The sequence below is a fragment of the Triticum urartu genome, chromosome 6A, assembly GCF_056163025.1.
Source record: "Triticum urartu cultivar PI428250 chromosome 6A, HENAU_Tu73, whole genome shotgun sequence".
NCBI lineage: Eukaryota > Viridiplantae > Streptophyta > Magnoliopsida > Poales > Poaceae > Triticum > Triticum urartu.
In genome coordinates, this window is record NC_141878.1 from 382,204,679 (window position 1) to 382,276,767 (window position 72,089).

At 45.8% G+C, this 72,089-nt stretch overlaps 1 long non-coding RNA gene across 7 annotated transcripts; it reads left to right on the forward strand.

Annotated features, from left to right (window-relative positions):
• The first annotated feature begins 30,373 nt into the window (after nt 1-30,373).
• Nucleotides 30,374-36,483, forward strand: LOC125529109 (uncharacterized). 7 transcript variants are annotated; one of them, XR_015608282.1, is made up of 7 exons: nt 30,374-30,873; nt 30,957-31,065; nt 31,169-31,711; nt 31,810-34,964; nt 35,728-35,886; nt 35,979-36,158; nt 36,270-36,483. It is a non-coding gene; the product is annotated as an uncharacterized LOC125529109 (long non-coding RNA). The 7 variants fall into 7 exon arrangements; XR_007292556.2 differs by having other exon boundaries at nt 30,375-30,873; nt 31,169-31,391; nt 31,605-31,711; nt 35,728-36,158; XR_007292558.2 differs by having other exon boundaries at nt 30,375-30,873; nt 31,169-31,391; nt 31,605-31,690; nt 35,728-36,158.
• The last annotated feature ends 35,606 nt before the right edge of the window (nt 36,484-72,089 follow it).

Here is a 72,089-nt window from a genome sequence, read left to right on the forward strand (position 1 = left end):
CGGATGTGATCACGGACATGACGAGGAGTCTCCAAATGGTCAAGACATAAAGATTGATATATTGGAGGCCTATATTTGGATATCGGAAATGTTCCGGGTGAAATCGCGATTTTACGGGAGTACCGGGGGTTACCGAAACCCCCCCCCCCCCGGGGGATTAACGGGCCAAAATGGGCCTTAGTGGAGAAGAGGAGGGGCGGCCAGGGCAGGCTGCGTCCCCTCTCCCTCTAATCCGAATTGGACAAGGAGGGGGGGCGGCACTCCCCTTTCCCTCCTCTCTCCCTCCTCCTTCCCCCTTCTCCTACTCCAACTAGGAAAGGAGGGAGTCCTACTCCCGGTGGGAGTAGGACTCCTCCTTGGCGCGCCTCCTCCTTGTCGGCCACCTCTCCCCCTTGCTCTTTTATATACGGGGGCAGGGGGACACCTCTAGACACAACAATTGATCTCTTGGATCTCTTAGCCGTGTGCGGTGCCCCCCTCAACCATAGTCCACATCGATAATATCATAGCGGTGCTTAGGCGAAGCCCTGCGTCGGTAGAACATCATCATCATCACCACGCTGTCGTGCTGACGGAACTCTCCCTCAAAGCTCGGTTGGATCGGAGTTCGAGGGACATCATCGAGCTGAACATGTGCTGAACTCGGGGGTGCCGTACGTTCGGTACTTGATCAGTCAGATTGTGAAGACGTTTGACTACATCAACCGTGTTGTGCAAACTCTTCCGCTTTCGGTCTACAAGGGCACATGGTAAACACTCTCCCCTCTCGTTGCTATGCATCACCATGATCTTGTGTGTGCGTAGGAATTTTTTTTGAAATTAGTACGTTCCCCAACAACGTCGCCATCGACAAGTTTAGCAAGTGGGCGGAAGTGGAAGCTGTCCGCACCATCCCAGCCGGGTCGACAGTCAAGTTCATCAAGGGCATCATGATCCGGTTTGGGGTCCCTAACTGCATCATCGCCAACAATGGTTCACAGTTCACTAGCAATCTCTTCAAAACATATTGTGCTAACCTTGGGACGCAGACCTGCTAATGCTCAGTGGCACACCCTAGGAGCAACGGTCAAGCCGAACGCTCCAATGCGGAAGTCCTGAGGGGTCTCAAGACCAGGACCTTCAAGAAGAAGCTCGAGGCCTGTGGCAGGGGCTGGCACAACGAGCTCCAGTCCGTGTTGTGGTCCATCCGCACCACCACCACCAGGCCGACAGGCAAAACCCCGTTCTTCCTCGTCTACGGAGCAGAAGCGGTTCTCCCACACAAGGTCAAGCATCGCTCCGCGCGGGTCCTGGCATTTGATGAAACGCGGCAGGACGCCATGTGGGGGATGGATCTTGTGCCGGGGGAGGAACGCCGCTGTGAAGCCTCGCTCCGAGCTACGAGGTACCAGCAGGCGCTGCGGCGGTACCACTACCACTGCCGCAGCGTCCGCTCCAGGATGCTCGAGGTGGGTGACCTTGTATTGAGGCGGGTGCTCTCCATGGAAGGGCTGCACAAGCTCTCGCCCATGTGGGAGGGCCCGTTTCGGGTCGCCCACGTCTCCAGGCCTGGAGCCGCGTGCCTGGGGACGTAGGATGGGGTCCCCATCCAGAATGCCTGGAACATCCAGCACCTCAGGAAGTTCTACCCATGAAGCAAGGCCCGGTGCCTGTGAAGAATCTCCGCTCGTGACACTCTCACGTAATAATGAGTGGGGCTGTACACGCCCCGGAGTCTCAGGAGTGCTGCCCTCGAGCCTCGGGGGCTCCCTCCCATGACTGGTGGCAGCACTTAGCTCCGCGCTGGTGAGAAGACAAGAAGACTAGACTAGGTGTCAGACGTGGCTTTTCATTTGCTTTCTGCAGTTGGCTTGCCCCTCTTTAATCGAAATTCTCTTTCCGATGTCGCTTGCTGATCTTTTTCCTTTGATTCTGCCCCTGTTTCTGCCTTCGGTTCTTTGTTTGGCCTGTACCCTCTCTCGCGTCCCTCGCGAGGGGCTGGACGGGTGCCCCTCGGGCCCTCGTGAGCGTTTTGTACATTTTTCGTGAGGCACCCTCGTTCGAGCTGCAAGCTGGCGCACCCCCCTCGATCCGTGCCCCTCGGGTACCGTGACACGAGGCGGTGGGACGTGGCCATGCGCAGGTGACGCGCGCTAGCCAGCAAGCTGCATCAACATGGACCAGGTACGGGTCTGCTGCCGGCATTTTCGCAGTTCTTCCTCGTCAGGTACGTAGAAACGCGCGCCTTGTGAAGCGGTATCTACTTCAGGTGCATCGAGCTAAGTCATTCTACACGCGCATGCATAAATCATGATGTTGCAACACAACACAGGAATGATAAACACAACATAACAACCCGGAAATCATAGTTTATTGCACGCCCCCACGGGGCCCCATACTTGTCTTTCTCTAATGCAGGAAGGAAAGGAAGAACAAAACAAAAGCAGGACGTGCTCCTGCGGCAGGTCACGAGGACGGGCTCGCGGCGCTCTCTTGAGCTCAGTCATACCCCTCCTCGTGCTTCACCGAAGCACGGCGACGAGCCGATCCGCTGCCCCTTCGAAGAGGGCGCGGCGGCTGGTCGCAGCCGCCGCTGCTGGAGCTGCCACCGGAGGAAGAGTCGCCGTAGATGGACGAGACATGGCTGGGCCCGCCTCCCTCCTCGTCACGACCATCGCCAAGGCCAAGCACCTCGTCGCCGTCGTTGTCCTCGGGGAAGCACCTGGCACGACAACCATCTTCCCCGAACACCCTCACGAAGAGGGTCGCATTGCTGTCTTTCTTTAAGTGGAGGGCACACCGCCTGCCCAGCCCGCGCGCGCGGGCGAATGTCTGCCAGCCGCGGGCCAGGACCGCGTTCCCTGCGGCAGAGACCTCCACCACAACCCACGAAGCCCTGCTGCAGCAGCCGTTCGCCTGTAGCTAGAGATTGCCTGAACTTGCGGATGGCAGTTCGCCGACGAAGAACCGTGGGAGCTGAAGCCAGGTGCCAGCCGGGTTCTCCGACCACACGATGAACTCTGGCATCACCTCGCCGAGTGGAAGCACGGCCGGGGAGGCCGCGCAACCACGACACACCTCAGCTCCTCAACAGGGCTGCTGCGACCTAGGTGGCTGCCACCACGCGAGGGGGCGCCACAGCGGCTGCGAGGGGCCGCGGCGGGGGTCTCAGTGTGCTTGCGAGGGCGACCGCGCCCCCTCTTGGGTGGCTGCACCCCCTCTTGGGCGGCTGCGAGCCAGGCCCCTCCTAGCAAGCTTTCCCCTTCTCTATGGTTGAGAGCCTCTTCGCAGGCGCCATGGGCATCGCTGCTGGCGATGGAGCAAGGAAGAAGACGAAGCGGGAGAGGCAGAGGAGAGACGGGTGATGGGGGCTCCGCCCCCGCCTCCCATTTATAGCCAAGGGGAGGCCAACTGCCAGCCTCCATGATCTATGGTACTAATAATCTTTTTCCTGCATGCAGCAAGGACCCGTAAAGTCGGGCAGTTGCCGAGGCTACGTGGGGAAGCAAAGACGCCCACGTCCAATCAGTCGCCATGCGTCGACCAAGGCCGCAGGCTGTTTGGGCCTGCGGCGCTCCGCACTTGCCCTTTGGCTTCGCCTCGAAGCCAAGCCTGAGCGCGCCTTAGGCCCGAGGGCTACTATCGGTGTTCTGGGAACGGGGGTCCCCAGACTTGCCTGCCTGCGGCGTGGCTCCTCCAGTGGCCCTGTACGGCCCATCTTCACCAGTAGACATTCAAGACCCTCGCGAGGGGCTAAGCCTCGTGAGGCGGACGATGCAAGACCTCCTCAGGGGTGGCCTCACCAGGCTAGCTCGCGAGGGGCAGAAAGATCAAGGCAAGGCGAACCTCACGAGGTTCCAATGACGTAAGCCATGACGATCAAGACCAGGCGGGCGCCAGCAAGCGCAGTGTCCTCGCTTCCTCTTTGGTGCTAACGAGGCAAGTGTAGGCGAGGAGTTCCAAGGCATCAGGAAAAGGTTTCCATATCGATGCAACAAGACCAAGACCAGCAGGACAGCAGGACGGAGGTCACCGTGGAGCCCAAGACGACGTCACCACCAGAGCCTTTGGCAGGCGAAGACTACTTTTGTCAGGATAACTTGTACTAGTTGTCTCCCTTCAAATTGGCCGTTGTGGGATTCCTTCCCGCTCAATATTTGGGAAGAGGACCAGGGCCTCTATAAATAGGACTAGCCACCACCATAGCTGGGGGGATCTGATCTTGGATCAGGGCCATTCCATCCTTAGCCTCACACCAGTTCTCTAAGCACAAGAACACCTCTCCTCAGGAGGCTGTTCTTCCCTTGTAACTGTTCATCCTCAGCCCAAGAGGCAATCCACCACACCACACTGGAGTAGGGTATTACACCACAACGGTGGCCCGGACCAGTACAAATCTTATGTCTCGTGTTCTTTGAGTCCGTCAAAGCTAGGCCGTGAGATCGTTGAGTGTGCGAGCTAGAGAGGGGGATATCTTCGTGCGCACCCCAGTGTTCGAACCTCAAGGGTTTTGCCGGAACCCGAAATCTGACAGTTACTTTGATAATTTGATATGTGGGTGGACCGATGCTTGGGTACCGCCCTTCCTTGGACAAGCATCCCACTTATGAGTAACCCCCCCTCGCAAGCATCCGCAGCTACGAAAGAAGAATTAAGGTAAACCTAACCATAACATGAAACATATGGATCCAAATCAGCCCCTTACGAAGCAACACATAAACTAGGGTTTAAGCTTCTGTCACTCTAGCAACACATCATCTACTTATTACTTCCCAATGCCTTCCCCTAGGCCCAAACAATGGTGAAGTGTCATGTAGTCGACGTTAACATGACACCACTAGAGGAAAGACAACATACATCTCATCAAAATATCGAACGAATACCAAATTCACATGACTACTTATAACAAGACTTCTCCCATGTCCTCAGGAACAAACTTAACTACTCACAAATCATGTTCATGTTCATAATCAGAGGGGTATTAATGTGCATAAAGGATCTGAACATATAATCTTCCACCGAATAAACCAACTAGCATCAACTACAAGGAGTAATCAACACTACTAGCAACCCACAGGTACCAATCATAGGTTTTGAGACAAAGATCGGATACACGAGAAGAACTAGGGTTTGAGAGAAGATGGTGCTGGTGAAGATGTTGATGGAGATTGACCCCCTCCCGATGAGAGGATCGATGGTGATGACGATGGTGATGATTTCCCCCTCCCGGAGGGATGTTTCCCCGGCAGAACAGCTCCGCCGGAGCCCTAGATTGGTTCCGCCTCGAGACGGCGGCGCTTCGTCTTGAAAGCTTCCTTCTTATTTTTTCCAGGGCAAAAGACACCTTATACCAGAAGATGGGCATCGGGGGGATTCTAGGTGGCCCACGAGGCAGGGGGCGCGCCCAGGGGGTAGGGTGCACCCTCCACCCTCGTGGACAGTGGGTGGCCCCCTCTGGTGCTTTCTTCGCCCAATATTTTTAATATATTCCAAAACTGACTTTCATGGAGTTTCAGGACTTTTGGAGTTGTGCAGAATAGGTCTCTAATATTTGCTCCTTTTCTAGCCTAGAATTCCAGCTGCCAGCATTCTCCCTCTTCATGTAAACCTTGTAAAATAAGAGAGAAAAGGCATAAGTATTGTGACATCATGTGTAATAACAGCCCATAATGCAATAAATATCGATATAAAAGCATGATGCAAAATGGACGTATCAAATGCACAGAAGGAAAATGCAAGGTAGTGGCAATGACACTCGACACCCCTCTCTCATCTCCCACTGACAGAGTACGATAAAAGTCCTCGAAATCTGCAGGCATATATCACAAAATTCAGTAAGTGCTATCTGACGGTTTTCAACATATAAATTAAATTGCACCTCAGGGGGGTTATTCCTACTTATGAAATGAAAACTTTGCACAAAGGAATTTGTGAGGAGATGATACTGTTCACACTCAGCTGCAATGAAGTCGGTGAGGCCAGCATTAGCAGCAAATTGTGCAAACTCTTGATGGTTTTTGGCTCCATACATGAATGGGTTGTGCGGCTATTCGCACGGCCATACCTCCGCCATTCTCCGGGTATGGAGATCATTGTCTGATGACTCCCCAATAACTCCCTTGGAGCTCTTCTTGGAAGCAAACTTCCTAAAGAAACTCATATTTTTCCTATGAATAATATTCTAAAAAATTTAGTCCACAATATTTTTCTCAATAAAACTTCACAAAATTGATAGCAGCTACTCATAGGGATGCATAGAGGCCATATCAAGCATTCAAACTACTTAAAACTCTAAGAATTCAACATGCAAACTCATCTACAGTAGCACCAAGAATAGATAATTATTCAAAATAAAAACCACTAAAGCAAAAACTAATTGGACCAATGGAGGAGTCACATACCAAGTAGCAATCCCCCGAAATAGTTTCGGAAACGGAGCTTCGAGCAAAGAGATCGAAATCCACGGGTTTGAGAGTAAGAACACGAGAGAGAGAGAGAGAGCAATGGTGATTTTTTCTAGAGGTAGGTGATGACATGGGCTAAAGAGATAAGTGAGGGGGCCCACGTGGGGGCCACAACCCACCAGGGCGCGCCTAGGGCTGCTAGCGCGCCCACGTGGGATGTGCCTACCTGGTGCACCCCCCTTTGATGTTATTTGCATTAAAAATTCAAAAAAAAATTGTATTAAATTTTCAGGGCATTTTGAGAACTTTTATTTTTGGGTCATTTTTTATTGCATGGGAAATTCAAAAAACAGATAAAACATGGCATTTTATTCTATTTAACTAGGAAAACAGAAAATAAAAAGTAAGGGTAGAAGGTAGTGCCTACTAAATTCATCAACTTCATACCTCTCAAAAGTGATCCATTAATAAGGTTGATCAAGTCTTATTAACAACCACTTTCGATTAGCACGAAACCGAAGAAATTTCGTAAAACACTAAGTTACCTCAACGCGGATATGCACGTCCCCAACAATAAGCATTTCATATTTCTTTTTGCCAATAGGTAGAGGTAGTTGAAAACTTCCAATAGTGAGTGTCGAAGATTTTTCAATAACACTAATACCATTCACTTGGAATTGTTTCTTCGGGAAGTGCACCGTATGCTCATTAGCATTGATATGAAAAGTGACCTTGCTTTTATTGCAATCAATAACAGCCCATACAGTATTCAAGAAGGGTCTACCAAGGATAATCGACATGTTGTCGTCCTCGAGCATCTCAAGTATAACAAAGTCAGTTAAGATAGTAACATTTGCAACAACTACAACAGGCACATCCTCACAATACCAATAGGTATGGAAGTTGATTTGTCAGCCATTTGCAAAGATATTTTAGTGGGTGTGAGTTTATTCAAATCAAGTCTTTTGTATAAAGAGAAAGGCATAACACTAACACCAGCTCCTAAATCACATAAAGCAGTTTTAACATAGTTTCTTTTGATGGAGCAAGGTATAGTTGGTATTCCAGGATCTCCAAGTTTCTTAGGCACTCCATCCTTAAAAGAATAATTAGCAAGCACGGTGGAGATTTCAGCTTCATGTATCTTTCTTTTATTAGAGATGATGTCTTTCATATACTTTGCATAAGGGGCCATCTTTAAGATATCAATCAAGCGAGTGTGCTAAAAGAATGGCCTAAGCATTTCAGCAAAGCGTTCAAATTCTTCATCATCTTTCTTCTTAGTTGATTTAGGTGGAAAGGGCATGGGTTTATGAATCCACGGTTCTCTTTCCTTACTATGTTTTCTAGCAACAAAGTCTCTTTTATCATATCTTTTATTCTTGGGTTGTGGGTTATCAAGACCAACAACTGGTTCTATTTCAACATCATTATCTGGTTCTTTATCATTGTTTGGTTGGGTGTCTTCATGAACCTCATCATTATCTTTTTCATTATCAGAAGGTGAGTGTTCATGACCAGATTGAATTTTAGCATCAGAAAAAGAAAAATCATTATTAGCTTCAGGAGGTTTTTTTTTATCTTAGGTTCACTAGAGGTATGCAAAGTCCTGATTGCTCTCTGACTATAGCGCCGGAAAAGCTCCTGTCTGATAGGACTACGTCTGTATTTCCCCAAAGAGGAAGGGATGATGCAGCACAACGACGGTAGGTATTTCCCTCAGTGAAGAAACCAAGGTTATCGAACCAGTAGGAGAACCAGGAAACACAACATAAACAACACCTGCACACAAATAACAATACCTCGTAACCCGACATGTTAAAGGGGTTGTCAATCCCTTTCGGGTAACGATGCCAGAAAATTGTAGTAGATTGAAATAATAGATCACAAATAAAATAAAGTGCAGCAAAGTATTTTTGTATTTTTGGTTTAATAGATCTGAATAAAAATGCAAAGGAAAAGTAGATCGCAAGCAAATATATGAGGAAGAAGACCCGGGGGCCGTAGGTTTCACTAGTGGCTTCTCTCGAGAAAGATAGCAACCGGTGGGTAAACAAATTACTGTTGGGAAATTGATAGAACCTCAAATAATTATGACGATATCCAGGCAATGATCATTATATAGGCATCACGTCCAAGATTAGTAGACCGACTCCTGCCTGCATCTAATACTATTACTCCTCACATCGGCCGCTATCCAGCATGCATGTACTGTATTAAGTTCATGAAAAAATGGAGTAATGCAATAAGAATGATGACATGATGTAGACAAGATCCGTTTATCTATTGCGTAGATATAGATCCTGTCTTTTTATCCTTCGTAGTAATGATACATAAGTGTCGGTTCCCTTTCTGTCACTAGGATCGAGCACCGTAAGATCAAACCCACTACCGGGCACCTCTTCCCATTGCAAGATAAATAGATCAAGTTGGCCAAACAAAACCCAAATATCAGAGAAGAAATACGAGGCTATAAGAGATCATGCATATAAGAGATCAAAGAAACTGAAATAACTGTCATGGATATAAAAAGATATGACTGATCATAAAGTCAAAGTTCATCAGATCCCAACAAGCACACCACAAAAAGAGTTACATCATATGGATCTGAAAGAGACCATTGTACTGAGAATCAAGAGAGAGAGATGAAGCCATCTAGCTACTAACTACAGACCAGGAGGTCTACAAAGAACTACTCACGCATCATGGGAGAGGCACCAATGGAGGTGGTGAACCCCATCTGAGATGGTGTCTAGATTGGATCTGGTGCTTCTGGACTCTGCAGCGGTTGGATGGATATTTCGTCGACTCCCCTAGGGTTTCTGGAATATTTGGGTATTTATAGAGCAAAGAGGTGGCCTGGGGGGCACCCGAGGTGGGCACAAGCCACCAGGGCGCGCCTGGGCCTCCTGGCGCGCCCTGGTGGATTGTCCCCTCCTCGGGACTCCCCCCAGGTGCTACCAGGGCCCAACATGTTCCTTCTGGTCCAAAAAAATCTCCGTAAAGTTTCGTGGCATTTGGACTCTATCTGATATTGATTTTCTGCGATGTAAAGATGTAAAAAACACGAAAAAATAAAGAACTGGCACTTGGCACTATGTCAATAGGTTAGTACCAAAAAATGATATAAAATGACTATAAAATGATTATAAAACAGCCAAGATTGATAATATAATAGAATGGAACAATCAAAAATTATAGATACATTGGAGACACATTAGCATCCCCAAGCTTAACTCCTACTCGTCCTCGAGTAGGTAAGTGATAAAAACAGAATTTTTGATGTGGAGTGCTGTTTAACATGTCATATCATATTCTTTTCTTTATAGCATGGACAATTGGACTTTTATGTGATTCAAAGCAATACTCTAGTGTTGACATAATAATTTAGATACTCAAGCATATCAACAAGCAACCATGTCTTTCAAAATATCAATGCTAAAATAAGTTATCCCTACAAAATCATATAGTCTTGTCATGCTCTATCTTCTTAACACAAAGTATTTATCATGCACAATCCCCGATGACAAGCCGAGCAATTGGTTCATACTTTTTAACGTGCTTCAGCTTTTTCAACTCTTACGCAATACATGAGCGCAAGCCATGGATATAACACTAAGGGTGGAATAGAGTATGATGATAGGGGTAAATATAGAGAAGACAAAAAAGTAAGAAAGTCTCACATCGATGCGGCTAACCAACGGGCTATGGAGATGCCCATCAATCGATATCAACGTGAGGAGTAGGGATTGCCATGCAATGAATGCACTAAGAGCTATAAGTGTATGAAAGCTCAATATGAAAACTAAGTGGGTGTGCATCTAATCCTATAATGAAAAATTCCCACTAGTATATGAAAGTGACAACATAGGAGACTCTCCATATGAAAAACATGGTGCTACTTTGAAGCACAAGTGTGGTAAAGGATACTAGCAATGCCCCTTCTCTCTATGTTTATTTTTTATTTTTATTTTTCTTTATTTTTCTTTTTTCTTTTTTTTTCTTTCTCTCATTGTCCGGAGTCTCATCCCGACTTGTGGGGGTATCATAGTCTCCATCTTCCTTTCCTCACTGGGGAACTGCTCTAAAAATGAATATTGATGATCATCACACTTCTATTTACTTATAACTCAAAAGAAACAAAAATTACAACTCGATACCTATGACAAGTATGACTCTATATGAATGCCTCTGCCAATGATCTAGCGTAACATGTATGAAAAATGATGAACGATGGCTGAGCCACAAACACTATGTCAGCTATATGATCATGCAAAGCAATATGACAATGAATGCTCAAGTCATCAAACGGAAGCGGTGGAAGTTGCATGGCAATATATCTCGGAATGGCCATGGAAAAGCCATAATAGGTAGGTATGGTGGCTGTTTTGAGGAAGATATAATGAGGCTTATGTGTGATAGAGCGTATCATATCACGGGGTTTGGATGCACCTGTGAAGTTTGCACCACGTCTCGATGTGAGAAAGGGCAATGCACGGTACCATAGAGGCTAGCAAATTGCAAAAAGGTAAGAGTGTGTATAATCCATGGACTCACATTAGTCATAAATAACTCATATACTTATTGCAAATGTTTATTAGCCCTCGAAGCAAAGTACTACTATGCATGCCCCTAGGGGGATAGATTGGTAGGAAAAGACCATCGCTCGTCCCCGACCGCCACTCATAAGGAAGACAATCAAAAATAAATCATGCTCCAACATCATAGCATAATGAGAGACTATACATGCATGCTTCGGGAGTCACAAACCTTAACACCAATATTCCTACTAGAGCATAGTTACTCATCAACATAACTCACATATCACATCATCATATCTCAAAACTATTACTAAGAATCAAGTTTATTTTGTCCAATGATCTTTATGACATTTTTCTTTTCTTTATCCATCTTGGATATCTATCACTTTGGGACTAATTTTCATGTGTTGCTTTTCATAAGCTCAAACAAATATAAGTTAAGATCCTGAGCATAATATTTCTTTCTCTCAAAATAATTTAAGTGAAGCAAGAGAGAATTTCTTCAAAAATACTAAGTACACCATGCTCAAAAAGATATAAGTGAAGCACTAGAGCAAGTCCTAGCTCATAAAAGATTTAAGTGAAGCACAGAGAGCAATTCTAACAAGTCATGACATAATTTTGGATCTCTCAAATAGGTGTCTCCAGCAAGGATTGATGACTTAAAACACAAAATAAAACAAGCAAACACTCATATCATACAAGACGCTCTAAGCAAAACACATATCATGTGACGAATAAAAATGTAGTCTCGAGTAAAATACCGATAGTTGTTGGAAGAAAGCGGGGATGCCACTCGGGGGCATCCCCAAGCTTAGTTGGTTGCTCATTTTTGGATAATAGCTTGGGATGCCAGGGAATCCCCAAGCTTAGGCTCTTCCATCCTTCCTTCATCCATCGTAAGATAACCCAAAACTTGAAAACTTCAATCACACAAAACTCAACAAAACCTTCGTGAGATCCGTTAGTATAAGAATAATAAACCACTACTATAAGTGCTATATCAAACCAATTCATATTTTTTTTGTATTATATCTACTGTATTCCAACTTTTCTATGGCAAAAGCTCATCAAATAAAACCATAGAGCCATCAAAAGAAGCACACAACACAAAGAAAACAGAATTTATCAAAATAGAACAATTTGTAGCAATATGACTATTTTGAATACTTTTGTAACTCCAAAAATTCTAAAAAGTTAGGGCGACCTGAGAAATTTGTATATTGATCTACTGCAAGTAGAATGCATATTTTATCGCTCTCTAGTAAAAAATGAAAATTAATTTCGTGAGCGTAAAAGTTTCTGTTTTTTAGCAAGATCAAACAACTATCACCCAAGAAGATCCTAAAGGCTTTACTTGGCACAAACACTAACTAAAACATAAAAAACACAATCATAACAGTAGCATAATTGTGCTAACACACAAGAACAGGAAGCAAAAAGCAAAAATAAATTTTATTCATTGGGTTGCCTCCCAACAAGCGCTATAATTTTACGCCCTTAGCTAGGCATAAAGCAAGGATCTAAGGTTTGTTTTCCGAAGTTTTGGCAACTTTTGTAAGGGTTTTCTCAAACCCGGGAGGCTCTTTACGCTTCCCAAAATTCTCCGGGAAAGAAACCATCTTAAGATCCAAAATATCGAATCGCTTGCTGGAAAGAGTAATCAGGGTATTCATGCGATTGATACTACCATTGAGGCGTTTGAGGGGTTCATTATATTTTTGTATTTCAACCATATGTTTATGCAAATCACTAAGTTTATCCAACATTTGAAATCCCTCAGGGGTAAAAGAAAACCCCTTCTTTTGAGGAGGAATTCCCAAAATCCCTTCCAAAATTTCATAGGCAGCGTTTGCATCAAGTTCAGTAAAATGTCCTTTAGCGGCAAAATCCAGAAGTTGTCTATGATGCAAAGCTAATCCTATGTAAAAATTACGAACCAAAACCTTAGCATCCCCCTTCAGATTGGAAATACGATATGATTCCATAAGCCTATACCAGGCATCTTTCAAATTTTCTCCTTGTCTTTGTTTGAAGTAAAGAACTTCAAAATCTGGTGACAAAGGAGGAGTAGGGACGCTAGCCATTGGAACTAGAGACAAGAGATCGGCGAGAAAGAAAGGCGAATAAAACAGCAAATTTTTGTGAAGTGGGGGAGAGGAAAATGAGAGGCAAATGGCAAATAATGTAAATTGTAAGGAGATGAGATTTGTGATTAGGAACCTGGTTATGAAGAAGATCCTCCCCGACAACGGCGCCAGAAATTCCTTTTGATTGCTCTCTGACTATAGCGCTAGAAAAGCTCCTGCCTGCTAAGACTACGTCGGTATTTCCCCAAAGAGGAAGGGGTGAGGAAGCACAGTAGGTATTTCCCTGAGTGAAGAAACCAAGGTTATCGAACCAGTAGGAGAACCAAGCAACACAACGTAAACAACACCTGCACACAAATAACAATACCTCGCAACCCGACGTGTTAAAGGGGTTGTCAATCCCTTTCAGGTAACGATGTCAGAAAATTGTAGTAGATTGAAATAATAGATCGCAAATAAAATAAAGTGCAGCAAAGTATTATTTTTATTTTTGGTTTAATATATCTAAATAAAAATGCAAAGGAAAAGTAGACCGCAAGCAAATATATGAGGAAGAAGACCCGGGGGCCATAGGTTTCACTAGTGGCTTCTCTCGAGAAAGATAGCAAACGGTGGGTAAACAAATTACTATTGGGAAATTGATAGAACCTCAAATAATTATAATGATATCTAGGTAATGATCATTATATAGGTATCACGTCCAAGATTAGTAGACCGACTCCTGCCTGCATCTACTACTATTACTCCTCACATCGACCGCTATCCAGCATGCATCTAGTGTATTAAGTTCATGGAAACACAGAGTAATGCAATAGTAACGATGACATGATGTAGACAAGATCCGTTTATCTATTGCGTAGATATAGATCCCGTCTTTTTATCCTTAGTATCAACGATACATACGTGTTGGTTCCCTTTTTGTCACTAGGACCGAGCACCGTAAGATCGAACCCACTACCAGGCACCTCTTCCCATTACAAGATAAATAGATCAAGTTGGCCAAAAAAACCCAAATATCAGAGAAAAAATATGATGCTATAAGAGATCATGCATATAAGAGATCAAAGAAACTCAAATAACTTTCATGGATATAAAAAGATATGACTGATCATAAACTCAAAGTTCATCAGATCCCAACAAACACACCGCAAAAAGAGTTACATCATATGCATCTCCAAGAGACCATTGTATTGACAATCAAGAGAGAGAGAGATGAAGCCATCTAGCTACTAACTACGGACCCGAAGGTCTACAAAGAACTACTCACGCATCATCGGAGAGGCACCAATGGAGGTGGTGAACCCCATCCGAGATGGTGTCTAGATTGGATTTGGTGGTTCTGGACTCTGCGGCGGTTGGATGAATATTTCGCTGACTCCCATAGGATTTCTGGAATATTTGGGTATTTATATATAGAGCAAAGAGGCGGTCCGGGGGGCACCCAAGGTGGACACAACCCACCAGGGCGCGCCTGGGCCTCCTGGCGCGCCCTGGTGGGTTGGCCCCTCCTCGGGACCCCCCCAGGTGCTACTAGGCCCCAACATGTTCCTTATAGTCCAAAAAATTCTCTGTAAAATTTTGTGTCATTTGGACTCCGTCTGATATTGATTTTCTATGATGTAAAAAACACAGAAAAACAGGAACTGTCACTTGGCACTATGTCAATAGGTTAGTACCAAAAATGATATAAAATGACTATAAAATGATTATAAAACATCCAAGATTGATAATATAACAGCATGGAACAATCAAAAATTATAGATACGTTGGAGACGTATCAAGTCCTATCATTTTTCTTCTTCTTCTTCTTCTTCTTTTTGGTAGGACTAGGTGCATCACTGTTAATTCTCTGGGAGTCTTGTTCAATTCTTTTAGGGTGTCCCTTAGGATAAAGTAGTTCCGAGTCATTTTACCTCCTCTAGTCATTACTCTAACAGCATGATCATTGATATTGTTATTCATTTCATCAAGCAATTCTCTTTGAGATTTAGCAACTTGTTCTAGTTGAGTTTGAACCATAGAGGGATGTTTTCCTACACCTCTAACATCATTTGAGATTCTAAATAACAAGTAACTCATGCGAGCAATCGTATTAGAATTGTATTTCAATTATTTGATAACATTTGCATTGAAGTGATCTTGTTTTCTAATATAGTTAAGAAACTAGTAAAGGCATTGACTAGGATGCATATTATAAGGGTTGTCATTATCATTGAATTTCATTAAAGAATTTACCTCTACTGCCTTAGGTGGTGGCGTGTCAAGCCCATGTATTTCTTAAATAGGAGGTAAGTTTTTGACATCCTTAGCTTTAATACCTTTTCCTTCATACATTCCTTTGCCTCTTGCATATCTTCAGGACTAAGATATAAGATACCCCTCTTCTTCAGAGTAGGTTTAGGCGGTGGTTCGGGAAGAGTCCAATCATCATAATTTTTCAATATGTTATTCAATAGTTCCTCAGCTTGTTCAACAGTTCATTCCCTGAAAACACAACTGACACAACTATCTAGGAAGTCCCTAGAAGCATCGGTTGGTCCATTATAAACGATATCAAGTATTTCATTTTTCTTAAGAGGATGGTGAGGCAAAGAATTCAGCAAGTGGATAAGCCTCCCCAAGCTTCTGGGAGACTCTCTTCTTCAATTTGCACAAAGTTAAATATTTGTTGTAAGGCAGCTTGTTTCTTATGAGTAGGATTTTTTCCTGGAGAAGTAATAAATCATATCCTGGGGACTACGCACACAACCAGGAGCAAGAGTATTGTACCAAGTCTTAGCATCACCCTTTAATGAGAATGGAAATAATTTGAGAGTATAATAGAATTTTCTCATCATGAGAAAATAGGGTGGCTATGTCATTCAACTTAGTAAGGTGTGCAACAATAGTTTCAGTTTCATAACCATAGAAAGGATCAGATTCAACCAAAGCAATCAACTTTGGGTCGACATATAATTCATAATCCTTATCATCAACAAAGGTAGGTGAAGTAGCAAACTTAGGATCACATTTCATTCTAGCATTCAAAGATTGTTCTTTCAGTTTGCATAATAATTTCTTAAGATCATTCCTATCATTGAAAGCAAGAAAGCCTCTAGTTGTCTCCTCATCCATAACATAACCTTCGGATATCTTAGGCAATTCATATCTAGGAGGACTAGGCCTAATAGGTGTTTCAAGATTTTCAGATTCGGGTATTTCATCAGTTTCAGTAATTTCATTCTCTTAACCTCTAGCAATTTGTTCATCAAGAAAATCGCCTAGTGGCACACCATCATCAAGCAAGGTACTAGCATCATCAGAAGAATTACCCATAGCAGAAGTAGCATCATCAATAACTTGCGACATATCAGAATTAATAGCATGTGGTGGTGTTGCAAGTTTACTCAAAATAGAAGGTGAATCAAGTGCAGAGCTAGATGGCAGTTCCTTACCTCCCCTTGTCTTAGAGGGAAATATCTTAGTCTTGGTATCTTTTAGATTCTTCATAGTGATAAATTGATAATAATCCCAAGTGACTCAATAAATATAGCTATGCTCCCCGGTAAGGCGCTAGAAAAAGGTCTTGATAACCCACAAGTATAGGGGATCACAACAGTTTTCGAGGGTAGAGTATTCAACCCAAATTTATTGATTTGATAGAAGGGGAGCCAAAGAATATTTGCAACTATTACCAGCTAATTTGTCAATTCAACTACACCTGGAGATTAATTATCTGCAGCAAAGTGATCAGTAGCAAAGTAGTATGATAGCTTTGATAGTAGTAGCAACAACAATAGTAACGGTAACAATGATAGCAATGATTTTGTAGCAAGTGTAACAGTAAAAGTAACATTAGTAACTTAGCAAGAACAATATAAGAGAAATTCGTAGGCATTAGATCAGTGGATTCGTTGGATGATATTCATCATATAACAGTCATAACTTAGGGCGATACGGCCCTAGCTCCAGTTCATAAATATAATGTAGGCATGTATTCCGTAAATAGTCATACGTGTTTATGGAAAGAATTTGCATGACATCTTTTGTCCTACCCTCCCGTGGCAGCGGGGTCCACATGGAAACTAAGGGATATTAAGGCCTCCTTTTAATAGAGAACCAGAACAAAGCATTAGCACATAGTGAATACATGAACTCCTCAAACAACGGTCATCATCGGAAAGTATCCTGACTACTGTCTCTCCGGGGTTTACGGATCATAACACATAATAGGTGACTATAATTTGTAAGATCGGATCTAGAACATAGATAAAATGGTTATAACATAAATGGTTCGGATCTGAAATCATGGCACCGGGCCCAAAGTGACAAGCATTAAGCACGACAAAGTCATATCAACATCAGCCTCAGAACATAATGGATACTAGGGATCAAGCCCTAGCAAAACTAACTCGACTACATGATGAATCTCATCCAACTCCTCATCGACCAGTGAGCCTACGAAGGAATTACTCACTCCCGGCGGGGAGCATCATGGAATTGGCGATGGAGAAGGTTGGTGATGGCGAAGATTGAAGATCCCCCTCTCCGGAGCCCCAAACAGACTCCAGATCTGGCCTCCCGATGAATAACAGGAGGTGCAACGACTCCGTCTCGTGAAACACGATAATTCCTCCTCCTTGATTTTTTCTCAAAAATAGGATTTTATAGAGTTGGAATCAAGGTCTGTGGGGCCACCAGGTGGGCACAACCCACCTGGGGGCGCCAGGAGGGGGGCACCCTGGTAGGTTGTTGTCACCTAGGGGCCCCCTCCGATGGTTCTTGGCTCCAGTATTTTCTTTTATTTCATAAAGAATCTCCAAAAAGTTTCTTGCCATTCCGAGAACTTTTATTTCTGCACAAAAACAACACCATGCTAGTTCTGCTGAAAACAACGTCATTCCGGGTTAGTTTCATTCAAATCATGTAATTAGAGTCCAAAATGATAGGAAAAGCATTAGGAAAAGTAGATACGACGGAGACGTATCGGGCATCCACCTTAACGGGTTGCCGTTAAGCTATTGAGTCTGGTTTTGGATCCGATAACCCGCTAACAGCCCGAACCAATGGTGATTTTCACGTGTAAATTTCTCATTCGCCGAAGGATCCACGTGTCAACTCAACGTTGGGACATATGTCATCCATAAAATGGACGGAACACACGTATGATACGTCGACATATGGCACAGCCCAACAGTGGCCCATTTAAGGTAAAAAGGCCGGCCCAGCCAAAGAAACACAATATTTTGTCAAACACTAGTGGGGTAGCCCGTTAACACTCTACCATGTTTTAGGTCAAATCACGGCCCATATCAGATCTGGCCCGTTCATAGCCTATCGTGTTTTGGGCTAAATTACAACCCATATCAGATCTGGCCCGTTAACTGGTCACTGTGCTTTTGGGTCCATTGTAAGTCAGGTTTGTATTTTTGTCTGATAAAGTCCTGTTTAATAGTTCAGCCCGATAATCGTTTTAGTGTGTTAGCGGCCCTTGGTGCACCTAGGCCGTTGTTGGACCAGTTTCACTTTCGGCCATTTAACGGCCCATGCTGCAACTAGGCTATTTCTTGTTAGAAGTGACTTTCGGCCTCTTAATGACCCGCAGTCTTCATGGATAAATTTCAGACCAACGTGCCTATCAGCCTATTAATGGCCCATGACACAGTTGGGCCTAATTACAGCTCGCGTTGAATCCGGCTTGCTTACAACTGATACGTCTCCAACGTATCTATACGTTTTGATTGCTCCATTCTATATTATCTACGGTTTTGGACATTATTGGGCTTTATTTTCCACTTCTATATTATTTTTGGGACTAACCTATTAAACGGAGGCCTAGCCCGGAATTGTTGTTTTTGCCTATTTTAGGGTTTCGAAGAAAAGGAATATCAAACAGAGTCCAAACGGAATGAAACCTTCCAGAACATGATTTTCTCACCGAACATGATCCACGAGACTTGGACCCTACGTCAAGCAACCAACAGGGAGGCCACGAGGTAGGGGGGTACGCCTACCACCCCAGGCGCGCCCTCCACCCTCGTGGGCCCCCTGTTGCTCCACCGACGTACTTCTTCCTCCTATATATACCTACGTACCCCCAAACGATCAGAGACGGAGCCAAAACACTAATTCCACCGCCGTAACTTTTTGTATCCACGAGATCCCATCTTGGGGCCTGTTCCGGAGCTCCGCCGGAGGGGGCATCGATCATAGAGGGCTTCTACATCAACACCATAGCCTCTCCGATGAAGTGTGAGTAGTTTACCTCAGACCTACGGGTCCATAGTTATTAGCTAGATGGCTTCTTCTCTCTTTTTGGATCTCAATACAAAGTTCTCCCCCTCTCTTGTGGAGATCTATTCGATGTAATCTTCTTTTTGCGGTGTGTTTGTTGAGACCGATGAATTGTGGGTTTATGATCAAGTTTATCTATGAACAATATTTGAATCTTCTCTGAATTCTTTTATGTATGATTGGTTACCTTTCCAAGTCTCTTCGAATTATCAGTTTGGTTTAGCCTACTAGATTGATCTTTCTTGCAATGGGAGAAGTGCTTGGCTTTGGGTTCAATCTTGCGGTGTCCTTTCCCAGTGACAGTAGGGGCAGCAAGGCACGTATTGTATTGTTGCCATCGAGGATAACAAGATGGGGTTTTCATCATATTGCATGAGTTTATCCCTCTACATCATGTCATCTTGCTTAAGGCGTTACTCTGTTCTTATGAACTTAATACTCTAGATGCATGCTGGATAGCGATCGATGTGTGGAGTAATAGTAGTAGATGCAGGCAGGAGTCGGTCTACTTGTCTTGGACATGATGCCTATATACATGACCATACCTAGATATTCTCATAACTATGCTCAATTCTGTCAATTGCTCAATAGTAATTTGTTCACCCACCGTAAAAATACTTATGCTCTTGAGAGAAGCCACTAGTGAAACCTATGGCCCCCGGGTCTATCTTCATCATATTAATCTTCCCATACTTTGCTTTTTTTACTTTGCCTTTTATTTTACTTTGCATCTTTATCATAAAAATACCAAAAATATTATCTTATCATATCTATCAGATCTCACTCTCGTAAGTGACCGTGTAGGGATTGACAACCCCTTATCACGTTGGTTGCGAGGATTTATTTGTTTTGTGCAGGTGCGAGGGACTCGCGCGTAGCCTCCTACTGGATTGATACCTTGGTTCTCAAAAACTGAGGGAAATACTTACGCTACTTTGTTGCATCACCCTTTCCTCTTCAAGGGAAAACCAACGCAGTGCTCAAGAGGTAGCAACAACCCATAATTTTATTCGGCCAAACAAGGCTCGAGATAAATTTTGGCCTGTTAAGTGCTCATATGTTATTGGGCCAGACATGAGCCTACGTATGTTTTAGCCTGTGTTGGCCCGTGAATTTTTCGGCTCAACTCTAGCCCAATCTAGTTTTCAGCCTGTTAAAAGCCCATGGTATTTTCTGGCCCAACAAGCCCGAATTTTACTTGACCTGTTAAAGGCGGAAAACTACTTTATGTTTGGGCCTACTAATGGCCCAAGGTGATTATAGGCCCATGTTTCGGCCCATATATAGTGATTTATCGGCCGGCCTAACAGGCCGACAATGTTGAGCTCCATTGAAGAGCCTAAATTACAGCATATCGACTAAGAATAAACCTGGACTATAGAATAAAGAAATTGCAACATATTACATCCACTAGGCATCAAAGTTCGCCATCGGTGATAATAAAGTGTAACCAGGCCATGGATTACATACACTAGGCATCAAAGTTCTCCACCAGTGCATATAAATGCGCTGTCAAAAGAATATACAAAACCAACAACACTTCAAAATAGTTCAAAAGACATTAGCCCTGCCCCAGAGGTGCACCGCAAGCAGTAGAACAAGCTGGTGAGACCTCAGTTGTCTCAATGATAGATCCTCAAACTCTAGTTGTGTAGCAAGAAAGGACGCACGACTGTCCTCTGAGATCTTCATTAGAGAATTGATATCAAGTCGAACCTGAGCTAAACCATGTCTTTCCACTTTAAGTTCAGACTAGAGAAGTTGAACTGATTGAGGCAACAACTTCACTAAGGTTATCTCACAGCTGCTGGTGAGTAGCTTGATCTCACTGTCATCATCAAGATATGACCTTGGGGTCATGTCGCTCTCTTCAAGATGGTTTGGCTCACTATCTTCCCTAAAGTTCTGTTTGGCATAAGAGATATGACTCTAAAAGAGAAACAAGGAGACATATAACAAGTTTCACAAATACATAAGCAATGATGGTCAGTGTGCAGACAATTCCGTCCCATTTTATATTGGTAAATTCAGAGATATAATTTGAAATAGCATTAACATAATATGGAATTGTCTGTATCATCGGCAAAATCAGTTAAGACAAAGCAGGAAATGATATGATGCAGGCATCGACAGCTCACTGGTATGCGTCGATGCTATACAAACGGTTTTTAACCCCTTTCCGCGACGGCGTTCGGAACCGTCGCCAAGTGAGTGACGGTGATAGGGGGGTCCTTCCCACACGACCCAGAAACCGTCGGGGATATGCCCTCCCGGCACACACACTCGGCAAAATGAGGTCGTGTGCGTCCGGCGAATGCTGAAATACAGTTATACGTACAGTAGTGCTAAAAAATACAATTATACAGGCGAAATCATTTCCGGTCGTAAGTACATCTCACACAGTCAGTCCCCGCTAAACGTTTCCATTCGTATGAACATCCCACATAGTCACTCTGTCGGTGTCAAAACCAGTGGATCTCGGGTAGGGGGTCCCGAACTGTGCGTCTGAGGTCGATGGTAACAAGAGACAGGGGACACGATGCTTACCCAGGTTCGGGCCCTCTCTATGGAGGTAATACCCTACGTCCTGCTTGATTGATATTGATGAATATGAGTGTTACAAGAGTTGATCTACCACGAGATCGTGATGGCTAAACCCTAGAGGTCTAGCTTGTATGGCTATGGTCATGAATCTCTCCTCTCCGGACTAAGTCCTCCGGTTTATATAGACACCAGGAGGATCTAGGGTTACACAAGGTCGGTTACAAAGAAAGGAATCTACATGTTCGGTCGCCAAGCTTGCCCTCCACGCCAAGGAGAGTCCCATCCGGACATGGGTGTAGTCTTCAGTCTTCGTATCTTCACAGCCCATCAGTCCGACCCATAGTTAACAGGCCGGATGCCCGAGGACCCCTTAGTCCAGGACTCCCTCAGTAGCCCCTGAACTTGGCTTCAATGACAAGGTATCCGGCGCGTAGATCTGTCTTCAGCATTGCAAGGCGGGTTCCCCCTTCCGAACGCTAAGATAGTCTTCAGATGAAACAAACGTGTCCAGATCTGCAACACGCAGCCGTAGAGAGTATAATATTTCACGAATCCAATCTGCTGACAACTTTAGTAATGTGACGTCACGCTTGCCCGGTCATTATTTCGAACCGTTTCCCGTCCCGCTGTTCCATGTTTGGGGGCGTGGTTTTTGTTGGCACGTCCTGTCAAAGCAGAGATCTTGTCCCCTTATCGCGGGATTCTCATCAATACGAGCGTGGGTAACCCAACCGTCCTGCGGGAAAGATTCCTTAGGAATTGGTAGGTTCTCAGGCTTAGGAGGAGGCGTTCAATACCCACTGCCTTTATAAAGGAACCAAGGGCCGTCTTTTTTATGCAAAACCTCTCCTCAGCCTTCCCAACCTCGAGTTCTAGCACCCAAGGTTCGACTTCACTGCTTCAAGCCTCCCCATCATGTCCGGACCCAGCCCTCCAGGTCGTTGGGTGGCTTCCTCCGTTTCATAGGAGGATATTGCAAAGCTTCGGGTGGCCAGATACTTGACCGCAGAGATCCACCATAGGCTTCCCGCTCAAGGACAGGTTATTCCGACCCCCAGATCTGGCGAGAGGGCCGTATTCATCTCCCACTTCCTTCGAGGGCTAGGGTTCACTCTTCACCCCTTTCATCCGGGGGCTAATGTTTTATTACGGACTAGATTTTCATCATCTAGCTCCGGACTCTTTTCTCCACATCTCGGCGTTTATCATTACATGCGAGGCCTTCCTCCAAATCCCCCCACACTTTGGCTTATGGCTCAAGACTTTTAGTGTGAAGCCGAAGGTAGCCGACGGGGAACAGGCGGAGTGCGGTGGTGCTGTAGTGAGCAAGCTTACCAACACTCTTTGGCAAAAAGGCTCTTTCGTCGAAACCTCCAACCAATGGCAGCGAGAGTGGTTTTATGTCACGAACCCATAGCACCAAGTGGGCAGCTATACCCACGTTCCGTTCCGGCCCTCCGCCACAGCTTGCATCATGGATTAACAAGGGGATGGACTGGGGATCAGTTGACGAAGTGCAAACTCTACAGAGCCGCATCCGAACCCTCCTTGAGAGAGACATCGATCTTGTCAACTTGATTCAAGTGATGCTAGTTCACTGAATCCTGCCATGTCAACGTAGGTCTCGCCGCATGTGGGAGCTTAATCCAGAAGGACCACGAACCCTCCAACATTTCTTAGGCACTATGCACGAAGGGATGTGCAAGCTATTTTTCGGGAAGCGAAAACATTGGCCGGACACTACTGAGGATGCTGGCCTTGACTGCAACCGTCCGGATACCCCGGTAAGCACTTGTCTTCCGAACACTTTGTAGTTACACGTACTGTAATATGGTCCCGAGCAAACTATCTTCTTCCAGGGCTGGATAAAGAAAGCGAAACTAATTATGTGTTCGCCCCCCTACCCGAAGGCCCAGTGAATCATGTTTTGACAAGGATGCTGGCCCTGGCACCATACCAGATGCTTGTGAAGGGGGGCAAGGAAGAGAGGACCAAATACAGCCTCCATCCCGAAGGTGTATCAAACATTGTGTCCGGAGGAATCAGGATCCCATCGTCCAAAGACAAAAATGAGGGGGAGGTCAACGCCTCTTCCCCCCATGGAAAGAAAAGGGCCACCTCCGAAGATTGGGAGGGAAAGGATCCTAAGCGAGGCAAGATGCTTCTGCCGGGCGGCTCAGGCTTGGACGATGTCGACGTGCAGTCTCATGATGAGGGAAGCCTCGGGCCAAATCGTAAGTAAACAAGGATGTTTTAGACATGTCCCATTCTTTTTCTTGTAATGCCTAGAATATATATTTTTTGTAGTTCGGCACGCAGTCTTCTTCAACAATCCTCTTCCTCGGGGGACCTTCTCCCAGAGATGATGGAAAGCGAGACGCCTCCACCGGCCTCTCCGCCCAATAGGGCGGACGACTTCGAGGTGTCGTCGCGGAGGGTCTCCCCCAACCAACAGGCATTGCGAGGGATGATGAAGATATTACCCGAAGGTGACACTTCGGTGGCCCAGGGTCCGGGGACCAGTAATGAAGGCCCCAAACAATCAGGTCTACAGCCGGATACGAATAAACAGATCCCTTCAAAGGGTGGCCGTACTTCTACAGCAGCCTCCGGAGATCCAGAGGCGCCGGATATATTAATGAACATGCTGCAGCAGGCGTCCGTCTCAGAGGAACATCATACCTTGATGGGCACGATGGTTGAAAAGGTCCTGTTCGCGAAGCGCAGATTGAATGAGGCCTTTGTGGGCCTACTAAGAGGTTTCGAGGTTTGTACTGTAATATGTTCAATTGTGTTTTATGCACAAAATACACCTGTGTATAGATAGTAGCCCGTGAGACTCTGATTGGCTTCCCGAGGGAGGCAATCAGAGGATCAAAAGAAATGCCCAGGGACTGACCTGATTAATTGGAACACAGGCTATTTCTCCCCTGATGACTGCCCGGAATATGGATATTGTCGAGCTGCAGCAGAAGCTTGATGTGGCAGGGGATGACATTGCGTTAATCAATAGGCGTCTTGATGAGTCGCAAGGTATGTATTCGGATCAGTCCTTACACATACGTGTTTGTAATATAAGCGTGACACTGAAAATTGCATGCTGGGATATATATGGCTGTAGATGGTGCCGCCGCCGTTGAGATTCTTCGGGCGGAACTGGCCCAGGCCAAGGAGCAGGCCCGGTTTAGTAATGCGGCTGCCGAAAAGGCATCGACCGAGTTAAAGGCCGAACAAGCTGCTCGGCACCAAGACGCGGGAAAATATCCACGATGGCGCTCGAACTAAAGAATGCTACTAGCCGCTGGGAATTCCTTGAGAAGGCGAATAAAGCCAAAATGGCTGATCTTGACAAGGCCTTACGAGAGGCGAAAGAAGCGCGGTCTGAATCTAGAGCGGCCCGTGAGGAGATCCGTCAAGCTGGGGAGATTGCGGCTGGTAAGCCCTTTTTATTACAGACTAAGTTCGGCGATCCGAATTATGCTCAGCTTAACCAAGTGTGGAGCTCTCCAGACGCGTTTTTGGACCTGCCAAAGAGTTCTTCCGATGCGGCGCAGTTTTACCAGGCACAAGAGGGATATGCAACGGAGAGGCTTTTCTGGTCACAGTTTAGTGCATCAAAACACCCTTTGCTGCTGAATGAACAGATGTCCCAATGGGCCGAGCTTCACAGGATGTCTGGCACTCCCATGAAGAACATCATACTTCGGCTGTGGCTGACTGAGCCTATTCCGAATAGCTACTTCAGCTTGGTGCAGCGGCTTACTGATGCGGTGCCACGTATCGGCGCTGCAAAGCAGTCGGCATGCATTGAAGGTGCACGGATGGCCTTTGCCCGAGTCAAGACATACTGGGGGAAGATGAAGGCCATCGATATTGCAGCAAAGGGTCCACCCAAGGGCAAGGACCTGATACATCTCCAACGTATCTATAATTTTTTATTGCTCCATGCTATATTATCTACTGTTTTGGACATTATTGGGCTTTATTATCCAAATTTATATTATTTTTGGGACTAACCTATTAACCGGAGGCCCAGCCCAAAATTGTTGTTTTTTGCCTATTTTAGGTTTCGAAGAAAAGGAATATCAAACAGAGTCCAAACGGAATGAAACCTTCGGGAACGTGATTTTCTCAACGAACAAGACCCAGGAGACTTGGACCCTGCGTCAAGAAACAACAGAGGAGGCCACGAGGTAGGGGGCGCGCTTACCCCCCAGGCGCGCCCTCCACCCTCGTGGGCCCCCTGTTGCTCCACCGACGTACTCCTTCCTCCTATATATACCTACGTACCCCCAAACGATCAGATACAGAGCCAAAACCCTAATTCCACCGCCGCAACTTTCTGTATCCACGAGATCCCATCTTGGGGCCTGTTCCGGAGCTCCGCCGGAGGGGGCATCGATCATGGAGGGCTTCTACATCATCACCATAGCCCCTCCGATGAAGTGTGAGTAGTTCACCTCAGACCTACGGGTCCATAGTTATTAGCTAGATGGCTTCTTCTCTCTTTTTGGATCTCAATACAATGTTCTCCCCCTCTCTTGTGGAGATCTATTCGATGTAATCTTCTTTTTGCGGTGTGTTTGTTGAGACCGATGAATTGTGGGTTTATGATCAAGTCTATCTATGAATAATATTTGAATCTTCTCTGAATTCTTTTATGTATGATTGGTTATCTTTGCAAGTCTCTTCGAGTTGTCAGTTTGGTTTGGCCTACTAGATTGATCTTTCTTGCAATGGGAGAAGTGCTTAGCTTTGGGTTCAATCTTGCGGTGTCCTTTCCCAGTGACAGTAGGGGCAGCAAGGCATGTATTGTATTGTTGCCATCGAGGATAACAAGATGGAGTTTTCATCATATTGCATGAGTTTATCCCTCTACATCATGTCATCTTGCTTAAGACGTTACTCTGTTTTCATTAACTTAATACTCTAGATGCATGCTGGATAGCGGTCGATGTGTGGAGTAATAGTAGTAGATGCAGGAAGGAGTCAGTCTACTTGTCTCGGACGTGATGCCTATATACATGATCATACCTAGATATTCTCATAACTGTGCTCAATTCTATCAATTTCTCAATAGTAATTTGTTCACACATCGTAGAATACCTATGCTCTTGAGAGAAGCCACTAGTGAAACCTATGCCCCCCGGGTCTATCTTCATCATATTAATCTTCCAATACTTAGTAATTTCCTTTGCTTTTTTACTTTCCCTTTTATTTTACTTTGCATCTTTATCATAAAAATACCAAAAATCTTATCTTATCATATCTATCAGATCTCACTCTCGTAAGTGGCCGTGTAGGGATTGACAACCCCTTATCGCGTTGGTTGTGAGGATTTATTTGTTTTGTGCAGGTACGAGGGACTCGCGCGTAGCCTCCTACTGGATTGATACCTTGGTTCTCAAAAACTGAGGGAAATACTTACGCTACTTTGCTGCATCATCCCTTCCTCTTCGTGGAAAACCAACACAGTGCTTAAGAGGTAGCAAGCAGGATTTCTGGCACCGTTGCCGGGGAGTCTACGCAAAAGTCAATATACGAAGTACCCATCACAATCCCTATCTCCCGCATTACATTAATTGCCATTTTCCTCTTGTTTTCCTCTCCCCCACTTCACCCTTGCCGTTTTATTTGCCCTCTTTCTCTATCCTCCCTCTCTTTCTCTATTTGCCTCTTTTTGCCCGCTCGCTTTTTGTTTGCTTGTGTGTTAGTTTGCTTGCTTGTCACGATGGCTCAAGATAATACTAAATTGTGTGACTTTACCAATACCAACAACAATGATTTTATTAGCACTCTGATTGCTCCTCTTACCGATCCTGAATCTTGTGAAATTAATATTGCTTTGCTGAATCTTGTCATGAAAGATCCGTTTTCCGGCCTTCCTAGTGAAGATGCCGCTACCCATCTAAATAGCTTCTTTGATTTGTGTGATATGCAAAAGAAGAAAGATATGGATAACGATATTGTTAAATTGAAGCTATTTCCTTTTTCGCTTAGAGATCGTGCTAAAGCTTGGTTTTCGTCTTTGCCTAAGAATAGTATTGATTCATGGAATAAGTGCAAAGATGCTTTTATCTCTAAGTATTTTCCTCCCGCTAAGATTATCCCCCTTAGAAACGATATTATGAATTTTAAGCAACTTGATCATGAACATGTTGCACAAGCATGGGAGAGGATGAAATTAATGATACGTAATTACCCTACTCATGGTTTGAATCTATGGATGATTATACAAGATTTTTATGCCGGATTGAATTTTGCTTTTAGAAATCTTTTAGATTCGGCCGCGGGAGGCACTTATATGGAAATCACTTTAGGAGAAACTACTAAACTCCTAGACAATATTATGGTTAATTATTCTCAATGGCATACTGAAAGATCTACTAATAAAAAGGTGCATGTGATAGAAGAAATTAATGTCTTGAGTGAAAAGATGGATGAACTTATGAAATTATTTGCTAGTAAGAGTGTTTCTTCTGATCCTAATGATATGCCCTTGTCTACTTTGATTGAGAATAATAATGAATCTATGGATGTGAATTTTGTTGGTAGGTACAATTTTGGTAACAACGTGTATAGAGGAAATTTTAATCCTAGGCCTTATCCTAGTAATCCCTCTAATAATTATGGTGATTCCTACAACAATTCTTATGGAAATTATAATAAGAAGCCCTCTGATTTTGAATCTAATATTAAATAATTTATTACTTCACAAAAGAATTTCAATGCTTTGATTGAAGAAAAATTGCTTAAGATTGATGAGTTGGCTAGGAACGTTGATAGAATTTCTCTTGATGTGGATTCTTTGAAACTTAGATCTATTCCACCTAAGCATGATATCAATGAGTCTATCAAAACCATGATAATTTCCATTGATGAGTGTAAAGAAAGAACAGTTAGGATGCGTGCTAAGAAAGATGCCTTTATAAGAGCGTGTTGTTCTAGTTCCTATGAAAATAAAGATGAAGATCTAAAAGTTATTGATGTGTCCCCTATTAAATATTTGTTTTGCAATATAAATCTTAATAATGATGGGACTGATTATGATCCACCTTTACCTAGAAGACGTTCCAAGAATTCGGAGTTTTTAAATCTTGATGCTAAAATTGATGAAAGTGGGATTGAAGAAATTAAAACCCTAGATGTTGCTAAACCCACTATTTTGGATTTCAAGGAATTTAATTATTAAAATTGCTCTTTGATTGATTGTATTTCCTTGTTGCAATCCGTGCTAAATTCTCCTCACTCTTATAGTCAAAATAAAACATTCACTAAACATATCGTTGATGCCTTGATGCAATCTTATGAAGAAAAAACTTGAATTAGAAGTCTCTATCCCTAGAAAACTTTATGATGAGTGGGAACCTACTATTAAAATTAAAGATCATGAATGTTATGCTTTGTGTGATTTGGGTGCTAGTGTTTCCACGATTCCAAAGACTTTGTGCGATTTGTTAGGTTTCCGTGATTTTGATGATTGCTCTCTAAACTTGCACCTTGCGGATTCCACTATTAAGAAACCTATGAGAAGAATTAGTGATGTTTTTATTGTTGCAAATAGGAATTATGTGCCCGTAGATTTTATTGTTTTTGACATAGATTGCAATCCTTCATGTCCTATTATTCTTGGTAGACCTTTCCTTAGAACGATTGGTGCAATTATTGATATGAAGGAAGGAAATATTAGATTCCAATTTCCGTTAAGGAAAGGCATGGAACACTTTCCTGGAAATAAAATTAAATTACTTTATGAATCTATTATGAGGGCCACTTATGGATTGCCTACCAAAGATGGCAATACCTAGATCTATCCTTGCTTTTTATGCCTAACTAGGGGCGTTAAACGATAGCGCTTGTTGGGAGGCAACCCAATTTTATTTTTATTCCTTGCCTTTTGCTCCTGTTTAGTAATAAATAATTTATTTAATCTCTGTTTAGGTTGTGTTTTTTGTGTTTAATTAGTGTTTGTGCCAAGTAGAACTGTTGGGAAGACTTGGGGAAAGTCTTAATATCTTGCTGTAAAAAACAGAAACTTTAGCGCTCACGAGAACTGCTGCCATTTTTATTTGGAAAGTGATATTTAGTTAATTCTTTTTGCAGATGATTAATAGATAAATTACTCACGTATAGCAATTTATTTTAGAATTTTTGGGGTTCCAGATCTTGTTCTAGCTACAGATTACTATAGACCGTTCTGTTTTTGACAGATTCTGTTTTTCGTGTGTTGTTTGCTTATTTTGATGAATCTATGACTAGTAAAGTAGTTTATAAACCATAGAGAAATTAAAATATTATAGATTTAACACCAATATAAAAGGTAAAAGAGGCTAGCCAACTCCCCTCCAGAAGGCTCCCCCGATTGGGTCTTCATGGGCCGTCGGATCTGGCTCTCGGACACGCATGACCCGTTGGATCTTCACGGCGGTTAAATTAATTTTCACCTCACGATCGTTTTTCACTGGCCAATGACGGGTTGGCTCGCGTGGCACGCTGGTTGGCTGGGTCGCCTGTTTCCGCATGCAGGCCGTTTTGACCAATCCCCACCACGCGCTCCGCACCCAATCCCCCATCTCCCCAGGCCCCAGCCCCCACCGGACAAACCCTAGCCTCACCAAGCCCCACATCTCGCGCTCCTCCATCCTCCATCCTCGTTAGCCGCCGCCGCCGTTCTGCCTCCCTCCTCTCTCCTCTACAACCACGTCGCTGGGAGGAAGCCGCCGTTCGTGTCGCCATGCCGCTGCCAGGGTGTTGCGCACGCTTCGTTCCCCACAGCCCCTCCCTCATCCCCGCTCATCACCGCCGCTGCCTGCTACTCCCGGGGCGGCCGAGCGCCAACGGTGCGGCAATGGCTGTTCCAGGAGGCGAGGGCGAGGGCACGGGTGTTGGGCGTTGGGTGCGTGGACAAGGAGGGAGGAGTCAACTTGAGGGAGGAGATGAGAGAGGTGAGGGTTGGCAGAGATTGCAGGGAGAGGAGGAGGAGTCTAGAGGCAACGGACGATTTTTTTAGGGTGGTTGGCGACCTACAGCCTACAGGCAACGGTGAGCTCTCCCTTTCCCTGACTACGCTCCTCTCTCACATCAGATCGAATCGGACCCCTGATTTCTTTTTCTGTTTGATTCAGTCTGTAGCAGCAGCAGGCGACCTGCAGCAGCTCCTTCCTACCTTCCATGGACGAGCTCTTCGGAGACGCCGTCCAGCCCGACCACGGCCACGACTACCCCACGCACAAGGTCCCTTCCTGCTCCCCCACCTTCTTCCATGGATCGAGACGCTACATACACTGCTGCTGCTGTTTTTCAAATGAATGAACGAAACTTCCTTCCTTATTTCTAGAGGAAGGTTGATTCATTTGTCAAATTCATTCCACCGAAGCCATCTGCTCCGTCCACCAACCCGCCCAGAAAGGTAGTTACAGTGAATTGATGTTCGCACTGAGGCCGGAGGCGAGAGGCGAGGGCACGGAGGTCGGTGGCAAGTGCTCAGGAGAGAAGAGGAAGGCGGCGGTGCTGGGCGGTGGCTGCGGTTTACATGAGAGGGAGGTGACCCGCCCAGAAAGGTAGTTACAGTGAATTGATGTTCATATGAACTTCAATGATGTGAACTTTTTATTAGATCTGAGTTGCAATCCTCAATTTTTTTAGGTTTGAGTAGCAATGCTCCTGCTCTACTAGCTATGACATTTTCCATGCTTTTTCTTCTAATATCGTATAACGTCCATGCTTGTGGGTTCAACTTGACGAGCTTTTTTCACCTTCCATCCTGTTTTAAGCTCTGTTGATGGATGATTTCTGCCATATTTATGGAGGGGGAGGACGCCAACTACTAGGAGAAGGATCAGTTTAGCAAGTACAGGATGTAATTCTCTTATGATTATGGGTAGATGCCTGCTTTATTTAGTTACCAGAGTTGTTCACTATTGAATATGCAAATTCAACATCCTTTATATAATGGGATCTTATGAACTCTTTTTGAAGATTGCTGAGAAGCGCAACCTTTTGATCTTCGAGAAGCGCAACCTTTTGATCTTCGAGAACTGCAAGTTTGCTGACATTGAAAACACATTCATTATGCAAGATGAATGGTGAGAAATGTGTTATTCCCTATCCTTCCATTCTATTTGCATATTCGCGCAGTATGCTTAGTTTTTTCCTTTCAAGATGAATATTCTACACATGAGAGCAATATACTTGGTATTATTGATGCTCATATAATTCCTGGACCTGGAATTGTTGATGGCTTGATGCTTAAAGTATGTTATGTGTTGCATACCTAATAAATATTAGCAAGCTAATGTTGCAGCTTGACAGATGCTGTGATAACTTCTCCTTTTTCTGTTTGTTAATATCCACTTCGAACTGAGCAGCCATGATCCGGATTTCCTCTATGTAGCTATGAGATGCATGCAGTTCGTTATTGTGTATCGTGTGCTAAAACATTGATTATTTGACAATGAACACATGGCAATGCCTTAACTATTCAACTTGCCTAGCTCAGTATTTTAACCAATAGAGAAGTTTTTTTGTTGCTTTCCCTTTTGTTAGATATTTTGCTTTTTGTATGTTGAGGGGAGATGGATATGGCCTCAGGACTAAACGCACAAACCACATGAAGTGATCTGATGGTAGGTAAAGTATTTTTATTGGCAATGCTAATGTCTGGACCAGCTCAATGGTTTTAACTCTATGATGTTCTGTTTAGCATATCACATGTACAAATGCATATATACAAATTGTGGTAGGCAACTCACTATTTAGACGACACGACTATTCTCTTGATAAGGAGAGTCCCACCATACTCATGTGAGAGTTAGGCGTGGTAGTGGGTAGTGTTTTCTCATCATCCATTATGTGTTTCTTCTGTCTAGCTCGAAGTTGCTTAGTTAGATAATGATTCGCAAATTCCAGCATTGCATGTTGCCTGACACTTTTGCATTAGCATTGAATTGCATCCTGCATTTTTGCAGCCCGCGAGGCGTGTAAATGTTGGACTATTGTTTCTCCGCTGATGCACATGTTTCGCCACAGAGACAGTACTCTGTGTGTGTGTGATCTCTGGAATTAGTTTTTATGTTTCTCTTTGTTGAGTACTTTTGTAATCTCCACGGGTGTGTTTCGTATTTTCTATGTATCCTCTGTCATTCTTTTAAGTGTTTAATGTTTTCTTTTGTAGTTTTGATATTTAGGTGCAGTCACGTTTCATTTGTCGCATACCTGCACCCGTTAGGAAAATCATAGTTTCATTTCAATCATGTTTCTTTAAGTTGTTCAGTGTTTGTTCATTATGTAGTAGAGTAAGCAGTACATTCTGTCCATCAGTTAAATCACTCATGTCACATTCAGTTGATTGATTAGGTTTAGTTTTTGTTCATTTCTCTTTGTTCCTTCAGTTTTTTGTTCCTTTATTTAGTCATTGTGCTTGCATCATTTGCCAGTATTTTAGTCCATCTCAATAGACCCCTATGATTCTTGATAGTTTATCTCTTTCGTAGATCAGACTTTTCCACTTTGTTAGTTAGGCTAATTTATGCTTTTTTCAGTTTTTAGTCTTTACATGATTTAGTTGGACAATGTTTTTGGTATTTCAATAGTTCAGTAGTTTCATACTTTCATTTAATTAAATAGTCTTGTTTTTAGTCTCAGTACTTCAGGTTTAGTTTCCAAACAAGTACTTTTTTACTCATGTGGTTTTCGGTCTTTTGACTATATGTGGTTTTCAATCTTTTCATCTCTTGGTTTACTTGTCATTCTTAATTTATCCGCCTTACTATTCTCAGTCTTGTTTTTTATTGAGAGACACAACCTTTTCAATACACTTCTATTTTAATTTTTCATAACAACGGCTGTTTCTTTGTTGCAACTTTGACTCTATGCTATTAAAGTAAACCAAGTATATTAAAATAAACCAACTATATTCATATATGCCTCAGTAATTGGTACAGCCGATTTTTATCGAGAGAGACAACATTTCAAAACACTTCTATCTTCATTTTTCATACCAACGAATATTTTTTGTGCTGACATGTGAGTTAATTATTTGGAAAAAATATAATCATGTATGTATTGCCAACAATTTTTATGTTTAAAGCAACCAATTTTGTGAAAAGAGTGGAGAGAAAGATACATGTGCAATTTCTTGATGTTACAGCGGATGGATGCTAGATCTTTAAACATAAGCACAGATGAATAGGTACAAATTCGAGGAAAGGCCAATGAAATAGTTGTCTGTACACATATGTGCCAGTTTTATACCTGGTTGTCTGGTTGCATTATTTGTCCGGTTTCAATTCAGTTTGAGTAGATTGTTATCCGTGAGCGATACTTGCCACTATTTGTACCCATGCACCAATTTACATACCTATTTTAGGCACAGAAACCAACCATGACTGAAAATTATGTATATATAGTTTACTATGATTCATGGTGAGAAAATCATGATTTAATAAACGAAAGGTGGTTTGTTTTGCTAACAGTACTGAGTATAAATGTAAATCGCAGATCGTACGCTGCTGCTACGGGCTCCATGTTGTTTATGCTAGACAACACAATGGTGCTTGTGTTATCTATAGTTGAAGTCGCAGTTTAATATTCTTTGCTTTATGCTTGTGTTATATGTGGTTGAAGGGACATCCTTGTTAGTTTGCATGGTCTATGTAAGAAGGGGCAGTACAATGCTTCTCAAGTTTGTTTATATTTTGATGGCTGTTGAATTCTGGACAATGGAGATGTGAATTTGTTACGTACATAGGTACTAGGCATAGGATACTTTACTCATTGATGACATGTAGTTTTAGAGAACTTCTAAAAATTCCAATTCAGGTTTTCTGTGTTCCATTCAGGAAGAACGCATAGTCTGCACTGGGGTATAAAATTATCTACTACTTACCTTTGTGTCTCGACATATGATTGTGATGCATCGTGCTACCAGAGGCCAACATTATCCAGTATCATAGCGATGCTAAAAATGACTATTGGTTACTCCGCATATTCTCATCTGATTTCTCATATATAGATATTAATTTCCTTTCATGGGAGGCCTTCATTACATTTCAGCGGCGGTTGCGGATGTGATTGGCGGTTGAGGGAGGGTCTCCGACTAGAGCAGCAGGAGCAAGGTGCTCGAGGAAGTTCAGGTTTGCCTCTACAACCTCTCTCTTTCCTCCACTTTGTTCTTGCATTTAGATGATACAATTTGTGATCATGTGTATGTGCATTTATGAGATCTTTGCTGCTAGGCACAGAGTTTATGGTTACTGAAATTGGGTAATAAAACATGGTTGTTGTGCCTTTTTTCCTTGTTCTTTTTAAATGCAACATGACAGTAGCCAATGTCATATATCAGGGTTGTAAACCTATTAGATTTGGGACAGAGGAAAGTATGAAGATCTTCTTATTATTGCAAAGTAAAAGTTGATATTAGTGCCAACTTAGGTGATCTGGTCCGAAGGGGTATCTCAGCTTTATGAGTTGATAGTATATTTGCATCTAAGAATAAACCTTAGCTTTTAGATAGAATTTATGAGTGAAAGTATTCTGGTGTATACCATCCTTTGTGCAGGATTGTCATGGTTATTGTGTATGTCAATTTTGTTGACAAAATAGATCCAAATGATATCTTTTTCAGTGTCTTATGGTAGATATATTTGGTCTACTGTTTCATGCATTCTTCGGCTTTATGATTAATATTCCCAGATATTTGAACAAAATTTAGCTATTAAATATACATCCCAGGAAATTTACATTATTATAGTGGGGCACTCCTTTGCACGGTTTTCAGTATAAGAGATTTAACCTTTTTTGCAGTATCATTCTCCCTGACGGATTACATGTAGGTTGTTGTTCTAATTACAAGCATGCTTTCATCTCATGGTTCTTATATTTTTGTATTTTCCATAGGACAATTTTCTGGATTAATATCTATACTGGAGATCTAGGAGTCCACCCGAATTCAGTCTCCAAGAAGCCGTTCATCCAGGATCCACCAAAGTTCAAATGATATGTGAAAAGCGTGTGCTAGATGTGGCCCCTATCCAGCGTTTTGACCCGTCCACTCAGGTGCTTTTGTCTAGGTGGTAACACAACAAGCTGCTTATATTATAGAAACTTATTATACGTACATTCCTATGTTCATTCTGCTTGCATGTTAGAGAAACAGCTTCTGCCCCTATGTGAGTAATCCTATGGGAATTAGCAACGTTGGTTGTACTTTCAAGCGGGCTGAATCCAATGCAAGTTTTTGGAGCAGTTGGGTTCCAGAACAAACGACTAGGTATTCCCAAAGAGGTCATTCCACTGGTGGCTAGCATAATATCTTCATGTCGGGACAAGTAAGATGACATATCATTTCTTAAATAATATGCCGTTGTTCTCAATTTTTATTTCCTCTTCTTTTCTGCTACTTGCCTCACTAACTATGACCTCAACGATCTTTGGTGCAGCGATCCAACCAAGCAACCATCATTCTACCAGCTCTTGTCATCGCTGAAGAAATTACAGTGGTTACATTGTTACAGAAAGCCTATGACAATTTGCGAGTGTTGTTTGTGCAATATACTGGTTTTATGGCAGGTGCATGTATGAATTCAGATGGTAGTGGTATCCTTGTTTATAGTTACAAGAATAATAAAAATATTGATAATGCTCTTTCCACTATTACAATCTCATAGATTACATTACCTGCTTCCATTAGAAAGGAATTGTGGCTCACAACCGTTTTTTATTGAGAGACACAACCTTTTTAATACACTTCTATTTTAATTTTTCATAACAACGGCTGTTTTTTTGTTTCAACTTTGACTCTATGCTATTAAAGTAAACCAATTATATTAAAATAAACCAACTATATTCATATATGCCTCAGTAATTGGTACAGCCGATTTTTATCGAGAGAGACAACATTTCAAAACACTTCTATCTTCATTTTTCATACTAACGAATATTTTTTTTGTTCCGGCTTTCACTCTATGCTATTAAAATAAATCAACTACTTTAAGATAAACCGGCTATATTATATCTTTTTTCCTTAGGTTTCTTATCTTTCCCCCTCTTTCTTTCCAAGAAATATATGCATGCCCAAGTTTTTCATCATGATAACCGTGTTTTGAAACTTGCTAAAAAATACAACCAAGCCAACTTTGCTTTCTCATCATCCTGCATGTTTTCAAACTTGCTAAAAAAATATAGCCAAGCCAGCTTTACTCTTTCATCATCCCAAGAAATATATGCATGAATAAATTTTTCATCATGATAACCATCATTTCAAACTTGCTAAAAAAAATACAACCATGCCAACTTTACTACCTCATCATAGTGGCCATTTTTTCAGATTGAACACATTCATATTATGCAAAATTTCCCTTTTCCCAGACTATGGTTTAGTTCAAGGTTCTTGCAGCATGAAACTATTTTCATCGACAACATGTCTTCAGCGGGTCTCTGCGCCATTTGGCGCAACGGGTCAACTAGTATAAATAAAGAATGAGTTCATTACAGTACCTTGAAGTGGTCTTTTGTTTTCTTTCACTAACGGAGCTCATGAGATTTTCTACTCTAAGTTTTGTGTTGTGAAGTTTTCAAGTTTTGGGTAAAGATTTGATGGATTATGGAACAAGGAGTGGCAAGAGCCTAAGCTTGGGGATGCCCATGGCACCCCCAAGATAATCTAAGGACACCTAAAAGCCAAAGCTTGGGGATGCCCCGGAAGGCATCCCCTCTTTTCATCTACTTCTATCGGTAACTTTACTTGGAGCTATATTTTTATTCACCACATGATATGTGTTTTGCTTGGAGCGTCTTGTATGATTTGAGTCTTTGCTTTTTAGTTTACCACAATCATCCTTGCTGTACACACCTTTTGAGAGAGCCATACATGATTTGGAATTTTTTAGAATACTCTATGTGCTTCACTTATATCATTTGAGTTATATAGTTTTGCTCTAGTACTTTACTTATATCTTTTAGAGCACGGTGGTGGATTTGTTTTATAGAAACTATTGATCTCTCATGCTTCACTGAGATTATTTTGAGAGTCTTAAATAGCACGGTAATTTGCTTAAATAATCCTAATATGTTTGGAATTCAAGAATAGTAAAAGAACTTTCTTATGAGTGTGTTGAATGCTATGAGAAGTTTGATGCTTGATGATTGTTTTGAGATATGAGGATGGTGATATTAGAGTTATGCTAGTTGAGTACTCCCTCCGTCCCAAAATTCTTGTCTTAAATTTGTCTAAATACGGATGTATGAAGTCACGTTTTAGTATTAGATACATCCGTATCTAGATAAATCTAAGACAAGAATTTTGGGACGGAGGGAGTAGTTGTGAATTTGAGAAATACTTGTGTTAAAGTTTGTGATTCCCGTAGCATGCACATATGGTGAACCGTTATGTGATGAAGTCGGAGCATGATTTATTTTTTGATTGTCTTCCTTATGAGTGGCGATTGGGGACGAGCGATGGTCTTTTCCTACCAATCTATCCCCCTAGGAGCATGCGCGTAATACTTTGCTTTGATAACTTGTAGATTTTTGCAATAAGTATATGAGTCCTTTATGACTAATGTTGAGTCCATGGATTATACACACTTTTCTCACCCTTCCACCTTTGCTAGCCTCTCCAATACCGTGCACCTTTTGCCGGTATCATACACCCACCATATACCTTTCTCAAAACAGGCACCATACCTACCTATTATGGCATTTCCATAGCCATTCCAAGATATATTGCCATGCAACTTTCCACCGTTCCGTTTATTATGACACACTCCATCATTGTCATATTGCTTAGCATGATCATGTAGTTGACATCATATTTGTGGCAAAGCCACCATTCATAATTCTTTAATACGTGTCACTCTTGATTCATTGCATATCCCGGTACACCGCCGGAGGTATTCATATAGAGTCATATTTTGTTCTAAGTATCGAGTTGTAATTTTTGAGTTGTAAGAAAAATAAAAGTGCAATGATCATCATTATTAGAGCATTGTCCCAGTGAGGAAAGGATGATGGAGACTATGATTCCCCCACAAGTTGGGATGAGACTCCGGACAAAAAAAGGAAGAGAAAGAAAAGAGGCCATAAAAAAAGAGAGAAAAGGCCCAAATAAAAAAATGAGAGAAAAAGAGAGAAGGGACAATGTTACTATCCTTTTACCACACTTGTGCTTCAAAGTAACACCATGATATTCATGATAGAGAGTCTCCGATGTTATCACTTTCAAATACTAGTGGGAAATTTTCCATGATAGAACTTGGCTTGTATATTCCAATGATGGGCTTCCTCAAAATGCCCTAGGTATTCATGAGCAAGCAAGTTGGATGCACACCCACTTAGTTTCTTTTGTTGAGCTTTCACATACTTATAGCTCTAGTGCATCCGTTGCATGGCAATCCCTACTCACTCACATTGATATCTATTGATGGGCATCTCCATAGCTCGTTGATACGCCTAGTTGATGTGAGACTATCTTCTCCCTTTTTGTCTTCTCCACAACCACCATTCTATTCCACTTATAGTGCTATATCCATGGCTCACGCTCATGTATTGTGTGAAGATTGAAAAAGTTTGAGAACACCAAAAGTATGAAACAATTGCTTGGCTTGTCATCGGGGTTGTGCATGATTTAAATGTTTTGTGTGGTGAAGATGGAGCGTAACCAGACTATATGATTTTGTAGGGATAACTTTCTTTGGCCATGTTATTTTGAGAAGACATAATTGCTTTGTTAGTATGCTTGAAGTATTATTATTTTTATGTCAATATTAAACTTTTATCTTGAATCTTTCGGATCTGAATATTCATACCACAATTAAGAATAATTACATTAAAATTATGCCAAGTAGCACTCTGCATCAAAATTTTTGTTTTTATCATTTACCTACTCGAGGACGAGTAGGAATTAAGCTTGGGGATGCGTGATACGTCTCCAACGTATCTATAATTTTTGATTGTTCCATGTTATATTATCTACCGTTTTGGACATTATTGGGCTTTATCATCCACTTTTATATTATTTTTGGGACTAACCTATTAACCGGAGGCCCAGCCCAGAATTGTTGTTTTTTTGCCTATTTTAGGGTTTCGAAGAAAAGGAATATCAAACCGAGTCCAAACGGAATGAAACCTTCGGGAACGTGATTTTCTCAACGAACAAGACCCAGGAGACTTGGACCCTACGTCAAGAAACAACAGAGGAGGCCACGAGGTAGGGGGGCGCGCCTACCCCCCAGGCGCGCCGTCCACCCTCGTGGGCCCCCTGTTGCTCCACCGACGTACTCCTTCCTCCTATATATACCTACGTACCCCCAAACGATCAGATATGGAGCTAAAACCCTAATTCCACCGCTGCAACTTTCTTTATCCACAAGATCCCATCTTGGGGCCTGTTCTGGAGCTCCATCGGAGGGGGCATCGATCACGGAGGGCTTCTACATCATCACCATAGCCCCTCCGATGAAGTGTGAGTTGTTCACCTTAGACCTACGGGTCCATAGTTATTAGCTAGATGGCTTCTTCTCTCTTTTTGGATCTCAATACAATGTTCTCCCCCTCTCTTGTGGAGATCTATTTGATGTAATCTTCTTTTGGCGGTGTGTTTTTGAGACCAATGAATTGTGGGTTTATGATCAAGTCTATCTATGAATAATATTTGAATCTTCTCTGAATTCTTTTATGTATGATTGGTTATCTTTGCAAGTCTCTTCGAATTATCAGTTTGGTTTGGCCTACTAGATTGATCTTTCTTGCAATGGGAGAAGTGCTTAGCTTTGGGTTCAATCTTGCGGTGTCCTTTCCCAGTGACAGTAGGGGCAGCAAGGCACGTATTGTATTGTTGCCATCGAGGATAACAAGATGGGGTTTTCATCATATTGCATGAGTTTATCCCTATACATCATGTCATCTTGCTTAAGGCGTTACTCAGTTTTCATTAACTTAATACTCTAGATGCATGCTGGATAGCGGTCGATGAGTGGAGTAATAGTAGTAGATGCAGGCAGGAGTCGGTCTACTTGTCTCGGACGTGATGCCTATATACATGATCATACCTAGATATTCTCATAACTATGCTCAATTCTGTCAATTGCTCAACAGTAATTTGTTCACCCACCGTAGAATACCTATGCTCTTGAGAGAAGCCACTAGTGAAACCTATGCCCCCCGGGTCTATCTTCATCATATTAATCTTCCAATACTTAGTAATTTCCTTTGCTTTTTACTTTGCCTTTTATTTTACTTTGCATCTTTATCATAAAAATACCAAAAATCTTATCTTATCATATCTATCAGATCTCACTCTCGTAAGTGGCCATGTAGGGATTGACAACCCCTTATCGCGTTGGTTGCGAGGATTTATTTGTTTTGTGCAGGTACGAGGGACACGCGCGTAGCCTGCTACTGGATTGATACCTTGGTTCTCAAAAACTGAGGGAAATACTTACGCTACTTTGCTGCATCATCCTTTCCTCTTCGGGGAAAACCAACGCAGTGCTCAAGAGGTAGCAGGACCATCACGCACCAGAGAATTATTTTGAGGACGTCTTGGAGGCTGCCCTCTTGATAGGGGGTCAATGTTCGAAAGGCATAATATTCGAATGAACTCTGTACGAATTGTAAAAGACAATTTTTTATAACCAGTCTATATTTTAGTTTTGCCTAAAGGCTTTTATTCCTCCTGTGCGGCCGTTGTATATAATCTGAAAGTTTTCCAGTCGTCGGCTTCAGCCCCCTCGTAGGAAATACGGGGGTGTTCGGGAAAGCATCTGATCACTCTTGACCCAACGTCTTGGTCCGTGAAGGAGGTGTCAATGCGGCGACCAGGCAATCGAACTATAGGGCGTTAACACTTTCACTTAGCCATACGAGTTTTATGGTGGGTCTACGATATAGCCCCTTGTATGTATGCGGCTTATTCATACGATGCGTTTACATATTTGACCGGAAAGAGGTCCTTCGTGTGACACGGAGGGAATCGCAAAAGATTCCAATAAGTCATCGAGTTGTTGACCAGCTCTCGCCGCATCATGACAATCAGTTTTTGGCTTTCTCTACTAAGGTGCTTAACCAGGTGAACCGGAAGCACAATCGCAGTAGTTCTCCCTTTACTACCCTAGCCGATAGAGCGGAACGTAGGATAGCAAGCACAGGAGCCGGGCAACCCAACTATTGACCCAAGACATGATTCAGAGCTGATGCATATAAGGCCAAACTCGCAACGCTGAAGTACGCTATAGAGCTGTTCAGACTTGTCGGCAACTCGTTTGTTCCCATACCGAGCCCCTGGCAAGTTATACCAAGGTGTATGTTTAAAACAATTGTAGGGGCAAAACTCGGTTCTTTAGAAAAGAGTGGATTATTTTTACTGGGATCTGAGTGATGTGCCAATCGTTTATATAGATAACAAAGCCGCGACCCCGACTATTTGACATGCGAGGGGTCGAAGGCGGGAGAAAAAAGGCACTTTGCAGGCTCGAAATAGAGAGTGCGGTCTACAAAAAGTTATTTTGGACCTCCTGTCGCACGTCTGCGCCGCCTGTCCTCGGTGAAGGGACTCCTTGATGGATATAGCCCTTGGGTGAATGTATGAACCCGAACTCCGATAAAGTCCGTGGCCAGCCATTGAGCCACCTATGGAGAGGAAAGAGAAAAAGGAAGAAGAAAAAGTAGTTAGAAAAAAGGGAAAAAGGGAGTAGTTTATGGGAGTACTTGTGGATCCGTCCGTGTGATGCTTCTGCCGATGTCCAGGCTATTTAAAGTGCATATTTATGTATGCGTGATACAAATTTCGCAGGTATATGAGGTGGACGGCGGAAGCCGAACTGCTAGTCCTGCTCCGAACTTGGTCGATCCTGTTGAATGGAAACCGGTGGCTTAATGGCCAACGAGGTATGCGGTTTAATGAGAGCGCTTTGTGCTTTGGCTAAGGATGCCGTAGTGTGATCTTCAGTCCGGAGGGAGTGTTTCTCCTGTTCCCCTATAGATTCATATGGCATGTATACCATATTCACTGTTTTCACTTCAGGGGGAAATTGCTTCTGACCCCTAGTATTTGGTTGGTGAGTATCTTCGTCATCGCTATCGCCCGGCGGCCTCCTCCCCTTGTGTCCGGCATTGAAATTGCCGGCCTACTTGAAGACCCAACAACTTCTGTTGGTATGATTAGCTGGTTTATTGGGGTGGCCATGAATTTGGTAGGGCCGATACAATATCTTGTCCAAATTGGATGGTCCATCTCTGCCTGCCTTAAATGGCTTCTTCCGTTGACCGGATTTGGGGCCGCTGAATCCGGCGTTAACCGCAGTGTCATGCGTTCTTTCGTTATCATTGTAGCGTTTGTTTTTGCTGCGTCGTGGTTTACCATTGCTGTCCTGGACTTCGGAAGTGCCCGGGTGACTGGCGCTGCTGCTTCTACAAGTGAGCCAGCTATCTTCTCCCACGCAAAAGCGGGTCATCAGAGTGGTAAGGGCTGACATGGATTATGGTTTCTCCTGACCGAGGTGGCGGGCGAGCCACTCGTCCCGGACACTGTGTTTAAAGGCTGCGAGGGCTTCCACGTCCGGACAGTCTACAATTTGGTTCTTTTTAACTAAGAACCTAGTCCAGAGCTTCCTGGCTGACTCTCCTGGCCACTGGAGGATGTGACTTAAGTCATCGGCATCTGGTGGCCGAACATATGTGCCTTGGAAGTTGTCGCGGAAGGCGTCTTCCAGATCCTCCCACCTGCCGATAGAGTTTTCAGGCAGACTGTTTAACTAGTACCTTGCTGGTCCTTTGAGTTTTAGTGGGAGGTATTTGATGGCGTGATGGTCATCTCCGCGAGCCATATGAATATGGAGAAGAAAATCCTTGATCCATACCGCGGGATCAGTTGTTCCATCATATGATTCGATATTCACGGGTTTAAACCCTTCTAGGAATTCATGCTCCGTTACTTCGTCAGTGAAGCAGAGTGGGTGTGTGGCGCCTCTATATTGGGCCACGTCGCGACGTAGCTTACATGGAGTCCGTCTGACGGTTTTCGGCCTAGGCGTGACTAGACTTGTCACGTCCGAATAGGTAGAGGGCGTTTCGCGTCGAGGCACGTCCTCGCGATCTGTAGATCGATCTGGTATGTTCTGCTCTACTGTCCAGGTCCTGCCGAGGGTCGTATGTACGACCCCGAGCTGTTTTATCTCTATTTTTTCTTTAGGGTGAGGCGGGATGCTGTTCGGCTTGAGCTGCCGCTTTATCCGGACCGCATGGTGGTCGGTTATCCGCATTGTCCCGACCGCGTTGTACAGGTTCCGGCGCCTCCTCATCGGACTGAGGTAGCAATCTACGCTTCGGGTAACCCTTGGTTGTGCACTTGAGGCCGTATTCTTCGGTTGTTAGGATGTCTGTCCATCTATTGTTGAGCAAGTCTTGATGAGCCTGAAGCTGCTGCTGCTTCTTTTTGAGGCTCCTTGCAGTGGCTAACAGCCGGCGTTTAAAGTGCTCCTGCTCGAGAGATTCCTCTGGCATGATGAAATCCTCGTCGCCGAGGCTCTCCTCATCCTCGGAGAGCGGAAGATAATTACTATCCTCCGAGTCTTCGTGTATGGCCTGTTCATCAGGTCTATCGTTCCCGTCTTCCCATTCATCCTGTTCGGACGTTGCCTCAACAGGGTCTTCATTGTCTTCGGCATCGTCTGAGGTGTTGTTTTCTCCGATGCCAGCATTGCTGTCTTTTGCACGATGTGACTTAGAGCGGCCTCGCTGACGCCAGCGTCCGGGCTGTGTCTCAGGAGGTTTATCCTCAACTAGATCTTCTTTGTCATCGTCGTTAGTTTCTTTAGGTGTATCCACCATGTATACGTCATATGAAGACGTGACCGTCCAACGTCCGGTAAACGGCGGGTTTTGGCCCTGCCCCTCATCGACATCGTCGTCTATACCGTCGAGGTCTTCGGAGCCGTAATCGAGCATGTCGGTTAAGTCCTCGATAGTGGCCATGGAGTGGGTGGCGGGTGGGAAGCAAAATTCTCCATCATCAGCCCCTAGTTCGAACTGGATATAGTTCGACTATGAGTCCCCCGCTAAGGATAGATTTTTTAATGAGTTTAGCATGTCGCCCAAAGGCGAGTGCTGGAAGATGTCTGGAGCGCTGAATTCAAAGATCGATAAACGATCAAGTTCGGCGTCCGCGGACTCACATGGTTCGGAACTTATGGCCGGAGACGAGTCCGGGGTTCCGGTGACACAGGTATCGTGTGAGGTTAAGTTCATGTGCGGCTCCAACGCCGGGGAGTCTGTGGCCTCCGTGGTGGGGTTGAGCCTCCAGTCCTTGGATGGCGCAGTATGCTCCAGATCTAAGGCCAGAGCGGTTACAGGAGCTATCTCCTAGATGTGGTCCGATGACAGATTTAGGTCATGTCCATCGGAGTGACCAGGAGTGGTTGCTGCGGTCTCGAATCCGGCGAAGATCAAGTCTCCACGGATGTCTGCAACATAGTTCAAGCTCCCAGATCTGACCTGGTGGCCAGGGGCGTAGCTATCGATCTGCTCCAGATGGCCAAGCGAGTTGGCCCGCAGTGCGAAGCCGCCGAACATGAAGATCTGTCCAGGGTGGAAGGTCTTACCTTGGACAGCATCGTTGTTGACGATTGAAGGGGCCATCAAACCTCTTAACGATGGCACAGTGGAACTCTCAATGAAAGCACCAATGTCGGTGTTAAAACCGGCGGATCTTGGGTAGGGGGTCCCGAATTGTGCGTCTGAGGTCGATGGTAACAGGAGACAGGGGACACGATGCTTACCCAGGTTCGGGCCCTCTCTACAGAGGTAATACCCTATGTTCTGCTTGATTGATATTGATGAATATGAGTATTACAAGAGTTGATCTACCACGAGATCGTGATGGATAAACCCTAGAGGTCTAGCTTGTATGGCTATGGTCATGAATCTCTCCTCTCCCGACTAAGTCCTCCGGTTTATATAGACATCGGGAGGATCTAGGGTTACACAAGGTCAGTTACAAAGAAAGGAATCTACATGTTTGGTCGCCAAGCTTGCCCTCCACGCCAAGGAGAGTCCCATCTGGACACGGGTACAGTCTTCGATCTTCGTATCTTCGCAACCCATCAGTACGGCGCATAGTTAACAGGCCGGACGCCCGAGGACCCCTTAGTCTAGGACTCCCTCACACTCCAAGGAAAACGTTTCCCTTCGTAGGTACATCACACACAATTTTCCCCGTTAAATCATTTGTGATAGCGTTTCCATTGCACATGATATTAACAATTTTATCGTTTGCGTTATTGAATGCATCACACACAGTGCGTAGAAGAAACTGTGTGGCAAAGGCTGTCCATCACACATAGTTTTTATGATGTAAATGTTTGTGCAAGGTGGCCTAACGTAAACAGTTTTCAAGAGGATGTCGTGTGTGAAGTGGAGATTGATCACACATGTAGTGGATCCTAGAAACGTGTCTGATCTCCATGTCTATCGCAGACATTTCGCTTTCACAAACCGTCTGAAGTGTAATCCCTAATTAATCCCTAATTTAAAATCACATGTTTTGAATTTGGAAGTAGGCAATCACTTATTTCATATCCAACCATGTTTATTACAAATATAGGTTCAACCACGAATGCATAATTCGATGCACAGGTACATATAGTGAAGAACTACAGAAGCACAAAGTAAAGAATGATGAACCACAATTGTACTAAAGACTATAAAGAGAGAGGCGAAAGACATTCTGGTCCCTGGAGAAGGTGAAGCGGAATGCCCATATTGTTCCCTCCTCCATGCGTAATGCGCGCACGACTCTAGGCCAACCTCTTGTGATGGCTGCCCATCCATCCTTCACTGCCTTCATTACGACTTCTCGATGCTCACTGTAGTCTGGATAAAATACTTTAACCTTCATTGCGTGTCCACCGATCATGTACTTTGCAAGGTAATCTTGAGTGAACTGCTTCGGGAACCACTATGAATAAAAAAGATTCAAACATTGTTGTCTAACAACTCATTATGGGCAGGAAAAAGAGAAGGCTATAGAGTTTGTAGTTACCATCCTACAACTCACTGTTGTGTTGGATAGAGCATAAACAAATAATTTTCTTGCCACCATTCATATCTTTTTGCTAATAATCCTTATCAGTTTCCTCACTTGATGCTTGTTCATGAATATCTCATTGCTCCATACGCAAAAAGGGTCGATGTGTGGATCCTTGCCAAGGGCATATGTACCTACAAGCAACATGTAGCGACCCGACTCGGTAAGAGTCGAAGTCTCTGTGCTTACCGTGCTAGTCCCTGGATCGAATTGCTAGCATACACAATACTCGATGAAATAACAGAAATAACACACATCTCTTTATTACATTGATAGTCCAGGAGCAATACATTTATTACAAAATAGGGCATAGAGCCAATAAGCAAATACTGTGGAAGCAAAGAAGTAAATGAGTCCAACTCCACGAGCAAGGTTGAGTGTAGAACATCGACCTATCGCACCTTAATCCTCGTTGGATATATCTGCAACGTGATAAGTTGCAGCCAAATGGGTCAGTACATTGAATGTACTGGCAAGTCACATCATAGTGAAATGAACCTACTTTTACATGCAGTTTGGCTGGTGGAAAGCTCTAAGTTTAGTTTTTTTTTGCATAAATCTAGTTTTTCCCTATTAGAAAAGATTGTTATTCTACTACTACACATTAGCATAGGATGAGTTGGCAAATCCAACTCCATCCGTCCCCAAGTTTCATTTAAAACCCAACTGTTTAATTAAAGGTGAGGAGATCTCCCGGCATTTCCAATACTAGATGCTCAAGTTGTCCGGGGACACGGCTAATCGATTAGGTTGAAAACTCTGCAGAGGTTGTGCACTTTTCCCCACAAGACTCGACCACCTCCATGATCGAAAGATCGAGACATAGCCTTTCGAAAATGCTCCCCCTTAACCCACGGATAGGCTGGTACACCTACATCATTCTACATCTGCTAGCCCATCCCGGAAGGGGCACACTAACTACTCAACTAAGCCAGAGCCCATATTGGCCTGTGGCTGCACACGTAAGCTTCTAGACATGGGAATACGATTGATCTCTTTGAGCCTGAGCGGACGGTCCACTAGTGGTGCACCACCATGGATTTCCCATGCGTGCCCCACTGTACTTCGCCACCATTCCCACAAGTTTCCGCCCAGGTAGTTCATTAATTAACTTAGGTCCTATTTACTACATTGTCACTCAAAATTTACAATGATCACTTCCCAATCCACGTCTACTTAGCATAGCAACATAAAGTAAAACGATGGTGACAAAATTATATGGTTCCGACCTACCTCAATGAACTACTGGGTGAAAAGCAAAGTCCTGCGGCATCAGTTTCCTACCATGCAGTCCTACCGCAAAGAACTAAGTGCATAATAAAAACGTAGGTAATGAAACATGATCAAGATGCAACTTGCCTTGGTACTGCTGGTTGAATTCTAAAGACTGATAATATTCTGCTTCGCACTCCGGGCAATCTGTCACAAAGAATATAAACAAACATACGCAACATTCCAGAGACCAAAAGAACATGCATAGCAAAAAGTCTCGGAAAAACCAAATGAACATACAACACACTAAGCTACTACAGAAATACTCTAAGTGCAAAACAACATAGGCCTATGGTTCAAAGAGTGATGTGAAATATAGTGCATACTATGCATACTAGTAAAAATATTTAAGGGCAAATTCTAGTGTGTGAAAATTACTGTGACAAAGGTCCGGGTGATAGGGCTTTGCTACGGTGACAATATGCAAAAGGAATCAACTTAATCGGAGCTACGGTTTGGGAGATATGGCTATTTGAAGTTCGAATTCGAATCTGACTAAATTCAAATTTGAATCTGTCAAAAGTTTGCAAAAACTAATCTACTGGATAGATCTAAACAATACGAAGAATTTTCCGCTGGTTTCATCGAGTTTGGATCTACGGTTAAAAAGTTATGGCTAATCTAAGATCAGGGACTAATCTGCTATTTACAGGGACTAAATGGTGAATAAAACTACTGCAACAGGTCCCTGGCCACGTGGCGGCTCCTGGCTGGCCGAGCAGCGTCCGCTGCGGAGGCTATACGACGAACGACCGCAAAATAAGAAAAAAACAACGGCGGTGGCTAATTAAAGAAAACCGACGCTCGGTTTAAATAAACCGCACGGTCTAAGGGAACCGCGGTTAACCGTGTACCTCTTCGCGAAATAAAAAAGGGACCTAATCTAATCTGGGCGGTCCATGGCAGATCGAACGGCGAGGGTGGGGTGGTGGCTCACAGTGGTGGTGGTGATGGCCGGTGACGATGAAGACGGTGGCACGGTGTCGGTGACGAAGGGGGCGACGGCTGCGGTGGTCCTCGTCGACGGGGAAGAAGATGGGGAGGTGTAGCGCGTCTTGGGCGTCCGGATGGTGGCGTCGGGGTGCGTCGACGGTGTCCGAATGGGGCGGGGCGAAGACGGCGGCCTTCGGTGCTCCTGATGAAGACATGTACCTAGGGTAGGGACACGGACCTGACCGAAGAGTCCTACTCTAGGACACCCCTGGAAGAAATCACCTTTCAATCACTTGAAGGTATCCCACTCGACAGGTTCAAGACACTCGACCAAGAAGCTATCACTCGACCACGAAGCCAACCACTCGACTGCCAGAAGACCTAAAGTCACTCCGCAGGCAAACGGTCGGTTATTGAGTAGTCTTTATGGTCATTATAGCACTTTATTAGGAGCGTTACCAGTAACGCCCAACCTTAAATGTACCTTAAACCCTCTGTGTCGTGGGCTGGCTGGGGTCCTGGCGCACTCTATATAAGCCACCCCCCTCCACAGGCACAAGGGTTCGCACCCCTATAATCTATACACGCATAATCCAGTCGACCGCCTCCGGGCTTCGAGACGTAGGGCTATTACTTCCTCCGAGAAGGGCCTGAAATCGTAAACCTCACGTGTAACAACTTCCCAATAGCTAGGATCTCGCCTCTCCATACTCACCCCCCTACATCACTGTCAGAGTTAGAACCACGACAGTTGGCGCCCACCATGGGGCTGGAATCTTAGCGCTTAGTTAGAGAAGTTGTGATTTTTCTCGATCCCTTTGATCATGTTTTCTTGCGGAGTTTTGGTGGAGGACCGCGAGATCCGTCTCGGCGCGCTCACCTTCATAGTCGACGACTCCGCCTGGCTTCAGGAGGCACCGCTCGACATCGACGCGCTCCCCGCCCGCGGTGCGACACATTTCCGCGCATGCGTTCGTGGCGTCCTCCTGCGGCAACCGTCGACCCAATATGGGTCGGCCCCCGTATCGTCTCCCCGCCCTGTCTCCCACCAGTGCAAGCGCTCCGGTCGGTCAAGACTTCAGCGGTGGGTGAGGCACGCCGTGGCCCGCCAATCGGCAGCCCCGCAAGTCGCGGCCATTGAGCCCGTCGAATCCCTCTACAGCCTGTTCGACCTGTCGATAGGCTCTGTGGAGACCGCATCCGAGTGCGACAGCAGCGATCCAGCGGCTGAGGTTCTGGCGGTCGATGGAACACATAGTCCCCCTGGTTTCCCTCGCATTGATGGAGGCACGGGTGGGGGCGATCCGTCGCATGCCCACGATGAGTATCTCCCCGAACCTCTCACGTCATTGCAGCGAGAGGAGCTTCGCCGCCGGAACATGGACGCGCTCCGCACTCCTATCATCGGAGAGACCCCCGAGGCCCGGGCCTTGGAGGACGCACGTTTGGCCAACTTGGCCGAGCGCACTCGACTGGAGAATCTCCAGCGAGCACTCGACGAGCAAGCGCGTCAGCGGGCTCCCGAGTCTAGTCGACGCCAGCTCTTCCCGCCGACGCAGGTATATCGAACCCCAGTTCAGAATCTGGCCGCCGCGGCCCGTATAGCAGAATCGATTCAGCCCTCCCAGTCGGAGGCTGGCAGGGGCTTGTTACAGATCAGAGCATTGCTCCGGGCGGCGGGAGACCAGAATTCCGCTGTCTCTCAGTCGCAGAATAGGATCCACAGTCGGTCTGTCGCAACAGATACAGTCGAGTCAGCTCACAGCCCGAGATCGCCCCCGAGGCGTGAGGGACGTGGTGGCCAGCATGATCAGTACATGAGGAATGAGCAGTGTGATCACCGTTTCGACCGTGATGATCGACGTCGACTGCCAACCCCTCCCCCGAGGAGTGGGTCATATGCACCTCGACGGCAAGATGACAGACGCCCTCATAGTGTTGGGCAGAGGATTTCAGTCGACCCCAGAGACCCAGGCTTTGATGCGAGATCCATCCTCGTTCAAGTTTTGGTTGACAGGAACAGAGCTCATCGAGAAGGCCACAACAGAGATGCGCCTGCCAGCAGCAGAGTACGTGCTTCAGGGCCAGAGTGTTTCAGTCGAGCCATCAGAGCCGCAGTGATACCTCCCAATTTCAGGTTGGCGACTGGAATCGGCAAGTTCACCGGTGAATCTAAGCCTGACACCTGGCTCGAAGATTACCGAGTGGCTGTATAGATTGGCGGTGGCAATGACGAGGTGGCCATGAAGCATTTGCCTCTCATGTTAGAGGGCTCGGCCAGAGCATGGCTAAATCAGTTGGCACCCAGCAGCATTTACACTTGGGAGGACCTCTCTCGAGTGTTTATCACAACCTTTGAAGGAACATGCAAGCGACCTGCAGGCCTAACCGAGCTGCGGTCTTGCGTGCAGAAGCCGAATGAAACTCTGAGGGAATACATCCAGAGGTGGATCACGCTGCATCACTTGGTTGAGAACGTGCCAGACCATCAAGCAGTTTGTGCCTTCAAAGAAGGTGTTAAATACAGAGAGTTGAATCTGAAGTTCGGTCGAACTGGAGAGATGTCTCTGAATCGGATGATGGAGATTGCCATCAAGTATGCTAACGGAGAAGACGAAGATCGACTCCGGAGTGGCAAGCAGAAAGCAATCACCCAGGAAACTGGAGGCAATTCCAGTCGGAAGCAGAAGCGGAAGGCCGAGCCAGCCGCTCCTGGAGAGGCCCTGGCCGTAGCCCAGGGAAAGTTCAAGGGAAAACCCAAGGGCACCTGGAAGCCCAAAAAAGTCAAGGATCAAGATGGAAATGATGTTTTGGATCTGCCATGTCACATCCACACCAAGAAGGATGATGAGGGTAATTTTATTTACCCAAAGCATACCACTCGACAGTGCCGGCTCCTGATCCAGCAGTTCCAAGGAAAACAGTCCAAGGATAAGGAAAAAGAGTCGGACAGAGTCGAGGACAAGGAAGACAGTGACGATGGATACCCCCAAGTCAATTCCACCCTGATGATTTTTGCCGATGTCGAAAGCAAAAGTCGACTGAAAGTCATTAACCGAGAGGTGAACATGGTCGCCCCGGCAACACCCAGTTACCTGAAGTGGTCTCAGACTGCCATCACATTCGACCAGTCTAATCACCCGACGCACATTGCCACCCCTGGGAGGCAAGCTTTGGTGGTCGACCCAATTGTTGAAGGCACTCGACTGACTAAAGTCCTGATGGATGGAGGCAGTGGCCTGAACATACTGTATGCTGAAACATTGAAAGGAATAGGCATTCTAATGTCCAGACTCAGCACTAGTAACATGAGTTTCCATGGAGTCATTCCTGGGAAGAAAGCCCAATCACTCGGGCAGATCGCTCTTGATGTGGTTTTCGGTGATTCAAAGAATTACCGCAAGGAAAAGTTGACATTCGAGGTCGTGGACTTCCAAAGTGCTTATCACGCCATTTTGGGCAGGCCAGCTTACGCACGCTTCATGGCCCGGCCATGTTACGTGTACCTCAAACTGAAGATGCCTGGCCCCAAAGGTGTGATCACTGTCACAGGCAATCGGAAGAAGGCGGAAGAGTGCTTTCAGAAGGGCTCAAACATTGCAGATGCTCAGTTGGCAGTGGTCGAGCTGCAAGAGTACCAAAAGACTGCCAACCCAAGCGAGTTGCTACGAGCCAAGAAGCCTGCTTCAGAATCAGCTTTTCAGTCGTCCGGTGAAACAAAAACAGTCGACATTCACCCGACCGACCCCGACGCTGCCCCGACTCACATCTCAACGACGCTTGACTCCAAATAGGAAGAAGCGCTCATCCAGCTCCTCCGTGAGAACTGGGACATCTTCGCATGGAAACCCTCCGATATGCCTGGAGTTCCCAGGGGGTTGGCTGAGCACCATCTATGGGTCGACCCAACATTCAAGCCTGTGAAGGAACATCTTCGACGGTCCGCCGTCCAGAAGAAGCAAGCCATTGGCGAGGAGGTGGCTCGGCTCTTAGCAGCAGAGTTCATCCGAGAAATTTACCACTCCGAGTGGCTCGCCAATGTCATCATGGTCCCCAAGAAGGACAAGTCACTTCGCATGTGCATTGATTTCAAACATATCAATCGGGCCTGCCCGAAAGATCATTTTCCTCTCCCTCGCATCGACCAAATAGTCGACTCGACTGCGGGGTGCGAGAGATTGTCTTTTCTAGATGCTTATTCCGGGTACCATCAGATCCGTCTGTATGGACCCGACGAAATCAAAACAGCTTTCATCACCCCATTCGGATGCTTCTGTTATGTCACTATGCCGTTCGGCCTCAAGAACGCCGGAGCCACGTTCATGAGAATGATTCAGAAGTGTTTACTCACTCAAATCAGTCGGAATGTGGAGGCATACATGGATGATATTGTGGTCAAGTCACGCAAAGGTTCCGACCTGCGAGCTGACCTTGCCGAAACCTTTGCCAACCTCAGGAGGTATGATATCAAGCTCAATCCATCAAAATGCACATTCGGAGTTCCAGGCGGAAAGTTACTCGGTTTTCTCGTTTCCGAACGAGGAATCGACGCCAATCCTGAGAAAATTGGCACCATACTCCGGATGAAGCGTCCTGTACGCGTGCACGATGTCCAAAAGCTTACAGGCTGCTTGGCCGCTTTAAGTCGATTCATTTCTCGCCTCGGTGAAAAGGCGTTGCCTCTCTACCGACTGATGAAGAAGTCTGACAAGTTCGAGTGGACTCCAGAAGCTGACGCAACGTTTGCAGAACTCAAAGCTCTGCTCTCCACCCAGCCGATGCTTGCTGCCCCAATCAGCAAAGAGCCTCTGCTGCTGTACATTGTGGCCACGGGACAAGTTGTCAGTACAGTACTCACGGTCGAGCGGGAAGAAGAAGGAAAGGCCTTCAGAGTTCAGCGCCCAGTCTATTATCTGTCTGAAGTTTTGACCCCTTCAAAACAAAGATACCCTCACTACCAGAAGCTTGTATATGGGATTTACATGACCACGAAGAAGGTTGCACATTACTTCTCTGACCACTCCATTACAGTCGTCAGCGACGCCCCACTGTCAGAGATACTGCATAACAGAGATGCAACTGGTCGAGTGGCCAAGTGGGCGATTGAACTCCTTCCCTTAGATATCAGGTTTGAAGCAAAGAAGGCTATTAAGTCCCAAGCAATCGCAGATTTCGTCGCCGAGTGGATTGAACAGCAGCTTCCGACTCAAGTTCACTCGGAGCACTGGACCATGTTCTTCGATGGATCTAAGATGCTGAATGGTTCCGGTGCTGGGGTAGTTCTAGTCTCCCCCCGAGGAGAAAAGCTCAGATACGTCCTCCAGATTCACTTCGATTCCTCCGACAATGAAGCAGAGCATGAAGCACTTTTGTATGGGTTGCGCATGGCCATTTCACTCGGCGTCCGTCGCCTCATGGTCTACGGCGACTCAGATTTGGTGGTTAATCAGGTAATGAAGGAGTGGGACGTCAGAAGCCCGGCTATGACTGGTTATTGCAACGCAGTGAGAAAGCTAGAAAACAAATTCGAGGGGTTAGAGCTTCATCACATCCCCCGACTCAAAAATCAAGCAGCCGATGATCTGGCAAAGATAGGCTCCAAGAGAGAAGCCATTCCCAGCAATGTGTTTTTGGAGCACATCCGCTCACCGTCAGTCCAGGAGGATCCTTTCATAGAAGAAGCCCCACAACCGAAAAGTGCCACAGATCCGACTGAAGTCGAAGTTCCTACTGTGGTCGACCTGATCATGGAAGTCTTGGCCATCACTCCCGACTGGACGATACCACACATCGCGTATATCCTAAGGAAAGAGCTCCCAGAGGACGAGGAAGAGGCTCGACAGATCGTCCGCCGATCCAAGGCCTTCACAGTCATAAAGGGGCAGTTGTACAGAGAAAGCGTGACTGGAATCGGTCAGAAGTGCATAACTCCGGAAGAAGGTCAGATGATCCTTGATGAGATCCATTCGGGGACCTGCGGTCACCATGCGTCCTCCCGAACCATTGTGGCCAAAGCATACCGGGCGGGATTTTACTGGCCAAGAGCAAATGAGATGGCAAAGGAGATAGTTGACAAGTGTGAGGGGTGTCAGTTCTACTCCAACATGTCCCACAAGCCCGCATCAGCCCTGAAGACCATTCCACTCGTCTGGCCCTTCGCTGTCTGGGGACTTGACATGGTCGGTCCTCTGAGAACAGGCAGGAGCGGTTTCACCCATGTGCTTGTGGCAGTCGACAAGTTTACCAAGTGGATTGAAGCTAAACCCATCAAGAACCTCGATGCTGGCACTGCTATTAGTTTCGTCAGAGGACTAACATTCAGATATGGAGTCCCTCACAGCATCATCACTGACAATGGGTCAAACTTCGATTCAGACCAGTTCAGAGCCTTTTGCGCCTCTCAAGGCACTCGTGTCGACTATGCGTCAGTCGCCCATCCCCAGTCGAATGGACAAGCTGAAAGAGCAAATGGTCTGATCCTCAAAGGACTAAAGCCTCGGCTAATGCGTGATCTCAAGCACGCAGCAGGTGCCTGGGTCGACGAGCTTCCGTCAGTTCTATGGGGATTAAGGACCACCCCTAACCGGTCGACTGGAAGAACCCCATTCTTTCTTGTTTATGGAGCCGAAGCCGTTCTGCCAAGTGATCTCCTTCACAACGCTCCCCGAGTCGAGCTTTACACCGAAGATTAAGCAGAACAGGCTCGGCAAGATGCAGTAGACCTCCTAGAAGAAGAAAGAGAGATGGCCATGATCAGATCGACCATTTATCAGCAAGACTTGCGTCGATTCCATGCCCGACATGTGAAGAGTCGAGCCTTCCAAGAAGGAGATTTGGTCCTCCGAGTGGATCAACAGAAACCACACAAGCTTGCTCCTACTTGGGAAGGCCCCTTCATCATCACCAGAGTCCTCCACAACGGAGCGTATCACCTCTACAATGTTGATCGCCAGATTGACGAGCCGCGAGCTTGGAATGCGGAACTACTCCGCCCCTTTTACACTTAAGTTCCTTCCCATAAAGATGTAGTAAGAGAAACTTCCGTAGTTCATTTTTATCAAAGTCAAGAGCGTTCCAACGATTGCTGTCACTTCTGTTTACATACGAGAACCCCCAGTGGGTGACTTAGCCGCGAACCCGTTTCGCCTAAGTTCAAAAAAAATCCTACCGAGTGGAGAGCAAACCTCCCACTCGGGGGCTTAGCTGCAGTCCAGCACTCGCCTAAGTTCTCCTACGAAGAGACTTAGCTGCGGTCAGCACTCGCCTAAGTTCAAAAAAAATCCTACCGAGTGGAGAGCAAACCTCCCACTCGGGGGCTTAGCTGCAGTCCAGCACTCGCCTAAGTTCTCCTACGAAGAGACTTAGCTGCGGTCAGCACTCGCCTAAGTTTGAAAAATCCTACCAAGTGGAGAGCAAACCTCCCACTCGGGGGCTTAGCTGCAGTCCAGCACTCGCCTAAGTTCTCCTACGAAGAGACTTAGCTGCGGTCAACACTCGCCTAAGTTTGAAAAATCCTACCGAGTGGAGAGCAAACCTCCCGCTCGAGGGCTTAGCTGCAGTCCAGCACTCGCCTAAGTTCTCTTACGAAGAGACTTAGCTGCGGTCAGCACTCGCCTAAGTTTGAAAAATCCTACCGAGTGGAGAGCAAACCTCCCACTCGGGGGCTTAGCTGCAGTCCAGCACTCGCCTAAGTTCTCTTACGAAGAGACTTAGCTGTGGTCAGCACTCGCCTAAGTTTGAAAAATCCTACCCAGTGGAGAGCAAACCTCCCACTCGGGGGCTTAGCTGCAGTCCAGCACTCGCCTAAGTTCTCTTACAAAGAGACTTAGCTGCGGTCAGCACTCGCCTAAGTTTGAAAAATCCTACCGAGTGGAGAGCAAACCTCCCACTCGGGGGCTTAGCTGCAGTCCAGCACTCGCCTAAGTTCTCCTACGAAGAGACTTAGCTGCGGTCAGCACTCACCTAAGTTTGAAAAATCCTACCGAGTGGAGAGCAAACCTCCCACTCGGAGGCTTAGCTGCAGTCCAGCACTCGCCTAAGTTCTCCTACGAAGAGACTTAGCTGCGGTCAGCACTCTCCTAAGTTTGAAAATCCTACCGAGTGGAGAGCAAACCACCCACTCGAGGGCTTAGCTGCAGTCCAGCACTCGCCTAAGTTTGAAAAATCCCACCGAGTGGAGATCAAACCTCCCACTCGGGGGCTTAGCTGCAGTCCCGCACTCACCTAAGTATGAAACACTTCTCATTTCCCAAGGACGACGAGGGGCAGGTCGACCGCCACCTTCTCCTTCGGAGCTGCACCACAGACACAAAGTTATTTCGAGTGAAGATCAAATCCCACTCGACGGGTCATCCACAAAGAGATTCAACGACAAGTCAAGTTCAAATAAAGCCTAAAATATCCGAGAGACCTCAGATCAAAGTACTCGAGCCCCTGGCTCGGTAGAGTTTAATTGTTACACTTCCACTCGGCATTCCGAGGCAAATTTAAGGCAGAGTTTAATGGTTTACAAAATACACTCGGCATTCCGAGGCAAGTTTTTTCATTCCTCAGGAGGAGGAGGACTGGCAGGGGCCACGAACTCATCCAATTCGATCCCATCTGCGATGCGGGTAGCAGCAGCAATAAATGTCTCCATGAAGTCCTGGAAGTTGTGCTTCCTCGTGTTGGCGACTTGGATGGCGGCCAGCTTCTCCTCCCGCACCTCCTTACAATGGACGTGGACCAGGGACAGAGCCACGTCAGCGCCACACCGAGCTGAAGACTTCTTCCACTCCTGCACTTGGTCAGTGATTCCATTGAGTCGAGTCATCAGAGACTCGAGATCATTCTGGAGCGTAGATTCTGGCCAAAGTGTCGGGTCGATCCGCGTCATGGCAACCTTCAGTCGAGCCAAGTAATCCACGACGCCGTCAACACGAGACTCCAGACGGAGCACGTTCATTGCGGCCTCGTCCTTCACAAGAGAGTTAACAGGGTCCAAGCTCGGCTCCACTCGACTGGTCTCCTCTTCAAAATTCTGGCAAAGCTCTGCATACAAGATTCAAGGATAAGACAATTTTCACAGAATGAGTCGACTCAAAAACCAGTCGGAACTGAATGTGCACCTTCAAGCTTAAGGTACAACTTCTTGGCGAGGCTCCCCAAGTAGCTCTCCAGGTCGTTTCTCCCGCGAGCGAGGCCTTCCAGCTTCTCGCTCAGGGTGAGGTTCTCCTTCTTCCAACGTGAACACTCCCTGTTGGCTTCATTCAGAGCGGTCTTGAGCTTGGTATTCTCTTGTTCTAAGTGGTCGACCGAAGCTAGCTTCTGTGCGGCCAGAGCGGTCTTGTCATCAGCCTCCTTACGGGCAGCAGCCAAGTCCTGATCCTTCTTCGCCAGAGCTTCTTTCAGTTTTTCTGCAAAAAATGATGATTGAGTCCGAGAAAGCGAAAAGATACTCAAGCCTAAAAACTAACCAGTTGACAAAGGCGTCTTACCTGCGGCGCCGTCTCTGACCGTCTGCAGTTCTGTCCTGGCCAGCTCCAGATCAAGGTTCATTTGAATTTGCTGCTTCTCCAAGTCAGCCAAGCAGGTTCCAAGATCACAAGATTTCTGAAGTCAAAGAGGAGGAGTTACAATTTCAGTAAAAAGGAAAAAACAACAAAGGCAGTAAATACTAAGACTATGGTCGACTGCCAGCAGTCCACCATAGTCTCGGGGACTACACCCAGTGGGTGCACTCAGCGTGCCCCCACCGGTTCCTATCCCACTCGACCGATCCCTGAAGTCGAGTGTGAGACAAGCTGCTTCCGAGCAGTTAAGAGACAATAACAGAGTTTCTAAGACTACAGCCGAAGCAAAACATTCGACAGTAGCCTCGGGGGCTACACCCAGTGGGTGCACTCAGCGTGCCCCCACAGTAAAAAAAAGAAAAAGAGAGAAAGACGTCGACTGCCCGCAGTCGACAGGATTCCGTTCCATTCGACATGACCCGATCAGACAGAGCGAAGAAATTCAACTACAACGACTCAATTTAAAGACTACAGTCGACCGCCAGCAGTCCACCGTAGTCTCGGGGACTACACCCAGTGGGTGCACTTAGCGTGCCCCCACTCGTCCAAGAATTGGCAAACACACCCACTGGGTGTACAAACTTAAAGACCTTCAGAAAAGAGAATCTTCAAAGGACATATCGAAACAGACCAAGTGTTGAAGTCGACTGACCTGGACATTACATTGAAGAGCCGAGCTTGCGTCATATGCCGCCTGGCAAGCCTCCCGAGCCACTTTCACCTGTTCCATCATGACTCCAGCCTGGCGTACAACCTCCTTCGCAGCAGCCGCTTGGTCCTCAGGGACAGGGTATGCAGCAAAAAGCGAAGACGGATCCGCAGTCGATGCTGAAGGCCGCACACTCGTCAGAGGAACAGCGAAAGTCACGGAAGCCCGAGTGGGTTCGCCATCGTCCCGAACTGCGGCCTCAGGCGCCGGAGTGGATTGTGGAGTCTTGCCAGCCAACGCCTTCTTCTTCCTCTTCACCCTCAGTGGTCCGTCGTCGTCGTCGTCCGGGAGGTTAATAACATGAGGAGGAGTTGCAAGGAAAACATTCAATCGCAATAAAGTTTCAGTCGACTCAAAAGCAGGAACGTCAGTGATCGTACCAAGGTTGGAGGTGACAGCGTCCTCCGTCTCGTGGTCGTCATTCCTGGCGGAGACCTCAGAAGTTGCACCACTGCAAATCTTGAAAGTTGGTCAATTGGCTCAGTGAATCAACCAAGGATCCGTCCACAGTCGACAAAGGAAAGCAAGTGTTGTTGTTACCCAGAAATGGTGGGAACAGCTATCTTCATCTTGGGCAAGGCCTTGGGCGGCTTGGATGGCGTCACTTGTGGGTGCTTAGGAGCCTTCCCGGTCGGCGGAGGAGAAGAAGTCCGAGGGCGTTTCGACGACTGCCCAACAGGAGCAGTCGCCTTGCCACGTTCCTGCGCTGGATCGTGGGCGATCTTGGACCGCCCCTCCGGGCGAGAGGGTTCAGCCTCCTCCTCCTCTTCGCTGGAGAAGATGTCGTCGCCTTCCTCTCCCTCACCGTCGGACTCCCACTCGACCTGGTCGTCCCCGCTCTCGCCTCCGCTCCCCTCGCCCTCCTCAGTCGACCCTTGCACCCCGCTGGGCGTCGAGTACATCTCAGTGGTCGCCTGGAAGACAACAGACAGAACGAAAGTCAATCGACTTACCCAAAGAAGACCAATACAGAAGGCCAAATATCCGACACAAAGACATACCTGATCCACTTCATATGAGTTGTCGAGTGGAATTACCCTTCTGGCTCCTCGGGGGTTGTCTTTGTTCCCCGTGATACTTGACATCCACCCCTCCAGCATCTCATCGGTGACCTCCTCCGGGTGGATCCGAGTGGTGTCGTCAAGGCCAGAATACAGCCACATCGGGTGGTCTCGCGCCTGGAGCGGTTGAATGCGCCTCCGGAGAAAGACCTCTAACAGGTCCATCCCAGTCACCCCCTCACGGACAAGCTCAACCACTCGACCCGCCAACACCTTGACCTGGGCCCTTTCCTCCGGCATGACTTTCAGAGAGACAGGCTTCTCGGCTCGGTCGAGGGAAAAAGGAGGAAGACCAGTCGACTGTCCGGGGGTCGCCTGGTCCTGGCAGTAGAACCAGGTCGACTGCCAGCCGCGGACCGACTCTGGGAAGGTGATAGAGGGAAAACAGCTCTTCCCCCTCGTCTGGATCGCCAAGCCCCCACACAGCTGGATCACTTGCGTCTTTTCATCACTCGACTTGGCCTTTTTAACCGACTGAGAGCGGCAAGTGAAAATATCCTTGAAAAGCCCCCAATGCGGATGGCAACCCAGGAAGGCCTCGCACATGGAAATGAACGCGGCAAGATAGACTATGGAGTTGGGGGTAAAATGATGGAGCTGCACTCCGAAGAAATTCAAGAAACTCCGGAAGAAAGGATGGGGCGGCAGAGAAAACCCTCGGTCGATGTGGGTGGCTAGGAGCACGCACTCACCATCACGGGGTTGAGGTTCGATCTCTCCCTCCGGAAGACGCGCAGCTTCATGGGGAATGGCTCCCCCTCAACCATGTCGTCAAGATCCTCTTGCTGGAGCACCGAGGGCATCCAATCGCCCTGGATCCAACCTTTGGGCAGAGCGGTCCTGGAGGAGGATCCGCCCCGAGCAGATCTCTTCCCTTTCCCCGCCGCCGCCTTCTTCGCGCGCTCCAAAGAGGTGGTCTTGCCCTTCGCCATCGTCGCCGGAGAGATCTCGCACGGGCTTGCGGCGCTAGGGTGAGAGCAGAGGTAGCAGAGAGACTGGCAAAGGGAGAGAGGAAGAAGGAAGGACAAGAGAGCGCACGGCTTGGAAACCCCGAGCCGGCAACTTATAAGGGGCCGCTCCCGAGTGGCTGACCGGTAGGCCTAGGCCATCCAGTCAAATCCCACAACAAACGCGCGCGCAGTACATGGCGAAAAAGGCAACGCGGAGATCGAGGAACTTCCGCTTTATCGCTTCCGATTACTGTGGCTGCTCCCGTCCCGCGCACTTCCCAAAATCCAAATCCCGCGACATCCGCGGGCCGTAGAACAACTTGCTAAAAAACAGAAGACCCCAATCGTGCCGGCACTCGGTATGGCACAAACAAAGAAATTCACTCGACGGAAGGCCTGGAATGGATCAAGGCGACTGAAAAAGGTTGGCAACGTCATCCGTGACGATTGTCCCGAAACGAGGCGCTCACATAGCCCGAAGAACCAGTCAGAAAGATCTCTAACTCTTTCCCCACTCTAACCTCGATCCATTCGGGGGCTAATGATGAAGACATGTACCTAGGGTAGGGACACGGACCTGACCGAAGAGTCCTACTCTAGCACACCCTTGGGAGAAATCACCTTTCAATCGACTTGAAGGTATCCCACTCGACAGGTTCAAGACACTCGACTAAGAAGCTATCACTCGACCACGAAGCCAACCACTCGACTGCCAGAAGACCTAAAGTCACTCCGCAGGCAAACGGTCGGTTATTGAGTAGTCTTTATGGTCATTATAGCACTTTATTAGGAGCGCTACCAGTAACGCCCAACCTTAAATGTACCTTAAACCCTCTGTGTCGTGGGCTGGCTGGGGTCCTGGCGCACTCTATATAAGCCACCCCCCTCCACAGGCACAAGGGTTCGCACCCCTATAATCTATACACGCATAGTCCAGTCGACCGCCTCCGGGCTCCGAGACGTAGGGCTATTACTTCCTCCGAGAAGGGCCTGAACTCGTAAACCTCACGTGTAACAACTTCCCAATAGCTAGGATCTCGCCTCTCCATACTCACCCCCCTACATCACTGTCAGAGTTAGAACCACGACAGCTCCCGCGGCTCCGGCGTCGATGGTGCGGCGTCTCCGACGGAGCCTAGGGAAGGAAAAGGTGTCAGACGGGTGCGTTTTGCCGCGGGGAGCCATTTGACGAAGAAAGGAAGGCCATGGTGGCTTACTGGCGTCGGAAGGGGCGACGGAGCGGCGCGGCTCCGGCGAGATGCAAACGGCGTCAGCGGCGGCTAGGGGCGGCGTGGGGAGAAGCGGGATGACGAGGTCGACTGAGGGTAGCCCGGGGCATTTATAGGTGAGGGGAGGGCGTGGGGGTGCCGCGGATGTGCATTATCCGCGAGGGCCTCGCCCGGTGGTTGCGGGAGCGCGGCGACGAGCTCACCCGAGCGGGGAAAGCGGGAGGTTGGGGGAGATGAGGTGGCGCGGGGCCCACCAGTCAGTGGCGGCGGCGTTAGCGAGCGAGGGAGGCTGCGGGCGGTCGACCGGTGCAGGGGATTTTAGGCGCGCGGGCGGCCTTGGGCCGAAATGGCCGGCTAGGCCGGTCGGGCGCTCCTGGGCCGAACCTGGTTCCGGTCCAGGCTGCGTGCATGTGTTTTTTTACCGGAGACTAAAGTGCTCATAACTAATTCAAAAGAATTAATAAAAACACCCAATTAATTTCTAAAATAACTACATAATATTTAGAGCCTAATGAACATTAACTTAAGCACATCACATTTTGAAAATAATTTTCCTAATGCAACTAATGCACTTTTTGCAAAAAAATACCAAACAACTCCAAAACTTAAAGTAATATTCAAAATAAAATTTCCCACTTTTTTTTTATATTTTGAGGAAGTCATCTTATCCCCTCTCATTTGTTTTTCTCGAGTGGAAAACTATTATTTGAATATTTCAAAAACTCCAAAATGCAAGAAATATGAGATGGATTGAATGATTCTATTAACATCCCAATTTAATAAAATTGGGATGTTACACAACAAGTCAATATTAGAAGCTAAGAAGTGTCCAGGCCTGGATCTATATGCACTACATTATGGAACGACGGGGGGAGTACAAGCCGAGGGATGAAGCTAACCTTAGCGGAAAATGGTGGCCACTCCCGTTGTTGTCCTGCATAAGTAGTGTAAAGGCATGATAAGTACAACAACCTTAACATCAAACAAATATAGCAAAGGTAAACAACATCATCTCCAAATGATAGCTTGAATGTGTTGGTTTCAGCATGCTGTTAAAGTAGTTATAAAATGGAAGGGCAATGTTACCGATAGTAGGCTTAACAACCATCAAATATTGCAATTCAAACTGATATTGTTGAAAATGAATAGAACATAGGTAATGCTTAAACATCACACTGGATAAATGCGTAAAACTGAAATAAAGGGCATGTGTTAACTACACCAGGCATAACTGGAACCAAATATAGTCGTTCAAACTGGTATTGATGCACTCAAGCGGCACAGTTCTGACTTGCACATAATGAACATCACATTGTGAATGACTGAAATAAACAAGGCGTAAATGATCAGTATAACAACCAAATATAGCCATTGAAAACTAGACAGAGTCTCACTTCAACCAACCTAACAAGCAAATACAGATAACATGGCATATGCTTGAAAACTGGATAGATGCTCAATGCAACCAACCTAACAAGAAGATATAGATAAACATGCCATCTGCTTGAAAACTGGACAAATTCTAAAAAAAGCAACCTAACAACCAAATATAGATAAACAAGGCATCTACTTGATAACTGGACAAATGCTCACTGCAACCAAACTAAGAACCAAACACATATAAACAAGGCATTTGCTCGATAACTGAAAAAATGCTCACTGCAACCAACCTAACAACCAAATACAGATAAAAAAGGCATCTACTCACTATAAAAAACCAAATATAGCAATTCGTGAAACTGAAGTGGACAATTCATACTTAAACATCACATAGCCCTATTGAACAATTAATTTTTGCATAACTGAAATAATTAAACACGGCACAGTTAAAGCACCGCACGACAAATGCTACTACAACAAAGGGTACGAGTTGGCAAGCTAGAAAAGGTAAGATTTGCTGATAGGATGTTGCCTCACATTTCATGGACGGGATCCTTCCAGTTGGAAGAGCACAGACCCATGGTACGCTCTCTGACCTTCGTGGGTGCCCTCCTCGTGGTCATGGTCGATGAGATCTGACTTGGCAATTGAGGATCCCAAGCTGCCGCCATAGAACGTGTCCTTCAGAAATGACAAAATGGGCTCGATGGCGTATAAGGATCGCAAACCCTTGACCGCTTGGCGCAGGAGATCAGCGGCAGGGCCGTCGAAGAGATCGACGGCAGTTGAACCAGAGGGGTTGGGGATGGACCTCTTAACCCGTGACATGGCCCGCATGAAGCCATCACTGTCGACGAGCTTGATGTCATAGCCAGCTTTCTCGAGATATAGTAATACGCTAGCCCGCTGACATGAAGCCATCGGCATGGCAACGTAGTCAACGTCTTCGCCGGCTTCCGCGGTGATGTGTTGCTCCGGGATTGATAGGTCGGGGCGAACAACGGCCACCTCGCCGACGTCCGCCGAAGAGGCCGTGATAAACCTCTTCTTGTCCGAATGCTCGTCGGGCTCCCCGGGATACGTGGTCGAGCTTAGGCTGCGACATTTTGGAGCAGGAGATGTGGATCTGGCGGGAAGGGACACTACAGGCCTCATCTAAAAACTCAGGGGAGTGGGGCGGCGGTATGGGAATCGCTGGGTAACCTGAACTTTATTATCTAAGCTAGGAGGAACGGGCAGACCGGCAGGGGTTGGCGGCGGCACCGGCGGCGCGAGCGGCGGCCGCGAGCTAGGGTTCGAGGGGGGGAGGGGGCCGGGTGGGGGACTGTGGAGGGGGGTGTTTGAGGATACGCCGTGGCTACTAATTTTTTAGTAATGGTGGATGGAGATGGTGGTGGACGAGGGAGGGTGACGGTTCAAATACCTCTGCTACTGCAATTTTACTATAAGTGTGGGATCGAAAGTATGTCTAGAGGGGGGGTGATTAGACTACTTGACCAAATAAAAACTTAACCTTTTCCCAATTTTAGTTCTTGGCAGATTTTAGCTATTTTAGGACAAGTCAAGTAATCATCACACTATTCAAGCAAGCATGCAAAGAGTATATTGGCAGCGGAAAGTAAAGCATGCAACTTGCAAGAATATAAAGGGAAGGGTTTGGAGATTTCAAACGCTATTGGAGACACAGATGTTTTTCCCATGGTTCGGATAGGTGGTGCTATCCTACATCCACGTTGATGGAGACTTCAACCCACGAAGGGTAACGGTTGCGTGAGTCCACACAGGGCTCCACCCAAGGGCAACGGTTGCGCGAGTCCACGGAGGGCTCCACCCACGAAGGGTCCACGAAGAAGCAACCACCCACAAAGGGTCCACGAAGTAGCAACCTTGTCTATCCCACCATGGCCATCGCCCACGAAGTACTTGCCTCACTAGCGGTAGATCTTCACGAAGTAGGCGATCTCCTTGCCCTTACAAACTCCTTGGTTCACTCCACAATCTTGTCGGAGGCTCCCAAGTGACACCTAGCCAATCTAGGAGACACCACTCTCCAAGAAGTAACAAATGGTGTGTAGGTAATGAACTCCTTGCTCTTGTGCTTCAAATGATAGTCTCCCCAACACTCAACTCTCTCTCTTAGGATTTGGATTTGGTGGAAAGAAGATTTGAGTGGAAAGCAACTTGGGTAGGCTAGAGATCAAGATTCATATGGTAGGAATGGAATGTCTTGATCTCAACACATGATTAGGTGGCTCTTTCTCAGAACAAATGACTAGGAATGATGTGTGTGTTCTGTTGGCTCTCTCACTGAATGAGAAAGAGGTGGAGGGGTATATATAGCCTCCACACAAAATCCAACCGTTACACAGTTTTCCAATCTCGGTGGGACCGAATCATAAAACTCGGTCGGACCGAAAATGTAAACCTAGTGACCGTTAGGAATTTCGGTGGGACTGACATGCAACTCGGTAGGACCGATTCGGTTAGGGTTTGGGCATAACGTAATCTCGGTGAGACCGATTACACAAACTCGGTGAGACCGAGTTTGGTAATTAGCTAACCAGAGAGTTGGTCAGGCAATCTCGGTGGGACCGATTTGCTCTTTCGGTGGGACCGAGTGGAACTCGGTGAGACCGAAAAGCTACAAAGGGGAAACACTGAGTTTACATTGCAATCTCGGTGGGACCGATTCGCTCTTTCGGTGGGACCGAAAAGTTACGAAAGGGAAACAGAGAGTTTGCAACCCCATCTCGGTGGGACCGAGATCCTTATCGGTAGGACTGAATTGCTAGGGTTTTGGCAGTGGCTAATGACAAGTGAAACTCGGTGGCGCCGGATAGGAAAAATCGGTAGGACCGAGTTTGGCTTAGAGTTTAGGTCATATGTGGATATGGGAAAGTAGTTGAGGGTTTTGGAGCATATCACTAAGCACAAGAAGCAAGAGGCTCATTAAGCAACACCTCATCCCTCCTTAATAGTATTGGCTTTTCCTATGGACTCAATGTGATCTTGGATCACTAAAATATGAAATGAAGAGTCTTGAGCTTTTGAGCTTGAGCCAATCCATTGTCCTTAGCATTTTGAGGGTTCCACTTTCACATCCATGCCATGCCAATCATTGAGCTTTCCTGAAATAATCATCTTGGAATAGCATTAGCTCAATGAGCTATATGTTGTTATGAATTACCAAAACCACCTAGGGATAGTTGCACTTTCAATCTCCCCCTTTTTGGTAATTGATGACAACATATAGATCAAAGCTTCGACAAATGATAATAAGCATGAAATATATCGTCGCTTTGAAAAGTATGTGATAAGTAAGAGCTCCCCCTAAATTTGTGCATATTTAAGATTTGCTTTGGACTGCAAATGCACAATGAGTTAGAGTCATGGGTTACTCTTCCATGTCACATACATCTTGGTGGAGCGCTCAAAATGATAGGAATGAAATACATGCACTCATCACCAAGAATAGTGAATGATCACAAACGATAGTTAGAATGATAATATTTAAGCAAGCATTAAGCAAACATTAAGTGTAGCTTATGATCAAACACATGATCATCGATGTCTCACAAACATAAGGACGTAGTATCTCACACACAAAAGCACACAAAGTTCGAAGAAACCACCAAATAAAACAAGAGAGAAAAGCAACACTCTCTCTCGAAGCCTATGATCTATACATCTTCTCCCCCTTTGGCAACAAGTTACCAAAAAGTTCCTAGAAAATGCATAGTGCTAAGTCGTCGCTCAGGCTTGATCTTCAGGTGGTGGTGGAGTCCGAATCACTCCAAGGACGAAGGCTTCTGTAGATGTTGAAGTAGGCGCTGGAGTTGGAGCTGAGGTAGACGATGGAGCTGAGGCTGTAGCTGGTGCTGAAGTTGTAGCTCTGGTGTCAGCAACTGGCAGTGCAGACGACCTCGGGCCTCGTGGAACTCTAGAGAAAGCATGAGTCGTGGTCCTGCCTCTCCTCTCATTCATGTCCTCCTGGAGCTGCTCCACTACAGACTGAACTTCTGTTACCTTGACATCCAAGTCATAGAACTTCTGTTCCATGATCCTCTCTAGGCTCTGCTGATTCTTAGTAAGATTGGCCAGACTTTGCCCAATTCTCAGCGAGGATGCAATCAAGTAACTGAGCTGCTCTTGTTTGGTCTTCAAGAAGTACTCAGATGCCTCCTCTTGAGTAGGCATCCTGGCAGCTTTTTCCTTCTTCGCCTTCTCCTTCTTTGCAAATGCTTGTGCAGACGATGGCTCATTCTCTGTCATCACAACTTCATTGTTCTCAAATTCTGGACGGATGGGCAGGTGTTCCTTATCCAACAAGTATATGCCCGTGCCCATCTTGGAGTTGATGAGCTCCTGAATCTGAGGGGCATATCCACAGCTCCTCTTTTGATCTGCAGCTGTCCTCTTAATGGTTTCCACAATGAGACTCATGACCTTGAATTTTTGAGGCACATCAAAAACATGAAGCAGGTTGATCGCGTGACCTCTGATCATCTTGTGATCTCCAGACTTGGGCAACAGAGTATGCCTTAGTATCCAATTGATAGTGGGCAATCCTGAGAGCAGATAGTGCACTGAGCCAAACTTGAATGTGTCAAGAGCTTCATTGGGAATTTCCTTATACATGTTGGACATGGAGTTATGGTCCATCTTTTTCTTGGCATAGATATCCAAGTCCTCATCTTGCTCTTCTGGGGCATTGATGATCTGTGCCCACTCAGCCACTGTAGACTGGTACCTTGTACCCTCTTACATCCATGTAACCCTTCCATCCGGATAAAAGTGAGCTGTGGAGTAGAACTGCATGATGAGTTCCTCGTTCCACTTTGTGAGCCTCTGCCCAACAAAGTCCTCTACTCCACACGCTCTGAAGCTGTCCTGAACTCCTGGGAAGTACTCCTCATTGTCCTTGATGTAGGTCCAGTCGACCCATCTCATGTCACAAACGATTGGCTTCTTGTCAAGCAGAACAGTCTCATAAAAGTCTTGTTGCTCCTTGGTGTGAAATCTATAATCCACGGCAGTCCTTCTCCTAGAAGCATACGGGTCTGCTTCTCTCCACTTCCTTAGCCCTGAATCTCTCCTAAGCTTCATATCCTCAGCCACAGGATGAGCATCGTTGTGGTCTGGGATCTTGGGCTTGAGCTTCCGGAGGACACTCTCTTCCTCTTCTTCAATGGCTTCAGGCACTGGGGCCTTGTTCTTTTCTGCGGCAGGTATACTCCTTGTGTTTCTCTTTGGTGCTGTCTTAGGCTTAGATGCAGCCTTGGGTGCCTCCTTGGGCTTGGATGCAGCTGTTCCTGACCTTATGGCATCTCCCATAAGTTTGGCTGCCTTGGGCGCTGGTGCAGCTGCCTCTTCTTCCTCCTCCTCCTCTACCATGATGGAGGCTCTCCCAAGCACTTTGGCTACTGTCTTCTTCACTCTTTCCTTCCTCTTTTTGCCCTCAGCAGCAATGGGCTCAATGGGAGCAGGTGCAGGCTTCTCGGTTGAGGCTCTAGCCTTTGACATTGGCTGCCTCCCTGCTGGCCTCTTGACTTTCAGGCCTGGCTTTGAGCCTTGAGCTGGCTCAACCCTTTTGGAAGTGGCCTCTTCCTCTGCCACATAGTCTTCATCCTCAGAATCAGACATTCTCTTCTTTCTTTGACGTGTGGCAGCCTTAGGCAGATTGCTGGGTGTGCTCCTGCTGCCATCATCAGAAGAACTTGAGGGGCTAGTGCCCTCACTCATGAAAACTTGCTGCTTTGAGAGGTTTTGGCTGTCACTTTGATCAGACATGTTGCTCACTGACTGCTGACCCTGTGAATAGATTATGGATAAGATAGAGTGGATGAGCATCACAAAAAGCAGAGATTTTTGCAAAACATTAACTCAAAAACTTAGTTTTAGTTTTCCACAGAAAGCATCTCGGATCTACCGATTTTCAAACTCGGTGACACCGAAGCAGTTTTGGCACCAGAACTGGTGAACTCGGTCAGACCGAGTCACAGTTCGGTGGCACCGAGACTGCTAGGGTTTCACAGAATTCCAAAATCGGTCGCACCGATAAGTTATTCTCGGTCAGACCGAGTTTAACTTGTGCAATGGCAAAAGCCAGATCGGTGGGACCGAGTTTTTCAACTCGGTGGGTCCGAGATGGTTTCAGCGGAAACCTAACCCTAAAATTTTCGAATTAAACCTAATCTACGAGCGTTTTGATTGGATAGAAGTTTATCAATCGTGGAAAGAAACATGATGATCACAATGTGCTAGGAATCAGATTGAGGAATAGCACAATGATCAAGTCCATACCCTAGTTCGGCGTGGACTTGCTACGGTGGCAACGGCGGGGCAGAAATCCGTTGACGGCGGCGAAGACCAGCGACCGGAGGCTGCTGGCGGCGAGGAGACGATCCGGAGACCACGAAGGCAGAGCAGGCTATCATGCGGGCGAGGAGGTTTCGGAGAAGTTTCCAAAATTCTGCCCGTCACTATATATAGCCCGACCCTGTCGGTGTGACCGAGTGGAACAACTCGGTGGCACCGAGATGCAAAACTGTGTGCAGTTATTGCAACTCGGTGTGACCGAAAAGTTCAAATCGGTTGCACCGAGATCGAAAACCTAGATCAACTTAATGAACTCGGTATGACCGAAAATGGAGTATCGGTCAGACCGAGATTCATAAAGAGGTTTTGGAAGTTTAAGTCTATGACGAATCGGGGACTCCGAGCGCTCCTCACACAGAGTGGTTCGAATCTGACTTGATCAATTTTTGTGATGCAGCATGAATAGAGTTTGAGACGAGAAAAGCATAGATAGCTAGAGGAGGTTCTTAGGCATTCTTGTCCATCCACTTGGCAAAAGAAGATAAAGCCAAACAATCAAAGCAACAAGTGGATGTCCTCGAATGAGTGAAATATGCAATCAGCATGCTCACACAATAAGATGGCAAATGAAATATGTGGCAAAGCATGCACAACCAATTCTAGCATCTTATCAAGCAATTTGCGATGACTAGGTCATCTATATATGAGTATATTGACTTAGGAGTCAAGTGAGAACACTTGATCGTAGGTCATACTCATCGTTTAAGCTCAAGTGGGGTTACCACTTTTACATAAAGCATTGTTTTGTTCACATCTTTAGAGTTGCTTTAACTCAAGTCTTAGAGTAAAGCTCCCCCTAGATGTGATATCCCCCCTAAGAGGGATGAACTAACCTTGGGTTTTGTCGATGATGACTTCATGTAGATATTGAAGATGTGGATGCTCAATGTTGATGTAGATCTCTTGGAGCTATCCTTTTGAGTGAATTGCACTTTCAATACCTACATGGGTTAGTCCCACAAGGAACAAACAAGGATATCCATAGACATAGAGTGATGCACACAAAAGATGATGTCCATGAAAACTTTAGGTTACCTTGTCCCTTGTCTTACCAACAAGAGGGTTTGTGACTCCTTGAACTAGTGCAAGATGTGGAAGTTGATTGCACTTGTTCTTGCCAAAATGATAAGAGTGAAGTATGTTGGCAGAGTCACCCTCAAGAACTCTCTAGTTCTTCTTCTTTTGGATCCACATCATCTTGATGGGAATCCTTGGAGTTGTAGTCGTACTTGATGAAGTGGAGCTTGAAGAAGTCTTGGGAATCCACTTGACTAAGGTCTTAGGAGCTTCTTCAAATGCATCAATTTCCTCTTGAAGCTTGTCCTTGCCTTTTTGCTCGTAGTCTTGTGGTGGAAGATCATCTTGAGCTTGTGTCCCCTTGAAAGAAGTATACTTCTCTTGTTGAGGGACAAACTTTGTCTTGGGGTATTGATCTTCTTCCCACTCAACTCCATTGGCATTGAACTTTCGTTCAAAACCAACACCTTGATTCTTCCGGTGCATTCCTTGCTTGCGCACAATTTCCTTGAATTGCTTACTCCCGGCAAGGCTTTTGTACACTCCTTTCTCTATAATTCCCTTCAATAAGCTATTTTCTTGCTCAAGTGTAACTTGGCTAAGAGAATCATTAGTGGAATCAAGAGAACTACTAGAAGCAACAATATTGGATTTAGCATGATCATTGTTACTACTAGAGGAAGAATCTTTCTTGTTAGAC